The sequence below is a fragment of the Cibotium barometz genome, chromosome 3 (genome assembly GCF_041138505.1).
Source record: "Cibotium barometz isolate CiBa-2024 chromosome 3, ASM4113850v1, whole genome shotgun sequence".
NCBI classification, from domain to species: domain Eukaryota; kingdom Viridiplantae; phylum Streptophyta; class Polypodiopsida; order Cyatheales; family Cibotiaceae; genus Cibotium; species Cibotium barometz.
In genome coordinates this window covers 2424588-2496676 of record NC_141048.1, presented here as the reverse complement: position 1 = coordinate 2496676, position 72089 = coordinate 2424588, and the positions used below count along the sequence as shown (strand labels likewise).

The following is a 72089-nucleotide window of genomic DNA, read 5'->3' as shown; positions in this document are numbered from 1 at the left end:
TTACTATTAAATATTTTATATATTTTTATTAAATACTTTTTCATATATCAATTATTTTTGTATATTTTATTCACAATTAGATCTCTTTATTTATTTTCCTATCATAATAACCATATTGTCATGATATGTTGACTAGTTAAATACTAGTTTGGTTTTTCTTATTATGTAAATCCTTTATAAAATGGAAAAAATCTCCTCCATGCAAGTGTCCACATACACTTGAGTCTCTAAGGTCAGGGTATGATGTATTGGGGGGCTCACTCTTGGAGCTATCAAGAAATTCCACCAATGGGGACCCACACAAAGATTTTAAAAATGCAGAAAAATACACGATTTTGCTGAATTTTTTGTGCCCGCCTCCACTCCGAATTTGGACTGGTCATCAAAAGACAAAAGTTAGCTCGGGAGCTCAGAAATATGCTCAATTGTTTTGAGAATTTTTGGAGCTAATGGTGGTGAGATATGAATTTTTTATTGGACCCCAGTCTGCCCACTTTTTGGCAAGGTACACCTAGTCTCTTCTCACCTCCCTTACACATTCATCACCTACATACTTACTCATTCCTTTCTCACTCCATCAAACCTGCAAACTTCATGTCCTCTCTCACCCTCTCCAACTTTTCCCTCTCTTTCCCTCTCCATTTGCTCTCATATCTACTCTACACCCATACCTCATCTCCATTTCTCTCCCTACTACTCCCATATTACTAAATTATTTTCCCAATCTCAAAAAAATACATAAAAATTCAGCATGAATGTATCATATTAACCTCTGCAAATATGGGGTTTCCATCTACAAAAACCCCCATGTTCTTCACCTCAATCAACTTTTGTGGCGTCAAATGCAAGAAGGAGACCGGCGGCGGTTAACTTAAAGATCTACACATGGGAGAATCCAAGCTTCTTCGAGCTTTCAACCACACAAGGATCTTTCCAAATCTTTACTCCTCACACTCATTTTGTACATTGTATTACTAACCTTTTATAGTGATTACTAACTACTAACCACTAACATTTGTAAATAAGCACCCACTCTACTACTTTTGGAGTAGGCATTACTACAAGTTATTTGCTCAAACCTCTACATCACACTCTCCTCTCATCTTCAATAATTCTCTCATCTTGAGCCCACATCCATGTGACTCAAGGGATAAGAAGAGACCCACTCTCAATTCAAAATAAAAAATCCATAATCTATGATTTTCCATAATAAGATTGATTAAGCTTAATCCTAATTGGGGCTTCTCAAGCCTATAAATAGAGCCCCCTCCATTCCTTGTAAAGAAGGAGATTACACACCTTGTATACCACTCCCAACTCTAGTGTGTAAGGAGATAGTCAAGCTTGAAGCTTGAAGCTTGAAGCTAGTTATGTCATTGTGAGGGCTTGAGTGATGCCATACTCCCTATCATAGTTGTATCTTGCCTTTGTGCATAAATAAGATTAGTAGTTTGGGTGCAATTGCATACAAATCTTGGACTCCTACATCTCCAAAGTTGATTTAGCGAAGCGGTCCAATTTTTGATTTAAGGTAAATTTGATCCTTGTATTTTGTGGTGTGATTTTATGCTTTGAGGCTTGATGGCTTGTTTTTGATTTGTTGCTTTTCAATTCATGGTAAGAGGGTTGTATGGTGAGAGGGCTCCCATAACCTTAAGACCAAGTGCATTAGCGACAACAAAATCAAGCTTATATTGTCTCTCTAAGTTCTTCTCCAAGTTTGGTGTGCATCTATTTGTGTTATGCTAGTATCCTCCACACATAATACCATATGTTATGAGTGTTTGTTGAGAGTGTGTGTATCTTTTGATTGATGTATATGGTTAGCTTGTATTGATTGGCTGCAAGGAAAGATCTTTGGTGTCCTAGTTCACACACATAACTAGGTGGTGCCCCTTTTCTTGTTGGGTGTGTGGTTTTGGGGTTCTTATGTTTGTGTTGCGTTGTGCCCCAAGCCCATTGAGCAACACGGGAGCCTTGAGGAGTGCTTAGAGGCCGCTCTTCTTGTTGCCCGCCCCGGACTGTCTCAGTAGTACTCAGACTTATAGTATCACATTCCATATTGAGGATGTGATTGTATATATTTTTTTGTAAACTCAAGCCATGGGCTACTTCGAGATATGGACTCCCTTGTATACATGTATGAAATTTTGATAGTAATATTGAATTGATTGATCGATAGTATTACATTCATGTCTGTCTTGAATCGTGTATTGACAATGTATGCATTCATGTCGTTCTTGTCTTAATCTCCCTCGTGCATATGTTCTTCGTGGATGGTCTAATGGGATGGTCTAATGGGATGGTCTAATGCACAAAAAAAAAATCCAGAGAGTGCTATTGGGTGCTGGAATGCTGGAACAGTATTCAGGCACCAAATAGCACTCTCTGGATTTTTTTTTTGCTCTCTGTTCGCGTGTATAAACGCGTCAGAACTGCTAAAACTCGCGTGTATCTACGTGGATACCCTAGAAAATACGCGTGTATTAATGCGTCAAAACTGGTAATTACGCGTGTATAAGCGCATCTAAATTAAAGAAACGCGTGTATAGACGCAGGTATAAACGCGTCTGAGACATTTGAACTGAACAGGACGCGGCTATACACCCGTGTATAAGCACGTCTAAAATAAGAAAAAGCGTGTATAGCCGCATGTATCAACGCGTCTGTAAAAGGAACGTGGCTACACACCCGTGTATACGCGCGTCTGAGAGGTGCTATACACGCGCTTTTACACGCATGTCTCTGGCCGCGATGATACACGCGCTGATACACGGGCCCGCTACTTTTTTTCACAAGTCATTTTTAGCGGCTAGGAGCGCGGGTATGAGCCCGATCCCTTGTAGTGAGCAAGAAGCTTACCCCTAAATCCAGAACCAAAAACATCAAAGGCAAGGGATTTTTTAATCAGAACTATACATTTGGTGCTCTCTGTGCCATAGAGACTACACAGAGCACCTTAGAGAGGGCTTTCAAAAAGAAGAGAATGAAGGCATTAGGAACTCAATGGAGTCTTTTTGGGCCCTTTAATTTGCCATGAGGTTATGGAAACGTTTAACTTTTTGACAAATAGGAGCCCGCCATGTAAGCAAAAACCAATGGTTTGTAAGAGAGGTGTAAGAGTGGTCAAAGGGTGCACTTTTTCTCCCAAAAAGGGGAGGGGGCAATTTTACAATTTTCGGACCTCCATAACTTCTACATACAAGCTCCGATTTGAGCGGAGATTATAGATCCGTGATCTACGTATCAAGAGCTTTCCATAGATATGTTACATGATATGGTTTTATCCGCTAGATTTTAAATTCTATTTTCCCCCCAAAATTCAAATTCGAATAAAGTAGCCGTTTTGAAGCTTCTAATTAGAAAACGTTTCTTCTTAAGAGAAAAGGTTTGACTCCCTTAAACTGCCAAATAAAAGGGCCCAAGAAGACTCCATTGAGTTCCTAATGCAGATTGAGGGGTGTAGTCCCTGTGGATAATGGCAATGCCATCCAGAGGAAGTCGACCAAGATAGTGTGCCAACGCAACATCATGTCTATGGACCTTGGCCTGGTCTCTGCTGTCACCGCCTCTCTCAGCAAATGCGTCAATTTCAACCACCCTTTGCAATCAAAAGAAAAATCAAAATATTTTCCTATACATAATTACAAATGTTTCTAGGTTGTAAAAGGTCGATTATTACCTCTTGCTCAATGTCTTCTTTTGCCAAAGTGCTGGTGGGGGTGGAGAGGTCAATCGAGAACTTAGCCTCATCCTTTTTTGGTGCTTTGGTCTCCTCCATCACTCCAGTATAGCAAGGGTATCCTTTTCAACCTCTAGCTTGTCTTGTAAGGTTGTGAATTCCTCCTGTGGAACTAGGGCTTGCTCCGTGGTCTCTCAACCACAGTTTCCTTGACCAAAGCAACTGTCTCTACGATAGATTCTCCAAGGGGTAATATAGCACTATCTAGGTGAGGACTGAGGTTGGACATATCAAGGTCCACCTCACATCGCATGCATATAATGCCAAAGCATTCATCCATTCTCAAGCCAGCTGCCTTTTCAAGGTCATGAAGAAATAGGTGTTCTTCACCTTCCACCACCATAATGGTGCTCAAGAGATTGATCTCAATCTATGGCAGCACCTTGCTCTCCTCGTGTGGGGAAAATGGCCCCGTATCTTCTACTACATTGGGCTGTTTGGCTACAGATTGTGCACCCTCTCGAAAGTGCTCTGATGCAAGCTGCTCTTCCCCACAGCAGCACTCGTTCCTACTACCTTCACTTCCTTGTCATCCCCCCTCAAATACCCTGCCAACTGCAATGCAGGCATCTCCACCTCCTCATCCGAATCCTCATCATTGATGAGGAACAGGGATTTCATTAACGTCTTCACAATTTCGTGATCACGTTAACAAAACCTATTGTTAACATATTAAAACTTGTGATCAAAACCTATTGTTAACATATTAAAACTTGTGATCATATTGTATATTCACATGACCTGAGCAATGACCTGCCAGAACCCACTAGTCCCGTAACACCTCCGGGCTTTTGGTTTTCCCGGCGGGCCCGCGCCGAGATAAGCAGTTATCTTGGCGAGCCCGCCGGGAAAACCAAAGAACACCGACGGGGTTCTATTCTGTTTATAAACACTGCCCAACACCCATCGTGGAACTTTTGGGGAGATAGTCCTTGTTTTGGGGGCGTGATATCTCTCCTCAAAGTACTTGTACAGCTCTCGAGTTGCTAGAAGTGTCCTCTTGGGAAGAACATCCTTATCTTAGGGGCTATCATCTTTCCGTGTAGGCACTCCTAAGGCTATTGAGCCACTCGTCCTTAGTTCTTTGAATTGGGGGCAGGGTGTGGTTCGTAGCTAATACTTGCGGAGATTTAGGGACAAATTTGGAGTCATTCAGCTTTGCATTTGAGCTACGTAGGTAATCTACCTCATTCTGCTTTATGAATGGTTTGATGGAGCCAAGAGTCCTGCTTAGGGACTTGTATTGGTTCTTGATACTTGATATAGTTTAGAGTAGACAAGGGTCTATTGTCCTATACTAGAGTATTGGGCAAGCATAGATCTTTGATTTTCTTTGTGAATGTTAGAGAAGGTCTATTGTCCTATACTAGAGTATTGGGCAAGCATAGATCTTTGATTGTGTAAAGTATCCTTAATTGGGTACAAAAGGCATCCTTCATTGGGGGTGCAATGTGCATGATAGTTTCGAAGTAGTTTTGTAGTCAGACCTTGCAAGATAGTTTCGAAGTAGTTTTGTGTTATGTGATGATCTTTTGTATTTGTCAAGATAGTTTCGAAGTACTTTGTTAGCTAATGTATGTTTTATAATACATGAGTGACTTTGTTGTTTTTTCATTTGTGTATTCATTGTTATATGCTTTGTTGAATAGGTTATTTGTTGAGATGGAGGACAATGTTGCCAGTGATACCTCCAATAGAGTCCAAATTCCAAATAGTAGGAAAAAAAAGGCACCTGGGATAGAGTGGCAATATGCAATTAACGTTAGTGATCGATTCATAGATTGGGAGTGTAAGCTATGCCATGCAGTAAAATCAGGTGGGGCGCCTCGACTAAGAGAACACTTTTTAGGCAGACCGAAGAAAAAGTCATGTACCCACCCCTCTGCACCTGTAGTGGCCAAATGCATAAGAGAAGAAATTCAAAAGAAAGATTCAAGAAAACATGACACTCCTACCGTTAATGTATCAAGGCAGCAAGAACACTGTTGTTCTAATCATCAAACTCCCGCTACATCGCGTGCTTGTACTCCGAACGTCAATGTGCAACCAGAAAGTAATCTACCCAATGCATCTTCCTGCAAGCAAAACTTTGACGTAGGAAATATACCCATGCATCAAACTTGCAAGAAAGCCTATGTCAAGGTCGGCTCGATGATGCACAACTCGCCCTTGCTGAAGCGATTTACTTTTCTGGGAGTGCTATGATGATGGTGGACAGTGAGCATTGGAAGAGAGCATGGAAGAAAATTGGTGAGTTTGGACCAAGGTTTTCACCACCTACGTACCATGCTATGCGAAATGATCTATTAGAGAAATGTTATGCACAAGTAAAAGAACGTGTGCAAAGAATAATTCTTAGCAATATAGAGCTTTCTGGATGTAGTATAGTAAGTGATGGATGGTCTAATGTACAAAGAAAACCATTAATTAATATAGTGGTTATTTCACCTAGAGGTGAGACTTTCATCCGTGCCGTGGATTCTGCTGGTTCAATCAAAACTGGGGCTTACATTGCTCAAGTCATTGGCTCTGTGATAGAGGAAGTGGGTGCCAAAAATGTAGTCCAAGTCGTCATGGACAATGCAAAGAATTGCAAGAATGCATCCAAAATCCTACAGCGACAATATCCACATGTTTTTTCGATAGGCTGTAATACTCATAGTTTGAATCTTGTATTAAAAGATTGGTATAAAAGTGATGATACCAAATGGTTTGCCTCAATCGTTGACACTGCTCGCCAGCTTGTGAGATTCATGCTCAAGAGACAAAGAGTGTTAGATATTTTTTGACCTCACATGTCAGTTATGTTAGAGCTTCCAGCAGAGACTAGGTTTTGCACTCACTTTTACACTTTTGAGTCTCTTCTTCGAAATAAAGATGCAGTTTGCGAAACATTTACATGCATGGCATTTCATGGCTGAGAGAGCACTCAACTTGAAAAAGTGAAAGAGAAAATCAAAGTCTTGAAGGCAGCGCTTACGAGAAGAAGTTGGTGGAACAGTGTGATGGATGCATACCATGTAATGATGCCTGTTATGTATGCCGTACGAAGTCTTGATCAAAGAGTGCCTAATCTTGGGAAAGCATGGATGCAATGGTGGACTGTTAGCGGAGTTTGGAGTGTCCTGAGAAATTAGAGCATTCAATGGTGGAAAAGCAATGGCGTGTACCATTCTCCAGTAGACAAAGAAAAATCCTATTGAAGTACTTTCATGCTAGATGGATTGGAGCGCATTCACCACTACACAGTGCTGCTTACATGTTAGATCCTCAATATTGGAATATGGATTTGATGTCCAACATTGAGGTGGTGCAAGATTTTTATAAAGTGGTAAACACTTTCTATAATAATGTTGAAGTGCATAAAGGAGATGACCTCATTTCGATTGAAAGAGGGTTTATTTTCCAACTCCCTTGTTCAACAAATGGCTAAAGAGCAACCTGCATGGAAGTGGTGGATGATGAATGGTGGTGAGCATTATGCTTTATTGCGCAACCTTGCGATGAAGGTTCTAAGTCAGTGCTCTTCAAACTCAGGCTCAGAAAGAAACTGGAGCATGTACAAATATATTCACAGTACTATTCGCAATCGACTTCTTGCAGATCGAGCAGATAAACTTGTTTACATGTATTGCAATGAAAAGATCTTGCGAGACATTGAAAGCGAAGAGTATGAAGAAGATATGCCCAGATGGATGTACAATTGTGATGATGTAGTAGACGAGAACTTTGATGTTGGATGCACGTCGTGCACCACCCTTGAGATAGAAGACAATTTAGACATTGACTTAGACGAGAGGGTAAACGGTGAAAGAATTTTGGAGCAAGATACTAACATAGAGGAAGAAGTCATTTCATTAATTTCATAAGAAGTACTTATACAAATGATCGTATTTGGAGAAATTATCAATACAAAAGTAGGATTTATGTCTTTCTTAGCTTTCATCTTGAAATAAATTGCGAATTGCACTAGGAGTTGCATCTAAAGGTCCTGGTGGTTTATATTCGCTAGCCATGCCGAACACTGTATAAATACCTTGATTTATTGGGACACTGCACAATGCACATGTGGAAACATTTTGCATTTGCCTCACTAAACATATTAAGTGGTAGTAGTGTCCATAGGGTAGTATATACTGGCCGCTCCACCCATCGAATACTTTGTAACATACAGGACATTGGGGGGTGGAGGAACTAGTAGCCTCAGTTGAAACTCCCACAAGATCAGGATGTATCAAAAAATGAGAGATGTGGTTTCCTTGGCGCACAGGAGCAATACGTGAGGAGATGGTCTGTACATCTTGGCTGATCTTTGTGAGCTGCTCTTGAATCCCTCTATTGGCCAGGGGAGGAGTTGACGCTTGAGATAATCGCTTAGCTTCTTTCTCCTTCTCTGCTAGCTGTGCCCCTAAGCTTTCTTTGACCTTGTTTCCAGTGCCCTCCACCATGAGAGCAAGTTCCTCCCTTGTGAATGTCACTGTCTCTTCACGTATGTCGTGGGTGTTAACAGTGGCCTCTCTGGAGGCGAAGTCCACTGGAGTTTCTAGGATAAATTGTGCATATAGCATCTTAGCAAAATAGAGTGGAGGTCGGCGTTATGGAGAGGACGACCGTACACCTCCAAGAAAATGCGCTCGGCATTAATTTTGATATCATTGTGAGTGCGACATGAAATCTTCCATCTTCCCTTCTTAATCTCGCCATCTGGACATGGCCATATTTCCTTTATCATCTCTGTGGTTACGCGTTTGTTTATGTCTTTCCATTGGGCATAAGTAGGATTTGTCCATTTCGACAACCTGCATGCTGTTCTCGTAGCTTCGCGGGCTGTCAGGCCATGTGCAAGGGCCTTCATTCGCTCATATGTCTTGGCTAACTCTTGATGCTCGTTTGCTTGCGCCTCTGCCATATCTGCATGAACGTAAATGACTTTAGGATTTTAATGAACTGTAAAGATCAACGTAAGATAAATTGACCATTACCCTTAAAAACCTAGAGTTTAACACCACAAGAAGAGATATGTATTGCAAAGACTCAATGAGAAATATCCACTTGACTCAAAAAATACTTCAAACAATGTGCGCACATCAAATTTTGAAGAGAAAACATAAACTTAAACACCATAAGAGGAGAGAGATATTGCAAAGACTCAATGAGATAATATTTCAAACAATGGGCACATATCAAATTTTGAAGAGAGAAACAAAGTGCCATTCTTGAAACTTAATCTCCTGATACTGTATCATTACAAAATTGGGGTGAATGACACCGATAGCTCTACACGAGGATGTTGTGCCCTCGTTGGGTCAGTATTTAGTGATCTAAAAAATTCCACTACTTGCAAAATAGATTTTTGCTCATCGCGATTAGGCAGGCACATCCAATTTTTGACTCTATAAATAATAGTATCCATGGTAACTTTATCATAGGAACTATTGTCCATCCACAACTCTTGTACTTTCTGCCAAAAGTCATATAAAGTTTGTAATAAATACCCTAAAGCAAAAACATCAGATGCAGGAGTGTATGCATCTGCCAAAAACAGATCATAAAGTTTCGGGGCTATCCACGGCCGTTTATTTCGCTCTTTGTCTCCGTAGGAGACCGCCTGTGCCACCTTCTCAGGGTTCTTGTCTGCTTCAAATACAAAATTGAGAGACACCCATTTTTTGGGCGCTCTCAGCAGTAACCCCCAATCGATAATACCTACGCGTGGCTTCAACTCTTTTGTAAAATCCAACACTACATTGAATGGATGTAGGTCGGTATGTGGCATGGTTATTACTATTTGTTTTATTTTAGAAAGTTCTAGATGACTTAAAGGAATATTATCGGGCGGGGGTTGTCTCCATCCTCGATCCAAACGGAAAATTGCTCTGGTGAACTCACTGAATCTGAAGGGGACCTTCAGAAGAGTATCACCAAGCGAGCCGCCATTATAGTATGAGAAAATAGTGATCCAAGGAGATTCTTTTGTGAAGGCAATACACCTGACAATTGATGGGTGTAGAACTTGCATGCCCTGCTCTGCCTGGAAGCTCTCGAACTTGGCGCTGCCTTCTCCTTTGTAGTGCTTTCCGCAAAAAGTAATGTGCTCCGGCAAAAATGATATACCTTTAACTGTATACTCTTTTACTGTGCCAAAAACACCAGAGCCTATTGTTCACCCTTCGAACACAGCCTCGTGCGGGATGCCAATAAGGTGTGTGCACATAGAATTGTAGATTGTACGATTAATGGCACCTGTCCCACTCGCATCTGCCTGGCTGGACGTTGCAGCGACGTCCTGGGCAATGCGCACTCTTTTGGGGAGTGACTCTGCATCCAGCGCCTTCATGCGCTTTTTCTTCGCTCTTTGCTCGCTCCATACAACGTCTCATAACTGTAGACGATTCATATTAGCTTCAGGCGGGGCAGCATCTCTAAGATCATTGCATGCTACATGCATGCTCCCCAAAATGGTTCGTGTTATATGTTGATGGTTGAAATCTACTATCTTTTGTCTATCAAGCAACTTAGCGTTGCCTCCGCTTCAAAGTTGACGCTGTGCATTTTCCCATATCTGCTCTATTAGATCTCGCATGAGTATCTCAGACTCATTGATCTTTTTGACGACATCATCAGCAATGCGAATTGCTCGTAGAACGATTTTACGCTCTTCAGGGGAAAGCATGTTGGTCGTCTTCGTAAATCTAGCAAATATCACTAAACACAACAAAAACAGAATATTAAACAACATTACTGAAATCAACATCAAGCAAACGTGAGAGAACAGCAACAAGTGTATCATTACTTATCAATGTTCAAACAAAAATGGAATATCAAATAATTTTACTGATATCAACATCATCCAATACATCATCAAACGTGAGAGAACAGCAACAAGTGTATCATTACTTATCAATGATCAAACAAAAATGGAATATCAAACAATATTACTGAACTCAACATCATGCAATACATTATCGAACGTGAGACAACCGCAAGTGCATTATTACTTATCAAGTGTATACATGTTGCACTCCTCATCTACACACCTATCATGACAGAGAGAGAAAGAGAGAGAGTTGTGAAGTGTATTATGAGAGAGAGAGAGGGGGAGGAAGAGAGAGAGGTGTGACAGATAGAGAGTAGGGGACATTAGATGACATTTTTAATAGTTTTGTGAGTTCCTAAAGAGAGGAAAATAATGTTTTGTATTCCTAAAGCACTCCTCATCTACACACCTATCGTGATAGAGAGAGAGTTGTGAAGTGTATCATGAGAGAGAGAGAGAGAGTTGTGAAGTGTATCATGAGAGAGAGAGAGAGAGAGAGAATTATGAAGTGTATCATGAGAGAGAGAGAGAGAGAGAGAGAGAGAGGAGAGGAAGAGAGAGAGTTGCGACAGATAGAGAGAAGAAACATTAGATGACATTTTCAATATTTTTGTGAGTTCTTAAAGAGGAAAATAATGTACTGTTTTAATTTTTAAGTAAATAGAGGGAGAAAAAAGAAATTATTAGGAATTATGTATATTTTAAGAGAAAAAAAAGAAATCCTCATCTACACATCTATCGTGTTGTGAAGTGTATCATAAGAGAGAGAGAGAGAGAGAAAGAGTTGTGAAGTGTATCATGAGAGAGAGAGAGGGGGGCAGGAAGAGAGAGAGAGAGAGAGATTCATTTTTTCGAGTTACGATATTATGAAATAAAACGTAAAGACAATATGATGTAAACTTTGATCCATGAAATACTCATGCCATGTTAGCAACCAAGTATCGCATGGATCAAACACAATAAAAACAATACAGTCAAATCAAACAAATTTACGATATTTTTTCGACCACGTTAACGATCACATGCCGTAATATGCAAGCAAATTTACGATATTTTTTCGACCGCGTTAACGATCAAATGCCGCAATATGCAAAAAACAATATATGCACTAGCGGACGACACCAACTTGCCGCGTTAACGACAAAATGCCGCCCGATTCTATGGGAATACGAATAGGATACGGACATACACTGGCCGCGTTACCGACCATATGCCCGCATTTGACAAAGGGAAGGGAAGGGAAGGTGACATCGCCATAACGATACTATGCTTGCCGCATTACTGACTAGTACCGCTACGGCGTGCCATACTTACCATAGGACACAGACTAGCCGTGTTACCGACTAAGTGCCCCAGGGTAAGCACCATTCCGAAGAATGGCCTTACACACACACACCCCTCGTGTGGCGGACCACCCACATCCTGCCGCGCATTGCGACAATGGGCGGCTGCCCGCACAAACACACACCCACACACACACCCCTCGTGTGGCGGACCACCCACATCCTGCCGCGCATTGCGACAATGGGCGACTGCCCGCACGAACACACACCCACACACACACACAAACACAAGTCTCATTACTTGTGTATACTGTCAGCAATGAACTCCCAAAGGGCCCCCCGGGCCCATATATATAGAAAATTGTAGCCCGCCGGGCTAGATGATGACCCCGTCGGGACGACCCGTCGGGTTTTTATTTTTCCCGGCGGGACCGTCGGTATTGCAAAACCCCGGCGGGATTTTATCCGGAGAGACATAAGAAAATCGAGAATCATAAGAAAAATTGAAACAAAAAATCCAATATTAGCATATTGTTAAAGGTGTGTTTATGTTACACTGACAATTTTAAGGAAACCTTGGTCGTTGGCCTTGAATAAACAGGGCTCCAAGGGTATACACATGTTGCACTATGGCAACAGTCCTTCCTCTTAGTATGCTTGAAGCCTTGTAGCCGCCCCTTCTAATGATGTAGCATATTTCCCAGTTGATGCACTCGATGTGGTCCCTTAGAGCTTGGCTGCATGTAGACCCAAGCCCCAACCATGAATCTTGTTGCAGCCCAAACTCCATTCTCATCTCTTATGTTATGCAGCACAAGCTCTTTCACCTTCTCCTCCCTAGGTCTTCTCACATTACTGGAAGAGGCCATGGTGGTAAGAAAAGAGAAGAAGGGAAAAGAAAAGCTTGTTTTACAATAGAGGAGTGGAGAGGAGAGAAAGTTCAGGGTTTTCAGTAGTGCAGCAAGGGAAAGCTTAAAAGAGGGTTAGAGTTTGAGAATAGGCTTCCTCAACCTAGAGTTTGAGAATAGGCTTCTTGAACCTAGAGTAGACTAAAGAGGGATAGAGTTTCTGCAGTAGCAATGGAGAGGGAGGGAGCTTGAGAGAGAGAGAAAGAGAGAGATTGAGAGGGAGGGAGGGAGAGCTTGAGAGGGATGGAGTTTCTGCAGCAATGGAGAGCTTAGAAAAAGAAGAAAGAGGGAGAGGGAGCTTGAGACTGAGGGAGCTTGACAAGGAGGAAGAGCTTGAGAGGCATGGAGTTTCTGCAGCAATGGAGAGCTTAGAAGAGGAAGAAAGAGGTTCAAAATGAGCTTTCCAAACCTAGAGTATGTTGGGGGGAAGTTTGAGAGGGAAAACACACTTTTGGAAAAAAAATAAAAAATTTTAATTTTTAGGGTTTCTAATCTGCACGATTCTAGGTGGGGGGGACCTCTAAGTTTGGGCCCAAGAGGTAGGGGAACAAGATTAGTAATTAGGCCCCATTAGCAAACCAAAGCCTAGGCCCCCTAGGGTCAAAGAAGTCAAAAATGTGCACCCAGTCCTCTTCCTATTGGTCCATTCCTAATCAAAAGTTAATCCAAGAGGCCCTCTTTAGGACCTAAAAATTCCTAATGTTCTCCTAGGAGGTTGCATGGACCTTCAGAGTCCTTGTTAAAAGAGATATCATATTTGAGAGCCTAAATTTGAGAGCCTAAATTTGAGACTCTACTCCAAAAATGTATACAATTTAAGACTTTGCTCTAAAAACGTATACAATTTATTAAAAGTTACACACACAAGGAATGAGAAGGAGAAACCAGATGCAAGCACTTGAGGGAAAAATAAAGAGGTTTAAAAGAACACAACACTCTAATAAGGTCTAGGGAGAAACAGAGGAAGGGTATGCTGATACACATGGTAAAAGAGGGCATGAAAAACAATGATGAGGAAGGGCAAGTAGGTACAGGTGCAAACAAGTGTGTGGGTAAGAAGACTCAAATTTTGTGAAGCTCTTATGTGTTCAATCTTACTTTCAAGAAATTAAGAAGGTAGAAAATCATCTTTTCCTTAGCTTTAACAAAACTATTCTATAGGTTACACATTTTCCAGGAGTGCACATGTGATAAATTTTTCATCCCTTTCATCTTCCCTCTTTATACGTCTTGTTGAAAACCAGTTGAATGAATACAGGATTAGCTTCAGACCACAATTAGCAGAAAGCACCCATGAGATCTTCAAGCAACCACAAATAATCACTACAACAGAATAATATTGTTGTAGCGAAAATAGCAGCGCTTTTATAACTAGAAGGGTACCAAGATATTGGGCCTATATCATTGCTAAAAATGCTGCTATTTTTATTGCATGGGATCACTTCTCAGCAACAAAAATTCACTGCTCGTCAGCCAATGATCTTTCATTGTTCAGTAGCAAAATCTCACTGTTGTTTTTGCTATACTGAGCAACGATAGAACTGCCTAGAAAAAATAAGCTGGGGAAGACTGGGGAGTTTGCACAGGACTCCCCAGTCTGCTTTAGCTATTTTTTAATTAAAACACAGTCACAATATTTTAATACAAACATAAACTTGAAAAAGATAGAAACTAAGAAGAATGCAAGTGAGCCTATGCATAGAACCTATGCATAGAGTCTACGCATAAATCTCTTTGCATAGAGCCTACGTGTAGAGCCTATGCATAGAGTCGTATGCATAAAGCTCTTGCATAGAGCCTTATGCACAAAGCTCTGCATATAGAGCCTACACATAGAACTCTACGCATAGACCCTATGGATAGAGGTAAGCTAAACCTACACCCAACACCCAAGGGTGCAATAAAGGTACAACTTGAATAAGCAATTAAACAAAAAGGAGAGCTTATCTCTTTTTTGTGAAGACGAAGGAAAGGATTAGTGCAAGAGCTATAAAATAAAAGATTAAACAAAGTAATTAGTAGATTAAACATAAGCTTTATGCAAGCCTATGCATAGAGCTTGCAAAGAAGCCTATGCATAAAGCTTGCATAAATAAGCATAAAACTCTATGCAAAGAGCTTGCAAGCCTATGTAAGCTTTATGCATAAAGCCTATGCATAGATTAAACAAGCCTATGCATAAAGCTTGTAAGATCTATACATAAAATGTATCCATAGAGCTTGCAAGCCTGTGTATAATCCTTTATGGAAGCCTATGCGTAGGCTTTAACCCGGCACCCAAGGGTACAATAAAGTAAGATAAAACCATAAACTAAGATCTATACTTTTGCCAGTAACACTCTATTCTCTACTCTATGTTAATTTTTATACACTTTACAGGTGATTTAGTCAGTTGGCAGCCATCCAAGGTTGCATTTAGTGAATACTCAGTCTTTGTAGTGTGTTGAAAGATTTTGCATTTGGTAGAAAGTCATGGCTAGCAGTAGTGATGTATTCGACATGTTGTTTGCTAAGGAAAACTTGATGGGACTAACTACCCATTGTGGTCCTATATGATGAGGCATGTATTGGTTGCTAAAGGCCTTTGGAATGTGGTCAGTGTTAGTGAAACTCGTCTTGTTTCACAACTACTAGTGCAACCAGGTGCTACAGGTACATCTAAAGTAGAATTTGATATACAAATGTGGTTCCTCTACATGCACCACCAGTAACTCCCACTACTTGTCAAAAAAGATGGGATGGAAGAGATGCACAGGCACATGCATTGCTTGCACTTTCTATGAAGCGAAGCATTATTCCTCATATTCGATCATGTAAGACTTCAAAACAGGCATGGAATGTATTTTCTGCATTATACCAGGTGTGCAATGAGGCACGTGTTGCATATCTACGCTGTGCACTTTTGCCGCACAGGTCGTAGCTCGGGACTTGCCGAACACCGTATGCGAGCCACGAATGGCTGCAAGCATACAACCAGGGGAAGCAAGCTCAAACAGAATGCAAAAGGTGTGTCACTCACCGCTCAACCGCCGCCTTGAAGGATTCTCGCGTCGCAGTGAAGAAGGAGCCGCCGTCGCCGCTCTACCACCTCTCCGCCGCCGCCGCCGTGCCGCTACACAGTGCTCGATCGCTCTCACTCTCTCTCTCTCTCTCTCTCTCTCTCTCTCTCACACACGTCGCCGCTCTACCACCTCTCCGCCGCCGTGCCGCTACACAGTGCTCGATCGCTCTCACTCTCTCTCTCTCTCTCTCTCTCTCTCTCTCTCACACACACACGCAGGAGAAGGAAACCAAGGAGATAAGGCAAGAGCACTCTTGTATTCACAACACATGAGAATGAGGGTTTTAGGGTTACATTTGACTCTTATAGGTGACTTGGCCGTTCACACATGGGCGCCCATACATGGCCGGCCGATCCTAACCCTTACCCTGTTGATATTCAAGGTGCGCCTCTCATCGGCGATCACCCAATCCCTTTATCCTTAACATATGGTGCCGACAAGCCCGGCCCATAACTCAGAATATTTAAATTAATGACGTAAAACATAGTACGTCTCAATGTCCGTCTCATGGGTTAACATACGCAAACAGTTGGAGTCTGAGCACATGAATGAGAGAGACTCAATTGATAGCTTCTTGACCAAGATCAAAGATTTTAAGGAGTAGCTTGCTAGTGTGGATGAGATATATCCTGATAGTACATTCGCCATTCCCTATTTCAGAACGCAAGAAAACATTGTTTTCCCTTGTTTTTGGCCTAGAGAGAGAAAATATTCTAGAGAGAGGTAATTTAATTTTGAGATTATTTTGGATATAACAAAGTTTCTCCTTATATCTAAGATGAATTCTCCTGAAACAGAAGTTCAAAAATAATTTTCCAATGTGCATATGAATATGTGTATTAAAGACCTTAGCTTGAGGGTCCACATTTTCAAAAAATTTTGATTAAGGTCCAAAGAGTGTTCTAAAGGGCCAGTAGGATTAATCCAAGTGTTTCACTAAGAAAAATGCAAAGAATAAAAGAAAACCCCCCAAAAATGAGTAAATTCTCACATAAGATGAAGAGTTGACTAAGTATTGGGTTTATTAATTTAAAAATGAGATTTATTAGTAAAAAAATAAAATTTTGACACTTCAATAAGGAGGGCAGGGGCTCATGAAGGAGGCGCTTATTTCACATCATTACTCCATATTTTTAATTCAAAAAAATATGATATTTAATCTCTTCTCTCTCCTCTTTCAAACAACATCAAAAAAGTTAGCCAAACTGGTCCAAATCTTGTCCAAACTGCATCAAACTTAAGCTGGAAGCCTAGATAGAACCTAGTTGGACTTGGTTAGCAGCCTCCCTCACCTATAAATAGACCCTCATTCCTTTGTATTTTTTTCTTTGGGTATTTACATGCTAGTATAATTTTCAAATTAGTGTATTTTTATTATACCTAGAGCTATTTTGCCTCTCCTTTGGGAAGCTTTGGAGCTTCACTAATCTTCATCCACTCTTGGAGATTACCCTCTCCATCTTGGTGGCCAAGCTTCTCTTGGGGACTTCACTTCTCTCTAAAGAATCAAGCAAAAAACCAAGGGTAAGCCTAAATCAATGGTGTTTTTCTATCTTTTTCAATGGTAATCATCTTCACAAACTTTCTAATGCTTGGGAAGCATTTTAATCAATGGTTTTTTTCTTAAAACCAATCTTTTAGTGATTCATAATGTTTAATGGATTAATGCTAATCTTTTATGCTTAAATATAATATTTTTGATTAGTAAATCTCTCTTTTTGTAAGAATACTCACCTTTTTGGTTGAATCCTTCTTGGAATGATGGATCTTAGCGTTAATCTCATTTTCTTAACCAAAACTCTAGGCTTAACAAGCTAGAGATAGAGATTAAGCAGTTGAAAAAGGGCTTATTCTAACATTCTTGTAATTATTTTCTTATAGAAATGATAAATGGATATTTTAAAAATAAACAAGAGATTAAATGTAATTATGCTCATAATTATGCTTAGGTATGCATAATAAATTTTTAGTTTAAAAGAGGAAGTCCCACCATTATGTATTGAAATTTAGAAGTAGAATTTTGAGTATTGTCAAAAAATGCAGTGAAGCTATGGCAAAATTTTACCATAAAAAAATAAATTTAATTTTTATGCATAAATTTGATAATTCAAAAAGAGAAATTCTCATCATATTCTATGCATAAGCATTTTAATTCTAGATAAAAGAGGAATTTTTGTTGCATTTATGGAAAATACATTTATAGTATTTATGCATAAATGTTTAAATAGAGAAAAGAGGAATGTTTGTTATATTATTTTTTTAGTATGTGCATGCTTAAAAATTTAGATGCAAAAAGATGAATTTTCATGATATTCTATGTACATACATTTTAAATATTAAAAGAGAAATTTTTGGTATATTTCAAAATAGGTATATTCATGTTATGTATATACATGGATATTTTTATTTATTTATTTAAAAAAAGAAATTTTCACCTTATTTTTAATTAGAAAAATGCATAAATTAGTTTCAGTGTTAAAAGAGAAAGTTTCACCATAATTCTACATAGATAATGTAGGGCATATTGATGCCGAGGTTCAATTGGAGAAAAGAATAATTTAGAATATTGCTATGAGAATAATTCAATAAAATGATGTATGCATATTATATCAGTCACACAGAAAAAGAAATCTCCTCGTTAAAATTCCATTATTCTCAAATAAAAGTATTATGACCAAGAATGAATGAATTTTAGTTTTTGTTGGGGATTTTACCCTTACGATTAGAAACCACAGTTATTTTATCAGATAAATAAGAGAAAAATCTTTAGGAAATAAGTCTAAGATTAGATCCGAGTAATTCAGGGTTAGACATTGAGCCAGTGAGAAAGGTGGGTCAGTAAGATGCCCGCCCATCTCTTGAATCAAAAATTAAACCAAGTCTTGTGACCATTCCCATTTCTTCAGTACACAAAGAATGGATAACCGGCTGATTTAGAGAAGTTTTTCCTAAGACCCGAAATCGTTGAGAAATGACTTATAAATTTGTTGTAATTGATGGGTGGATCACTGAGATACGAGATTCGTGATTTTCATTAAGAAAGTCTGGGTTTTAAGAAAAAGGGTCTTGTGAAATAAAACTCAATGGGAAATTCTTACTTGCATACAAACTCTGTTTTTGAAAAAGGACTGTTTGATGCCAAAATGCTAGAGGAAGCATTTGGCTTATGGGTTAATCTAAGGAGAGTTACGTTGTTGCAACAACTAGCGGGGAGTCATCGAAGGACGTCTCTTGACGGCAAAGCCTGCCAAGGTCTTGATGACCAGCCTCAGTATGGTTAAAAATGGTGCGCTTTCGGTACGATGGGTGAGGGCCGACGAAGCAGTCCCTGAGTGAAGTGCTAGGACACCTAAGGAGGATCCTAAAGGGTTCTTACCAGGCGATGCACGGGCTCGCGGGCGGGCTGCTAAGACACCCATGCGTATGTCGAGGAAGATATTGATGGATTGGCGAGAAATTATCTAAGTGAACTGGAAACTTAAAATTCGATCTCATTGGTTGACTAAGAGTCCGGACGACATTTTGATTGTAATATCAAGGCAATAGCAATGGAAAGGACGACATTTTGATTGTAATCTGAGAGTGACGGAAAGGCAATAGCACCCCTCTTTATAGAAAAAAGAGGTACTAGTAGTCTGCCTCCCTCCTCACGACCCTATTTTTTGTCTCCGATTGAGATACCTTCTTAGGAGAAGAAGGTGTATATTGTAGTGTGTTGTATACAAAGTATATTGTAGTGTGTTGTATACAAAGTATACAATGTTTTTGGGGTCCTTGGCACGATTCAGGCGCAATTCACATGCGTTTTGGGCAGCATAAGTTTTCTGTAAATGTTCTTAAAAGGCTTCATTTTATATTAGTTCTGCTCAATTTTGGGTGTTTAGGTTGTGTAGTGGCAAAGATTTGGTGTGCAGCAGCATCTACAGTGTCTTCAACAACATCGACCATCATCCTTTTGCCAGTAACACTCTATTCTCTACTCTGTGTTAATTTTCATACACTTTATAGGTGATTCAGTTCAGTTTGTTGGCAACCATCCAAGGTTGCATTCAGTGAATACTCAATACTTGTAGTGTGTTGAAAGATTTTGCATTTGGTAGAAAGTCATGGCTAGCAGTAGTGATGTATTCAACATGTTGTCTGCTGAGACAAACTTGATGGAACTAACTACCCATTGTGGTCCTATATCATGAGACATGTATTGGTTGATAAAGGCCTTTGGAATGTGGTCAATGTTAGTGAAACTCGTCTTGTTTCACAACTACTAGTGCAACTAGGTACTACAGGTACATCTGAAGTAGAATCTGATACAGATGTGGTTCCTCTACATGCACCACCAATAACTCCCACTGCTGCTCAAACAAGATAGGATGGAAGATATGCACAAGAACATGCATTGCTTGCACCTTCTATGAAGCGAAGCATTATTTCTCATATTCAATCATGTAAGACTTCAAAACAAGCATTGGATGCACTTGCTGCATTATACCAGGTGCGCAATGAGGCATGTGTTGCATATCTGCGCAAACAGTTTGAGTCTGAGCACATGAATGAGGGAGACTCAATGGATAGCTTCTTGACCAAGATCAAAGATTTTAAGGAGCAGCTTGCTAGTGTGGATAAGATATATCTTGATAGTACATTGGTGCCCACAGTTCTCAATGCATTGCCTCGGATTCTTATCAGAGTTTTACCTCTACTCATAGACTCATGATAAGGGGAAATCCAAATGCCCTTACATTTGATGAGATGGTTTCATTACTCTTGCAAGAAGAGCAATCTAGGCAAAACAAATCATATATGCGAGTTGGTGACCAGGCTTTTGTTGCCAATCAGAAAGGAAAAGGTAAAGCTTCTTCGCATGGCGGCTATAAGCTGTTACCATATTATAGTAGTGATGTGTGTGAACACACTTAGGACCGCCGGGGCACTTTTTCCCTCACTAGGAGGTTTTTTCCCCCGTGCATTGTATATACGCCCATTATCTTCTAGGGCTTGTTATCTTTCATTTTTGGCACTCATAATACACTACTGTGTTGTGCTCAAGCTTCCTCATCTTCTTGAAGTTGTGTGTGCATTCCTGCAACCCTAATTCCAACAATTGGTATCAGAGCAGGCTTCCTCCTCCCGGGCAGCATCACCGGCACCTGCCGCTTCATCTCCTCCGATTGCGACGAGGTTTCACGAGCGTCTGCAGGTTAGTATATGCCGTGGGCGAGCCCAGAGGGCTCGGTCGTTTCAGAATTTTGATCTGAAGTCATTTCGCCCTCCGTTTTTGCATTCCAAGTACTGCGCAGGCAAAATCGTCCTACTGTGCAGATTTTCTGTCAAGATTAAAATCTGCAGGACAGGTGCCCATTCGTCTGTTTTGGGCTGTGCTACATAGCACAGGTCGATTTTATACAGGTTTACCTCTTACAGACAGCATTAGCATCTAGTAGTACAGTCATTGGCCATGGCTGACAACAATGATGTATTCCGCATGTTGGCTGCTGAGGATAAGTTGGATGGCACCAACTATCCATTGTGGGCATATATGATGCGACATGTATTGGTAGCAAAGGGGTTATGGAACATTGTGCAGGGTATTGATGCATGTCCTATTGTGGCTGGGAATGCTGCAAACACATCAGAAACAGGTACTGTAGATGATGGTGCAGGCACAAGTGCTGTAGCAGCTGTTCGAGAACCACCACTTTCAGCAGAGCAGATTCGTTGGGATGGTAGAGATGCGCAGGCTCATGCCTTGATTGCGCTGTCTGTCAAACGTACCATTATCCCACATATTCGCTCCTGCAGGACTTCTAAGGATGCTTGGGATGTACTTGCCACATTGTATCAGGCAAGAAATGAGGCTCGTGTTGCTTACCTCCGAAAACAGTTGGAGAGTGAGCATATGAACGAAGGTGATTCTATGGATAGCTTTTTGACAAAGATCAAGGATTTCAAAGAGCAGCTCATTTCTGCAGATGAAATCCTGTCAGACAGTTCACTTGTGCAGACTGTTTTGAATGGTCTACCAGATTCTTATCAGGGTTTTGCTTCCACTCTTCGCTTGATGATGAAAGGCAATCCCAATGCCTTATCATTTGAGGAGTTAGTTTCTGTTTTGCTGCAAGAAGACCAGTCAAGGCAAAACAGGAATATTATGCGTGTCGCAGATCAAGCTTTCGTTGCTAGTCAGAGAAGCGGGAAAGGTAAAGCTGGCTTTTCTTCTAGTAAGCAGAAATCTGCAAATGCTGCGCAACCAAAGAAGGAAGACAAAGATGAGAAGAAGGGTGACAAACAAAAGACATTTTGCAAGTACTGTAAGGGAAATGATCATGTCATCAAAGCGTGTCCTAAGCTGGCTGCGAAAGAGGCTAAGAAGAAAGAGGCTGGTATGGCTGTTGCAGATGCCTCTCCTTCTAACAATGAATCTGCTAATGTTGTGCTAGATACAGAATGGGCATTCAATGCGCAGTGCAGTTATGACCCATCTTTGCATGACACATGTATGTCTGCAGTAGATTCAGATGTATGGTACTTTGACAGTGGTGCCACTAAGCATATCACCTCGCAGCGCAGTTTATTCACTTTCCTTGAGTCTACTCCCACAGGGAATACTGTCACTTGTGCCAATAACTCCTCTTATCCCGTTAAAGGAGTTGGAAAGATTGTGCTGAATGTTGCAAATGGCAACACCTTTACACTTTTTGATGCATTGTATGTGCCAGGGATCAAAAAGAATCTGCTGTCAGTCTCCGCATTTGCCAAAACAGGTTTGGTTGTAAAATTTGTGGATGACAGATGTACTGTTCATGATCTCTCTTGTGGTGACATCATTGTAGCATCTGGTTCACTATGTCGAGGGCTGTATAAGCTCAATATGGATGGCAAATGTGTAGAGGATTCAGCATGTGCTATTATGGATACGCAGGCTATTTCAGATGCAAAACTATGGCATGCACGTTTTGGTCATCTGAATTTTGCAAGTTTGCTGCGCCTGCAGAAATCTGAAATGGTGTCTTCTTTGCCTAAGCTTGAGGCACCTGTCAAGCATGTTTGTGAGGGCTGCATATTGGGTAAAATGCAGCGTGCTTCCTTTCCCAAAGATGGATCAGTGAGAGCTGAACGCAGATTGCAGCTTGTTCACAGTGATGTTTGTGGTCCCATGCAAACTCCATCATTTGGAAACTACCTTTACTTCGTGACTTTCATTGATGATCTTACCAGGCATGCATGGGTATATCCTTTGAAGGCAAAGTCCGAAGTGTTTTTGTGCTTCAAACAGTTTTTGGTTATGGCTGAAAATGTGTCAGAAAGTAAGATGGGCACCCTCCGTTCAGATCGAGGGGGGGAGTATATGTCTTCAGAATTTAATGCATTTCTGGCTGAGCGTGGGATAAAACACCAATGTACAGTGCCGTATACACCACAGCAAAATGGTGTGGCTGAGAGAAAAAACAGGTCTCTCATGGAAATGGCAAGATGTATGGTTAAGAGTCAAAGTCTACCACATGGTTTTTGGCTTGAGGCTGTCATGTGTGCCACTTATGTACTAAACAGGTGTCCCACCAAAGCATTACAGGTTGTCACTCCATATGAGGCTTGGCATAGCCGCAAGCCATCTGTTGGCCATTTACGTGTTTTTGGTTGCCTGGCATATGCATTAGTGCCTGTGCAACATCGCAGAAAATTGGATGACAAAGCTGTCAAATGTATTTTTGTTGGATATAGTGCTGAGAGCAAAGGCTATCGTTTGTATCATCCACAGACAAAGCGCATTTTGGTTAGCCGTGATGTTGTATTTGTGGAAGATGCAGTTCAGCCCTTGGTTTCATGTACTAAGGAGACAGATATCAGCTCACGTGATGTCTATGATACATTGTTGCCTCTTTTCAGTGGTGCACAGTCAAGTGCAATACCTCATGAGGCAGTTTTTCAGCCTATGCAGGTTTTAAATGATGGCACAGATCAGCCTATATCTGATGCAGATGTGCATGATGCACTTGAGGATGAGAGACAAGAGATTGAGGGCTCTAGGAATATGCCTAGATGGCTGGTGCAGACTTTGCGTGACAGCAAGTTGGATGCCCCTTTGTCTAGTCGCACTCGTTCTAACTCTCTTGGTGCCTCTTATGCGTCAGATTGTTATGCATTGGCTGTTTCTAGTATGTGCGATGAAAGTGAGCCTGTTTCATTTGATGAGGCACAAAGTTCAGAAAATTGGATGGCTGCTATGCAAGCAGAATACGATGCTATTATGAAGAATGGTACATGGTCTTTATGTGACTTGCCCCCTGGCAAGAAGGCCATTGGCACTAAGTGGGTTTACAAATTGAAGCGTAAGCCTGATGGCACAGTGGATCGCCATAAGGCTAGGCTTGTTGCAAAAGGTTATGCTCAAGAGAAGGGCATTGATTTTGATGAGACTTTTGCTCCCACATGTCGTATGACCACTGTTCGTAGCATCTGTGCATTAGCAGCTCATAATGGTTGGAATGTACATCAGCTGGACATAAAGACTGCGTTCTTAAATGGAGATTTGCATGAGGAGGTGTATGTATCGCAGCCTCGTGGTTTTGTTCAAAGAGGGCAGGAAAACAAAGTGTGCAGGTTAAAAAGGGCTTTATATGGTTTAAAGCAAGCTCCACGAGCTTGGTATGAAAAAATACATGCATATTTGACTGCACATGGGTTTCAGAATAGTCCAATAGAAAGCACTTTGTATGTTAAACGTGTGGATGGTGTACATCTAATCATTGCTCTCTATGTCGATGACATGCTGCTCACAGGACCAAATGAGAGTCATATTGCTGATTTTAAGGCTGATTTGAATGCCTCTTTTGAGATGTCAGATTTGGGGCATTTGCATCATTATTTAGGGATACAATTTAAGCAGTGTGATGGAGGTATTGCTTTGTGTCAGACAAAGTATATTGAAACATTGTTGCGGAGATTTGGCCTTGAAGACTGCAAGCCTATTGCTACTCCAATGGAGACAGGTTTGAAGTTGAGTCTTCATGATGCTGGAGATCACTTTGATGTCACACTCTATCAGACAGCTGTTGGTTGCCTCATTTATGTATGCATTACGAGGCCGGACATTCAGTTTGCAGTCTCACAGGTGAGCAGATTTATGCATAGCCCAGGCATTAAGCATTGGCAGGCAGTGAAGCGTATCTTTCGCTATTTGAGTGGTACTCGGCATCTTGGGTTGTTTTATCCCAAGGGGGGATCATTGCCGCCAGATTTACATGTTTTTTCAGATTCTGACTGGGCTGGTTGTTATGACACACGCGTGTCCACGAGTGGTTTTTGCTTCATGCTTGGAAGCTCATGCATATCATGGTTGAGCAAGAAGCAGCCTACTGTGGCCACTTCTAGTTGTGAAGCTGAGTACAGGGCAGCTTTCACAGCTACGGTTGAGTGTGTGTGGCTCAGACGCCTTATGGCTGATTTGGGTGTTGGGCAGCCATCTGCCACCACCATCTTCACTGACAGTCAGAGCGCATTGGCAGTTGCGCGGAACCCAGTGTTCCATGCTCGTACGAAGCACATTGAGGTGCACTACCATTATGTCAGGGAGAGACTCTCTGCAGGAGAGATCAGTTTGGCTTATGTGCCAACACAGGATAACCTTGCAGACCTTTTCACAAAGGCTCTGCCTCGTGAGAAGTTCGAAGCTTTTCGCAAAGCTTTGGGCTTACTCCCTTTTGTGGATTCGTCCACATAGCTAGACACTTCCCTATACATGAGTGCTAGCTCTTGTTCACCGCATCACTCCAGGGGGGATTTGTTACCATATTATAGTAGTGATGTGTGTGAACACACTTAGGACCGCCGGGGCACTTTTTCCCTCACTAGGAGGTTTTTTCCCCCGTGCATTGTATATACGCCCATTATCTTCTAGGGCTTGTTATCTTTCATTTTTGGCACTCATAATACACTACTGTGTTGTGCTCAAGCTTCCTCATCTTCTTGAAGTTGTGTGTGCATTCCTGCAACCCTAATTCCAACATAAGCCAAAATTCAGAATCCTCAGGTAAGGATATAGATAAAGATGGTGATAAGCCTAAAAAAAGAAGGGCAAGTGTCACTCTTGCAGGAAACTAAGGGACTACATACATGAGTGCAAGAAAAGACTAGGGAAGGAGAAAAAGAAAGAATTGGGCATGGATGTGGCTGATGCATGTGCACCAAGTGTAGAGAAGAAGAAATCTGCTAGTTTCTCTCAAGATTATTGGGCATGGACTGTACATTGCAGCTATGACCCTTCTGCTCATGATGTGTGCATGTCAGTGGCAAAATCAGATGCTAGTAAGCACATTACGTCACAAAAAGGTTTTTTCTCATCTCCGGAATCTATCCCAAGTGCAGGAATTGTCACATGTGTAAATAGTTCCTCATATCCTATCAAAGGAGTTGGTAGGGTTGTGCTCACTGCTGCAAATGGGGGCGCATTTACTCTTTTTGGAAGTTTTATATGTGCTAGGCATTAGGAAGACCTTGCTACAACCTTAGCCTTTTTAGGCTTGATGGTGAAATTTGCGGATGCTAGATGTACAGTTCAGGATAAAAATGATGGTTATTCTATCATTGCCTCAAGTACCTTGTTTCATGGCCTATACAAGATGGATGTATTTCAGAAGTTGCAGCATGATGCTTGCTCAGTCTCTATAACTCGTGCAATAGGTGATGTAGAATTATGGCATGCACAATTTGGTTATTAAAATTATGGCAGTTTATTACGCCTTCAAAGACATGATATGGTGTTTGAGTTGCCACCTCTTGAGACCCCTACTAGACATGTAAGTGAGGAGTGTATTCTTGGTAAAATACATCAGGCATCATTTGCAAAGGATGGATCTATGAGATCTGTTAAGAAATTACAGCTTATACATAGTGATGTATATAGTCCTATGAGGACATCATCTATTGGGGGATATCTCTACTTCGTCACTTTTCATGATTACTCCATCCATTAAAGCAGAATTCAGAGGTTTTTATATGCTTAAGGCACTTCGTATCTATGGTTAAAAATGCACGTGAATATAAAGTTGGCACCCTTTGTTCAGAGTATATGTCGAAGGAATTTCATGTATATATGGCTGAAAAAGGCATGACATCAATGTATAGTGCCATACACACCTCAACAAAATGGTGTGGCTGAGTGGAAGAATAGGTCTCTCTACATGGAGATGGCACGATGTATGGTGAAAGCCCAAGATTTACCTCATGGTTTTTGGTTAGAGGCAACTACGTGCACAAACTATGTGTTGAACAAATGCGCTACCAAGGCCTTGCAGTCTAAAACTCCTTTTGAAGCTTGCAGGAAGCCTTTTGTGGCTCATTTGCGTGTTTTTGGTCATCTTTCTTATCATCTTGTGCCTGAGCAACAACGTAGTAAGCTTGATGTGATAAGGCACTTAAATGCATATTTGTGGGATACTATTCAGAAAGCAAGGGATACTATTCAGAAAGCAAGGGATATAGACTCTACCATCCAGCCTCAAAGCGGATTTTGCTAAGTAGAGATGTTGTTTTGTCAAAAACTTAGTTCAGCCCATGCTTTCATACAAAAAACAGTAGAATGTATGCTCACATGACATGTTTGATTCACTCCTACCTTTGTTTAATGGAGGGCAGCCATATATAGAGCAATTGAATGCTCTATACAAAAAACAGTAGAATGTATGCTCACAGGACATGTTTGATTCACTCCTACCTTTGTTTAATGGAGGGCAGCCATATATAGAGCAATTGAATGCTCAACCAAGTATTGAAATTCAGCCTTTACATGTGCAAAATCAACTTGCAAATCAGTCTTTTGATGAGGTAATTATTGAGGATGTAGTGGATGATGAGGAGAGAGCAGCCATAGAAGAATCTAGGCATATGCCAAAATGGCTTGTGCAAACATTGAGGGATAGCAAGTTGGCAGCTTCTTTACCTAGCAGAACTCGTGCAGGTTCTCATCATGCAGATTATTCTCATGTGGATCATGTTCTCATTTCTACTTTATGTAATGAGGAGAAGCCTGTTTCCTTTGAGGAAGCACAGGATGATGATCATTGGATGCATGCTATGCAGTATGAGTATAACTCTATACTCAAGAATGACACCTAGTATTTGATAGATCTACCTCATGGCAAGAAGGCCATTGATACTAAGTGGGTTTACAAGTTAAAATGCAAAGAAGATGGTAGCATTTATCGCTACAAGGCCAGACTTGTTTACAAAGGGGTATGCCCAGCAAAAGGGCATTGATTATGATGAGACCTTTGCACCTACATCTTGTATGACTACCATTAGGTGTCTCATTACTTTGGTAGCACATCATGGGTGGAATGTACATCAGTTGGACATTAAGACTGAATTCTTGAATGGTGACTTACATGAGGACGTGTATGTATCGAAGCCTCCTAGTTTTGATGTGAAAGGAGAAGAGTCTAAAGTATGTAGGTTGAAAAAGGCTCTTTATGGCCTTAAGCAGGCTCCTAGAGCATGGTATGAGAAGATTCATGCATACTTCATTGCAAATGATTTTTGCAACAGTCCAACAGAGAGTACCCTCTGTGAAGAGTAGTAAGGACACATTTTTTGTCATCATTCTATATGTTGATGACATGCTGCTCTCACGGGACGTGATATAGATCAGATTTCAGCCTTTAAGGCTGATTTGCAAGTCATCATTTGAGATGTCAGATTTGGAGTCCTTGCATTATAATTTAGGGATTCGGTTTATGCAGCCCAATGATGGCATTGTTATGCTACAATCTAAATATATACAAAAGCTATTAAAGAGGTTTAATCTTGAAGACTGTAAACCTGTGGGCTACACCTATGGAGATAGGTACTCGACTTAGTCTTCAAGATGCAAGAGACTCTTTTGGTGCTAGTTTGTATCAGTAGACTGTTGGATCCCTTCTATATGTATGCAACATGAGGGCAAATATACAGTATGCGGTCTCATAGTTGAGAAGATTTATGCATGGCCAAAGTACGAAGCATTGGTAGGCTATCAAGCGAGTTTTTCGCTATTTGTAGGGCACTCAATATTTTGGATTGTTTTATCCAAAGGGGGGTGAGTCACAGCTGCATGCTTTTAGTGGTTCATATTGGGCTGGATGTTATGACACACGAGTGTCCACTAGTGGGTTTTGCTTTTGCCTTAGTGATTCAGGTATATTATGGGGCTCAGCAGCAGCAAGAAGCAGCTTACAGTGGTGGCGACTTCCAGCTCTGAAGCTGAGTAGGAGGGCAGCTACAATTCAGTGTGTGTGGCTCAGATGTCTTATGGTTGATTTGAGTGTTGGACAGTCGTATAGTACTACGATTTTCACTAACAGCCAGAGCGCATTAGGAGTTATTACGAGGAACCGAGTGTTTCATGCTCGCACTAAGAACATTGAGGTGCATTACCACTTTGTTAGGGAAAGACTCTCTACAGCAGAGATCCTCTTTATCTCTATGTGCCTACACATGACAACATGGCAGATTTATTCACAAAGGCTCTTTCTTATGAAAAGTTCAAAGCTTTTCATAAAGCTTTGGGCTTACTACCTTTTCAGGATTGATCGGGCATATCCTATACATGTTCACATTATGACTCCAGGGGGGATTTGTAGCATTATATGGTAGTATTGTGTGTGAACACACTTAGGACCGTCATGGCACTTTTTCCCTCACTATGAGGTTTTTTCCCCCATGCGTATGTACACACTCTTATGTAATCATTTTGGGGTGTGTACTTATCTTTTGCATCTGGCACACATTTGTTCATTCTAATCTAGTGAGTGTGTGTACTCTCAAGCTTCTCTATCTTGTGTGTGTGCATTGTTGCAACCCTATCCCTAATTCCAACACTTCCAACCAGCTTTGTTAGAATCAAAATGGTGGTATATATAATATAAATTGCACCTCGAAGCAAACACATATTTAAAGATAGGGATGTTGAGGAAGAAATAGAAGAAGGTGATAACACCCCCAATGCTTTAGAAAGTAACTAAAAATATGCTCATGATGTAAATGTTATGGACGATGATGTCATTGAGAATCAATTAATATATACATGAGGAGGGCTCATCATGATCTAGTGGATTTACTGATAGTACATGCTCTTTTATCCTTCTATGGATGGTAACGAAATCCCTTTTAATATTGTGTTTGGAGATATTGGAGATATGTAGACGTCATTTTAGAAATTGAGCCTTTGGAGCCATGGACCTTATATAGGATGAATAATCATAAAATTTCTATTATATTCTAAAATCAAATATATTCACTAATATTTTTGATAAAATGTTGTAAGTAAATTTTGATGTAAATATCGACACACATTTCAACCCACATATCGATGCAAGTTCTGAAATCTTCTACTGACAATAATGCTAAGGCCCAAGAGATCGCATACTTGAAAAAAACTATCTCGACAAAAACATTGCACATCATTACTATGGGTAGATCTCTTGTAGTGAAAGTTTTGAGTTTTTATATGCACCCAGGAGGCTTTGAATATACACCACTCCCATTTCTCTACCCTTTTTCCTCCTACACTGATGGGAGAATGTACATGCACCCTACTCCGAGAATCCTAATGGGGGAGTAGTATCCTTACCCTCGCTCATTACCCCTACTTATCACTTATCTTTTGTGAATATTTTTAGGTTATTTAATTTGTCTTATGTTTTATTTTGTTTGGTTTTCTAAATAGATTAATAATGTAAACATGTCATCAAAGAAAGGTCAATAGTTTAAGTCATCTCTCTGCTTTAACTTTTTTAATCTTATGCCATGTCATTGCCATCTTTCCTTCTTCTATACTAGAGGAAGAAGAGAGAGGTGTCGAAGAATACTTTTCTTGTTTTTGTCCTTTTTATGAGAAGAAGAATAAAGGGAAGAAGAGAAAGAATCTCTTCTCTTTGGGGAGGTTTTTCAAATTTCTCTTCACTTTCTTTATATTGAAGAAAATGAAGAGAAAAATAAAGATATACATTAATTTTGGTGTTTGTTGCTTGTAGTATTATGGTCTCTTTAATCGCATCTTCAAGCTGACATTCACTCTCGACTCGACGTAAGACTCCCATCGCTTCTATGTTTTTACTATGTGGCACCCTTGTGTTCATTGATATATCTTTTATATGTTTCACCAATGTGTGATCCTGTTTCTTTTTTAAATATAGAAAATGAAATATAAGGGCAATATATATTTCAGGAGATAATACCCTTGAAAAGGAAGGATCAACTGTATACCTATGCCCTTTCATAGCAGCCATGTGTACTCAAAGGGGCGAACCACCCTGGCGTGCCTACAAAGGACCACGTGATGTGGCCATGAGAACGAAAGAAAGAATCAGCATTGTGCTAGGAGTGACTTGTGTGGATTGTAATGAGGATCCTGGGGATAAGGATTATGAATCAGCATGTGTACTCGAAGGGGCGACCCACAAAGGACCGCGTAATTTGGCCATGAGAACGACAGAAAGACTGGTGTGGATTACGAATCAGCATGAGCATGTGCTATTAAACGAGAGAGAGAGAGTGTGTGTGTGTGTGTGTCCGTCCGCGTGCGCGCGTGTGAGAGAGAGACAGAGAGAGAGAGAGAGAGAGAGAGTACGGACAAGCTGGCGGAGGCGAGACGTCCAATTTTTCTTTTTCTGACACTAACAAGAGATCAGAGCGACGCGGTGACAAGGCAGGACAGAGAGCACGAGAGAAATGCTTAGCAGCTTAGGTCGGTGATCATGTCCTCCTCGACTCCACAACGAGTCTTCCGGCTATCTACATAAGAAGTAGAGCTCGGCACACCAGCGTATCAGCACCAACAACGCCTTTCCTCCACTTTGCAACAGATTTAGCGAGATGTCTAGTTCTGCCCAGGTAAGTACGTAGGGCGAACAATGTATCATCAACTTCTAATTGGTATGATATTTGATTTTAGCCTCTTGTATAGCTGGCTATAGTAGCTAATTGAATAATTAGTATGCTTCATGATTCTGCAGGCTGATGCAGCGGTGATTCTTGGGCCTTGGGGGGGCGCTGGCGGTGACGCCTTCGACGACGGATGGCATAACTCAGGTGTTTCGAAGGTCACCATTTATTACACGGAAATACTCCGGGGCTTGGAGGTTGTGTACGGCAACGGAAACACGAAGCTTCACGGTTCCCGCGTGGGCAGCACAAAGGAGGTAGGAGAGTAACGAGTTAGAGAGCGCCTCTCACAATTACGTCACGTTCTTCTACCTTAACTCGTCTTTTTAATATTGCTTTTCGTTTCGTTCACGGCGCAGATCCAGTTCAACCCGGCAACGGGGGCGCTCGAGGCGTTAAGTAACATCTCCGTCACCGTCGCTCGTGATTCCGGATACTTCTCCGGCGATCCTAACCACATTGGCGTGGTGGCTGTGGGCCTCTCTGCCTCAACCGTCACCACCCAGTTTCCGAGTGCCAGGAATGGCCAGATTGTCCGACCCCAAATTCTTGGCTTCTTCGGCGGTGCCGGCACCAACATCGATCGCCTCGGTGTTTACGTCTCCAACGTTCGCGCCTAGCAGCATGTGGACGTCAACAGGCTTTGTGCAGGATGCCCAATAAGAAATAAAATAAATAATCACTCTCCGTGCACGTGAGACATGCATGCACAAATGCGTTTCCCCAAAAAAAAATGGTTCTGTTTCTCTACATGTGCTGTTGCTGTGATTGTTACACCTGTTGCTGTGATTGTGTGTAACAACGTATGTATCGTGTGCATTGTGACTCGTGAGATTAATCTTTGAATGACCGCCGATCTTTCGTTCACGCAACCATTTTGTAACCATATAAAAACCTATATAGCTCTCGCGCGCGCTCTCTATCGCTAGATATCGCTAGATAGATTATGGATATGTACGTATGCATGTATATGTAAAACAAAAGTTATCCCTAGTGGCGAAAAATAACTTTTAAATTGTCCTACATGGGAAGTTATATAGTATTAACTATGTAACTACTAAGGAAATCTATCTTGCAAGTTGGAGTAGAGGAGAGAGTCACAAGATCCCAACGTTCAAGTTGTTCCTTCAATTATTCTCTAATCGTTGTAATTATCTACAAGTCTACGTTTGGTTGGTAAAATAGACATTGCCTTCTATTTCACACAAATTATAACAATGATAGTAGATTGTAGAAACGTCACATCTCCTTCTACTAAGTATATAGCTAACCATGTTAAGAGTATAGTAGATTACCCCCATAATGTGCTTTCACACTAATTCTTGTATCTCATTGGGCTTGATAGAAGTAACAATTCCTCTATCGGCATTTGCATTAATCTCGGCATCTAGCTTCTGCTCAATTGTTTGTTATAACAGTGGTCATACATATTCCTATCATTTCAACTCAGTCATTTTGTGGTGTTACATCTAAGTAATTTCTTACATCCTTAATGATGAGCGAACCTTTCAAGGCTTCATATGCTTAGGCTTGCCACACCCAGCTTAAGTGGATGGCACAAAATGTGTCACACCAAAATGCTCCCGTGACCCCACCCATCAACATGTAGGCATGTAGTGATGTAACTCGTGTGCTGCATATTTGGTCACTAGCTTACAGAGCTGGCAACTGCGCATGTGTCGTTTCTGAAGTTAGTAATCTATATGCTGAATGAGTCCAAGACTCTTGGGCTACAGTTGCTTGCATCTAAATCTTTAGCAACACTAATCACTCTGGCTAGGTCTCCTTGTCACCACCATGGGTTACAAAACCATTCCCCTTATCACCAACTCTAAAAATTTGCCAACAAGAGGTGATGCATATGGGCATTGGAGATGTGATTTGGATACTTCACTCTCCACTATGAAGCCCACATACCAATAAATGCACAAAATAAGTTGACTACCCACCATCAAATAGGACTCTACAAGTCCATGTTTGGTTGGTGAAATAGACATTGAGTTCTAGCCTCTAGTATTTCACACAAATTATAACAATGATGGTAGATTGTAGGAACATCACATCTCCTTCTACTAGGTATGTAGCTAACCAAGATAAGAGTATAGTAGATTACCCCCATAATGTGCTTTCACATTAATTCCTGAATCTCATTGGGATTGATAGAAGTAACAATTCCTCAATTGGCATTAGCATTAATCTCAGCATCTAGCTTGAGCTTAGTTGTTTGTTATAACAATGGTCATACATATTGTTATCATTTCAACTCGGTCATTTTGTGGTGTAACATCATCTAAGTGATTTCTTACATCCTTAACACTAGTTTGGTACCAAAACAGGACACTTGAGTGTCCTTTTTTGGGGGTTGCGAAAAAAAATCAAACTCCTAATGTAGGCTTTAAAAACCAAAATGCTTCCTTGGGCATTTAGAACATAACCCTATGCTTATGTAAAAAATGCTAAACATATAAAATGCCTTTTTATTTGGAAGTACATAAGCAACAAAGTAGCATATGTCTTGAAAATGAACATTTTTCAAGATTTTTCAAGATTTTTCCAAATATGCAAGCATCATTCTCTCAAAAAAAAATCCAATGATATCAATAGCATTTTTCCCAAGATATTTTGATAGCATACATCAGTCCAAGGGGGTAGAAGTTCACCAAAAAAATCATTTTCCTTTCCTAGAATTTTTTCCAAAAAAGTTGTATAAAATCAGCAAAAGTAACGCGTATTATCAAAACTCAATCACGCCACTAAAAAAAATTGTAGCCCTATCAATGACAATGTTGATTATTGGTTTTCATGCTTGAGATGAGATAAATAAGCCATAATTTGATGTGTATGACACCAACTTAGCCTCCACTTAAGTAGGTTCTTATCGCCTAGTTCTAAAAAAACTGTAAAAAATAAAAATACAAAATTTGATCATCTTTTTTCAAAAACTAATCATAACTATGCTTGCACAAGTAGTCTACACCTATAGTTACAACAAATAATGCACTTACACAGCTTTCCCCTTTGATGAAAATCAAAATTAGGCTCATAATTAGACATTTTACGTATTAAAAACAGGTTGAGCAAAAGGCCATGTATGAGAAGAGGCCCAAAAAGTGGCTCTAAAGTTTTGGAAAATTCAAAACAAAGTAGTATTTACCCTATATAACATGGGTGCACCTCAAGTTTTACATTATTAGCTTGCATATGGAAGGAGAAAAATTCATGCTCCACCTGTATAAAAAACATCATTTCAATATTAGCGAGTCAAAAATTTATCCAATAATTATCATTTGATGATTCCAAGATTTAGTTTACATCATGGGCTTTCCATCAAGCCAAGTTTCATGATCAAACTATGTCCCTTCTAAAAGTTATGTACAAATTACTACTATTTTGAAAACAGCAAAAATCATGCGTTTTATCAGCATGTGTCTAAGAAAATTAAAATATTGCCTTGCAAAAGCTAAGAAAAGTGTAATTTAAAAAATCTCAAATTTTTTTTGGGTCTTGAGGAACATCTGTGGATGTTAAGCATTTCAAAACTCTTAATAGATTGCCCACAAAAATTCAAGAAAAATGCTAACTTTCAGGACACTTTAGTGTCCTCAGGACACTTTAGTGTCCAATTACAGAACTAGTGTTAATGATGAGCTATAGATTCAATATCCTGTCCAAATTTTTTAAGGCTTCATATGCTTAGGCTTGCCACCTAGCTCAAGTGGATGACACATTATGTGTCGCACCAAAATGCTCCCATGAGCTCATCCACATGTAGGCATGCAATGTTGTAACTCATGTGCTACACATTTTCTCACTAGCTTTTGAGAGTGTGTAAAAGAAGAAGCCCTAGTACCCAACTCTATACCCTCGAAGCTTGAAATCTCAAATGTTGTTCTTACTACACAATTTAGCTCAAGTAACGTTCATATCATGTTTTGTGGCCTATTATGGATTGTGCTCTTGAGTGGTGAAGAGCTGACAACTGCGTAGGTGCCGTTTCTCAAGTATAGTATTCTATATGATGCTGAATGAGTTCAAGACTCTAGGGCTAGAGTTGCTTGCATCTAAATCTTTAGCAACACCAATCATTGTGGCTAGGTATCCTTGTCACCACTATGGGTTACAAAACCATTCCTCTTATCAACCTCTAAAAATTTTCCAACAAGATGTGGGGATGTGATTTGGATACTCCACCCTCCACGGTGAAGCCCATGTATCACTAAATGTACAAAATCAGTTGACTACCCACGTCAAATAGGACTCTTGTCTCAGAATGCATTTATGTCTTATGCCTCGACAAAAACAGCACTATAAAGAGAATTGCCTCAACAACATGGTTGGTTCCTAACTTCAAGTTCAATGTCTCACTTCAACTCGTGAAGGGGACACTCTCATACAACACCTAAACAAAGCAGTGTGTTCCAAGCACGTCCACACAAACTCTAGCCTTTGGTTATCTCCATCTTAATCTTGATGGGCAAAGGCAAGTCATTAAGAATTTTTTGGACCCAAAAAAGGCCTCTTAAGGATTCCTAATTTTAAGGGATTAGAGCTTAAAAAGCTAGGCTTAAGGGAGACAAAGGCTATGATGACCCCTATTTTTTGCCTTGCCACATCAGCCATACCCCCCTAGTTTCACTTTTTAAAGGGAATATTCTCATACTCTCTCTCTCTCTTACTTTTTGACTTTTCTCATACTTTCTCTCTTACTTTTTGAATTTTTTATCTTCACTCTCTACAAATTGAATCTTTCTTGCCAGTTTGAAATCTCCTTTCTCATTAACTCCCACCATATCTCCCTTCCACATCAGCAAAACATTCTCGCATTTAGATGAGCCCCAAAAAGTGAAAATTTTTTCTTTTTTATTTTTTTACATTTTAAGGTGGAAAAAACACCACCCAACCAATATGTATAATGAAAATAATTTTTTCTCTCCAAAAAGCTTGTAATTCAAGGGTCACGTCAGAAGCCTATCAGGAGCCAGTACATCTATAACTAACTATCAGGTCCCCACAACCCCATAAACATAACTAACTATCAGGAACCACTACATCCATGAGATCCCAAAATTGTGGGGACCCCAAAAATTATTATTTTTTAATTTTTCTCATAAATGTAATTTATTGATAAAAAACTCCATGTTAGTATATTTGTATATCAAAAATATCATTTTCTACTTATAGAAAAACGGATTTGTGTTAAACCTGTGAGAGCAAAGTTTTAACAGTCTCTCTCTCTCTCTCTCTCTCTCTCTCTCTCTCTCTCTCTCTCTCTCTCTCTCTCTCTCTCCCCCTCTCTGATGATCTCTCTACTTTAGCTTCTTCCTTTGCTTAGCTATGGAGCCTTTGCAAGCTGTGTGTGTAGCCTCTTGTGAAGCTAGAAAACGGAAGGTTGATTTACACATTCGTATTCCTGAAGAGTATGGCAGCTCTAAAAAAACCCATCCTACTAATGCACAATCTGTCCAAGCTCGTAAGATAGCTAAGGAGAAAAATGTAGATTTTTGGGTTGATGGGCATCTCTATCCAGTTGACCCTCCATTAAGAGCAAACCCTCCTTTCCGCAATTTATCATCTTTTATGCAATTTGTTCGTGAAGGAGAGCTTGGCTTGTTAGGATACTGTAGAAGATTGACTACAAGTAGAGCTTGGCTTGTTAGGATACTGTAGAAGATTGACTACAAGTAGAGCTTGGCTTGTTAGGATACTATAGAAGATTGACTACAAGTAGAGCTTGGCAAGCCCATATTCTGCAATCTCAATTGCAAGCATCACAATTCAGCCTTTTACAATGTCAAAGAAGGACTTAAAACATCATCAGATAAAATGAAAGAGATTCTCACAGAGAATGTGGAGAAGGAAGCAAAGATTCAAAGGCTAGAGGAACTTATCAAACGACTCAAAGCAACGCCAAATGGTGCTCATCGTCGTGAACGCAAAAAGACATTGGCTGGTATAGAAACTCTTGCGTTAAAAGGTGGAGCATGGAAGAAAAGGATTCTTACAACAAAGTAAGTAACATAAACTTTCATTATGCACTCAGTGATTTAAACAAAATAGTCATGATTTATGTTCTGCCAGGAATTTTCTGCAAACAAGAGGTGTGTGGTTCTAATGAAGAGGGATGGAAGGATTTGGTCAAACCAATCTGATATTCTCTCAATTATTACTGACCCTCGTCATCCTAAAATACGCCAAGCTATTTTCAGCAATGTAGTGAGCGAGATTACCACCTCCATCGATTCTTCATTAATTCAACATGCTTGTGATGCGGTTGGAATCAGCATGAAAGGGCACCAAGCAATCCGTCAGGTTGTAAAAGATGCATTTCTAAGACAAGGAATCACTGGCACTTTATTTCCTACACTCAAGATGATTCACAATGTCAAGCGTATCAATAATGATGATGTGCAGCAAGCTATAGGATAATTTTATCACGTTGAGGGCACACTAACATTAGAGATAGGGTCGAGCAGAAAGAAAATCAAGACAACAAGTATAGAATTTCACTCTGATGTTTACAATAACATCTTTGTTCATATTGAGAGACTAAAACAAGCTATGGTGAAGTTCTATGGTCTTTCACCAGAAGGTGAGAACTTGCAATTGCTACTATTCATGTTTTTCAGTAGAAAATGAAGACGATTATTTTGTTTTGAATATTGTAAATTATCGTTTATTTACAGTTTTGGGGAGCACACTTTCATTTGTGCTCAAGCTAGATGAGTGTCAAATTGTGAAAGGTCAGAAACTGGGACGTATGAGCATTACGCTCATGAATGAGGCCATGATCTGTGCATGGGAAAAGACTACCAAACCAAGTTTTAGTGTGCAATTTGAGAAAGAGGTCTGGTGGCTTGGTGCATTCGAGGTACCGAAGGAGACACATGAGGTATTGACATGGATGTTTGGAAGGACTCCCTGGATAACAGATGTAATCAAAAAGCAAATTGATGATCAATTTTTAGATGTAGAAAACATGGGAAAGTTCAAGATGGATTGGCATCTTGGGGGAGATTTGAAGACAATTAAATGCATGATGGGTTGTGCTCAAGGCGTGACATCAAGATGGCCTTGTCCATACTGCAATGCTGACATTGATATTCCTAGGTAGAAAAAGACAAATGGAAAAGGTATACAAAAGGTTGGTTCTGTTGGAATAAATTGGTGTTTTAACCTTGACTTTTTCTAATTAAATTCTATTGTCATGTGTACAGCACGTAGTTTATGCACATGGTGCGTATTTCATGAACAAGTATGGATCGCTCGACATGTGGAGTACCCAAGGGATGGAGAAATCACATTATAAAGTAAGAGGGGTTTATTTCAAAAATACAAGACATGGAGGTGGAGCTTCTGCAGCAGCAGGAGGAACATGTACAAACTATCTCAAGAGATGTTCAATTGGTTTTATTACACAACCTTTGGAAGGGTATTGTTTAGGGAGCGGGCCCAACAATCTAAGCTTGTGCAAGAGGCACGCAAGGCTGCAAAAAGTCATGCTCGGCTTGAATGGTCGCAGACCAATGCTCCAATGCTCCCCATAGGCATGGTGCTTGGCATGCATGAATAAGGAGACAAGGGAGGCGTTGGGTTGTGCACGCACCAGCATAAATCTAGATGTAATAAGGCTAAGAAAATAAGTTTAGTTAGGTTTTTTGCCCTTTAAAAAAACTATTAATAGTTCCTTCTCTCACTTCATTTTCATTCACTTTTAGAGAGCTTAAGCTCAAGATCTACGTAGACACCCACGTAAGGACACCAGCACATCACCACGTTAGCATAGTTGTACATGGATATGGCACGCACCAAGAACACCGCACGTGTTACCATGCCTTCACAAAACACAGTGCAAGGCACCCACAACGACCACATACTAGCGACACCACGGAAGAGAGTGACCCCTTGATTCTAGGACATGCCCAATGGGATCACCAGGAGTCCAACCCTCCTCCCACAGCAACACCAACGCACACACATGCAGGCCCTTCTGGTGGGAGAAAGCATGTGAAGAAGACCCCACAATGCAGCCAACCCAGAGATCAAGACAGAGAGGCCGATGATGAGCAGTTCGACTAGGTTGGTGAAAACATTCCTACATTGCGCAGCACCATAGGTGGCAAGACCCTACTACCAGGACAGGGTCCCCTACCTACCCGGTAGGAACTTGATACACAGGTACCACAGCAACAGGAGGAGGAGAATTCAGACTATGAGAGAGACCAAGAGGAGGTTCGTGCAAGTGCACACAAGCGTAGAAAGGTCAAGCTCTTCAAGCCAAGGAAGTCCCAACCTCACCAACGCACTAACACAACACAGAGAGCTCCAAGGAGAAGGATGCGCCAAGGGCATAGGGCTTGACAAGAAATCAAGTTTTATCAGAGGAACACTAAGTTCCTGATAAGAAGAGCCCCTTTCACTCGCATAGTGAAGGAGATTCTCCAACGATATAGAACAGAGTTCCGCGTGCAGGGGATTGCCCTTGCAAGAAGCCTCCGAGGCTTACCTTTTTGGGCTTTTTGAAGACACCAGCCTCCTTGAAATACATGCAAAGAGGATTACCATATCTGCCAAGGACCAGCAACAACTAGCTCGACGCATTCGAGGCAAGCGAGACGACACGATCTAGAGATCTTAGATGTTAACCTTTTTTTTGAAGCAACTCTTTTGTTTCAAACCCCCCTTTGTAACAAGCCTATCTGGCTTTCATTTGTAATCTTCTGATAATTAAAATTTTAAGTTTCTCTTACAATGTCTCGGTGTCATCATGTTTGTTTAACATGGAGTGTCTATCATGCGAGTTTGTCACCCAAGGCATCAGAAATGCTCTTGGAGGACTGAGGAAGCTGTGCTAGAACATTACAAATTTGGCCTCTGCAACGGTGATGTAGGCTCAAAATTCGCATTGTTCTGGCACTTCTCCCCTAGCCACTCAACATCATTTCTTATGCATTTAAAATGAAGTTGAGCACACTAATTGTGAGAAACAATAGTTTATAGGATAAAAACACCTTTAATCATGTGTAAAAATATAGTGTTTATCATCTAATGCATCAGAATTGCTCCTGGAGGACTGGGGAAGCTATGCCACAATAGTGCAAATTTAAACTTTGCAGTGGCGATGCAGGCTCAAAATTGGCACTGCTCTCCTATCCACTCAGGATCATTTCTGATCCATTTATAATGAATTTGAGTACAATAATTGTGAGAAACAATAGTTTATAAGATAAAAACACCTTTAATCATGTGTAATATTACATTGTTTGTCATCCAATGCATCAGAATTGCTCCTGGAGGACTGGGGAAGCTATGCCAGAATAGTGCGAATTTAGGCTCTGCAGAGCAGAGCGGCGGTGCAGGCTCAAAATTCACACTGTTCTGGCACTGCTCCCCCAACCACTCAGGATCATTTCTGATGCATAATGAAGTTGAGTACATTAATTATAAAAACGATAATTTACAAAATAAAAATACCTTTAATCATGTGTAAAAATACATTATTTATCATCTAATGCATTAGAATTGCTTCTGGAGGGCTGGGGAAGCTATGCCAGAACAGTGCGAATTTCAGCTCTACAGCAGCGATGCAGGCTCAAAATTCGCACTGTTCTAGCACTGCTCCCCCAGCCACTCAGAATCATTTTTGATGCATTTATAATCAAGTTGAGTACATTGATTATGAGAAACAATAATTTACAAGATAAAAATACCTTTAATCATGTGTAAAAATACATTATTTGTCATCCAATGCATCAGAATTGCTCCTGAAGGGCTGGGGAAGCTGTGCCAAAACAGTGCAAATTTGAGCTCTACAGTAGCGATGCAGGCTCAAAATTTGCACTGTTCTAGCACTGCTTTCCCAGGCTTCCAGGGTCATTTCTGATGCATTCACAAAAACATTAATGGTACAAACTAGAAAAAACAATGATATACTTAATGAAAACAAGTTTGCAAAAATTGTATTATATTCATAATAAGAAGTGATACATCATCTTTACAAAAGCTTTCTTACAATATTGAGCTTCCTTCTCTTGTTATTGGGAAGAGTGTGCTCAAGAAGTGATTGGGCTATTTCTTGAGGATCCTCTATGCCTATGCTTTTGGCTATACCTATACGAGCAAGAAGCTTACCCCTAAATCCAAAACCAAAAACATCGAAGGCAAGGGATTTTTTAATCAGAACTATACATTTGGTGCTCTGTGCCATAGAGACTACACAAAGCACCTTAGAGAGGGCTTTCAAAAAGAAGAGAGTGAAGGGATTTTTTAATCAAAACTATACATTTGGTGCTCTGTGCCATAGAGACTACACAGAGCACCTTAGAGAGGGCTTTCAAAAAGAAGAGAGTGAAGGCAGATTGAGGGGTGTAGTCCCTGTGGATAATGGCAATGCCATCCAGAGAAAGTCGACCAAGATAGTGTGCCAACACAGCATCATGTCCATGGACCTTGGCATGGTCTCTGCTGTTGCCGCCTCTCTCAGCAAATGCGTCAATTTCAACCACCCTCTGCAATCAAAAGAAAAATCAAAATATTTTCCTATACATAATTACAAATGTTTCTAGGTTGTAAAAGGTCGATTATTACCTCTTGCTCAATGTCTTCTTTTGCCAAAGTGCTGGTGGGGGCGGAGAGGTCAATCGAGAACTTAGCCTCATCCTTTTTTGGTGCTTTGGTCTCCTCCATCACTCCAGTATAGCAAGGGTATCCTTTTCAGCCTCTAGCTTGTCTTGTAAGGTTGTGAATTCCTCCTGTGGAACTAGGGCTTGCTCCGTGGTCTCAACCACAGTTTCCTTGACCAAAGCAACTATCTCTGCGATAGATTCTCCAAGGGGTAATATAGCACTATCTAGGTGAGGACTGAGGTTGGACGTATCAAGGTCCACCTCACAACACATGCATATAATGCCGAAGCATTCATCCATTCTCAAGCCAGCTGCCTTTTCAAGGTCATGAAGGTGTTCTTCAAGGTCATGAAGAAATAGGTGTTCTTCACCTTCCACCACCATAATGGTGCTCAAGAGATTGATCTCAATCTATGGGAGCACCATGCTCTCCTCGTGTGGGAAAGATGGCCCCGTATCTTCTACTACATTGGGCTGTTTGGCTACAGATTGTGCACCCTCTCTAAAGTGCTCTGATGCAAGCTGCTCTTCCACAGCAGCACTCGTTCCTACTACCTTCACTTCCTTGTCATCCCTCAAATACCCTGCCAACTGCAATGCAGGCATCTCCACCTCCTCATCCGAATTCTCATCATTGATGAGGAACGCAAAAGTGGTGAGCCACGAGAGGAACCTAGTTCCTAAATTGCCATTCCCCAACCTCTTCACCTCCTGCTTATTGAAGGTACAGTAAGCTCTTGCGGGTATGCAGATGTCGATAAAGCGTTCAAGGCGCTGGATGTAGGGGCAGGCAAATTGTTGAATGTACTTAAGCAGCTCAACAGGCACCCATCGATCATTGGGGCAATTGGGAAAGGAGATGGAGTGGGGAGCCAAGTAATGCTCCATGTATGCAATCTGCATCTCATAATGTTGGGACGCAAGGGCGAGCGACTTTTCAAAGTCGACTTCACGAGAGAACATGACAAAGAGCTTGCTCTTGTTCGCCCATGGGGTGGTGGAGAGGAACTCAGAGAAGTTGTCAAAGTGGGTAGCCATGTGAATGCAAAGAGATAGTGTGAGCTCGTGCTTGGTTTCTATCGCGTGAAAATGAGAAAGAAGGCACCTTTGGCTATTTATAGTTAAAATTTAAAGTTTGGCCTTTTCACACTAGACTGCTAGACAAAAAAATTACAGTTTGTAAAAATATTAAGATTTCAATTAAATAAAGGTTGGTTAAAAAAGAGCCTGCTACAAAATTACAAGCATGTCATCTAATCTAAAATTGTTATAATGTCTTCATTTTTTGCCCCTCTTGTGACATTTACTTCATGTTGATCTCCATCTCCTTGTTGACTTGAAAGCTTGTCATTGCCTTCACCTCGATCCTAAAACTCTTGCCCCTCATGACAGAGGCTATTTTCCCATATACTCAGTTCATCTTCAAGCTCTTCCACACATGCCTACTATGTGTTGGTTGGGCTATGCACCTTGCTGCTGACAATTCAAGGTCCCCCATTTGCCATGATTCTGAGACCATGGTTGTCCCTCCTTATGCTTCCCAATCTGTAAAAATATAGAAAGTGGCACAATAACCAAAAAGTGTAAGGGTTAATTCTAGACATGTAGTGGAATCAGATATACAACTTGAAACTTGACTCTTCCACATTGTCAAAGCCCACAATGCTAAAGTGTTGACATAGGTCTGCTAGGCTCCAATGCTTGCTTGCTGCCACTCGCTCAATCCATCCATTTTGCATCATCACAGCTACCTCAATAGGCATAATTTCTTCTTCTGAGACTTGAAGTGGGATCCATGTCCCGTGCTTTTGCATCCATCTTTGGTAGTGCAGACGCATGTACAAAATAGAGCGTGCCTTCAAGTACCTCAAAGACACTGTAGAATCTACTACATTTCACTTGTACACATCACCTTGATGTGACCCCTCATTAACCTCCCAGCCCTCTCCTAGTAATCCTTGAATGAGGTCAGACCGTACCTCCTTACAAATATACATTGTTTTTGTTTGGTGCATTGGCATGGAATTGAACATGTGCACAAAAACATGTAAAGGACAAAACCAATTTAGCCCTACTGACCTAGATGCCTTTGAAAACTTGAGTGATGTCTTGATATCACTTACCATCTTAAACTTTAAGCATAAGATGGTCCAAGCATCAGGTTTGGGCCATTCGGGATTGTTAAGAGGGGGGTTGGGGATCTCTTCTAGCTTGCCAAATAAACTTGGTTTTTTATCTACAAAATATGAGTGAGAAAAGAAAAAGATATTGTTCTCTTACAAGATCACTTGGGCTTTGAGAGATACAAACATTGCCTCTCCAATGGATGCATGCATAGCATAGAAAACTCCGGTGAGGCTTTGGAGTGGTTGTTCCTCAACATAATTAGAGGAAAAAATATCTGCAAAGAGACATAAGAAAATGGAGAATCATAAGAAAATTTAAAACAAAAAATCCAATATTAGCATGTTGTTAAAGGTGTGTTTATGTTACACTGACAATTTTAAGGAAACCTTGGTCGGTGGCCTTGAATAAACAGGGCTCCAAGGGTATACACATGTTGCACTATGGCAACAGTCTTTCCTCTTAGTATGCTTGAAGCCTTGTAGCCGCCCCTTCCAATGATGTAGCATATTCCCCAGTTGATGCACTCGATGTGGTCCCATAGAGCTTGGCTGCATGTAGACCCAAGCCCCAACCCTGAATCTTGTTGGAGCCCAAACTCCATTCTCATCTCTTATGTTATGCAGCACAAGCTCTTCCACCTTCTCCTCCCTAGGTCTTCTCACATTACTGAAAGAGGCCATGGTGGTAAGAAAAGAGAAGAAGGGAAAAGAAAAGCTTGTTTTACAACAGAGGAGTGGAGAGGAGAGAAAGTTCGGGGTTTTCAGTAGTGCAGCAAAAGGGAAAGCTTAAAAGAGGGTTAGAGTTTGAGAATAGGCTTCCTCAACCTAGAGTTTGAGAATAGGCTTCCTGAACCTAGAGTAGACTAAAGAGGGATAGAGTTTCTGTAGTAGCAATGGAGAGGGAGGGAGATTGAGAGAGAGAGAAAAAGAGAGATGGAGAGGGAGGGAGATTGAGAGAGAGAGAAAAAGAGAGATTGAGAGGGAGGGAACTTGAGAAGGAGGGAGAGCTTGAGAGGGATGGAGTTTCTGCAGCAATGGAGAGCTTAGAAAAAGAAGAAAGAGGGAGAGGGAGCTTGAGACTGAGGGAGCTTGACAAGGAGGAAGAGCTTGAGAGGCATGGAGTTTCTGCAGCAATGGAGAGCTTAGAAGAGGAAGAAAGAGGTTCAAAATGAGCTTTCCAAACCTAGAGTATGTTGGGGGGAAGTTAGAGAGGGAAAACACACTTTTGGGAAAAAAAAATAAAAATTTTCAATTTTTAAGGTTTCTAGTCTGCACGATTCTAGGTGGGGGGAACCTCTAAGTTTGGGCCCAAGAGGTAGGGGGACAAGATTAGTAATTAGGCCCCATTAGCAAACCAAAGCCTAGGCCCCCTAGGGTCAAAGAAGTCAAAAATGTGCACCCAGCCCTCTTCCTATTGGTCCATTCCTAATCAAAAGTTAATCCAAGAGGCCCTCTTTGGGACCTAAAAATTCCTAATGTTCTCCTAGGAGGTTGCATGGACCTTCGGAGTCCTTGTTAAAAGAGATATCATATTTGAGAGCCTAAATTTAAGACTCTACTCCAAAAACGTATACAATTTAAGACTTTACTCTAAAAACGTATACAATTTATTAAAAGTTACACACACGAGGAATGAGAAGGAGAAACCAGATGCAAGCACTTGAGGGAAAAATAAAGAGGTTTAATAGAACACAACACTCTAATAAGGTCAGAGGAAGGGTATGCTGATACACATGGTAAAAGAGGGCATGAAAAACAATGACGAGGAAGGGCAAGTAGGTACAGGTGCAAACAAGTGTGCGGGTAAGAAGACTCAAATTTTGTGAAGCTCTTATGTGTTCAATCTTACTTTCAAGAAATTAAGAAGGTAGAAAATCATCTTTTCCTTAGCTTTAACAAAACTATTCTATAGGTTACACATTTTCCAGGAGTACACAACATGTGATAAATTTTTCATCCCTTTCATCTTCCCTCTTTATACGTCTTGTTGAAAACCAGTTGAATGAATACAAGATTAGCTTCAGACCACAATTAACAGAAAGCACCCATGAGATCTTCAAGCAGCCACAAATAATCACTACAATAGAATAATATTGTTGTAGCAAAAATAGCAGCGCTTTTATAACTAGAAGGGTACCAAGATATTGGGCCTATATCATTGCTAAAAATGCTGCTATTTTCATTGCATGGGATCACTTCTCAGCAACAAAAATTCACTGCTCATCAGCCAACGATCTTTCATTGTTCAGTAGCAAAATCTCACTGTTGTTTTTGCTATACTGAGCAACGATAGAACTGCCTGGAAAAAATAAGGTGGGGAAGACTGGGGAGTTTGCACAGGACTCCCCAGTCTGCTTTAGCTATTTTTTAATTAAAACACAGTCACAATATTTTAATACAAACATAAACTTGAAAAAGATAGAAACTAAGAAGAATGCAAGTGAGCCTATGCATAGAACCTATGCATAGAGTCTACGCATAAATCTCTATGCATAGAGCCTACGTGTAGAGCCTATGCATAGAGCCTACGTGTAGAGCCTATGCATAGAGTCATATGCATAAAGCTCATGCATAGAGCCTTATGCACAAAGCTCTATGTATAGAGCCTACACATAGAACTCTACACATAGACCCTATGGATAGAGGTAAACCTTAGCTAAACCTACACCCAACACCCAAGGGTGCAATAAAGGTACAACTTGAATAAGCAATTAAACAAAAAGGAGAGCTTATCTCTTTTTTGTGAAGACGAAGGAAAGGATTAGTGCAAGAGCTATAAAATAAAAGATTAAACAAAGTAATTAGTAGATTGCCTATGCAAGCTTTATGCATAAAGCCTATGCATAGATTAAACAAGCCAATGCATAAAGCTTGTAAGATCTATACATAAAGTGTATCCATAGAGCTTGCAAGCCTCTGTATAATCCTTTATGGAAGCCTATGCGTAGGCTTTAACCCGGCACAAGGGTGCAATAAAGTAAGATAAAACCATAAACAATTAAAACCATAAACTAAGATCTATACTTTTGCCAGTAACACTCTATTCTCTACTCTGTGTTAATTTTTATACACTTTACAGGTGATTTAGTCAGTTGGCAGCCATCCTAGTGTCTGAGTTGCCACCTCTTGAGACCCCTACTAGACATGTAAGTGAGGGGTGTATTCTTGGTAAAATGCATTGGGCATCATTTCCAAAGGATGGATTTGTGAGATCTGTTAAGAAATTACAGTTTATACATAGTGATGTATGCAGTCCTATGAGGACACCACCTATTGGGGGATATCTCTACTTTGTCACTTTTATTGTTGATTACTGCAGATATAGCTGAGTGTATCCATTAAAGTAGGAGTCCGAGGTTTTTATGTGCTTTAGGCACTTCCTATCTATGGCTAAAAATGCATGTGAATGTAAAGTTGGCACCCTACATTCAGATCGAGGGGGGGAGTATATGTCCAAGGAATTTCATGCATATATGGCTGAAAAAGACATAAGGCATCAATGTACAGTGCCATACACACCTTAGCAAAATGGTGTGCGACTGAGTGGAAGAATAGGTCTCTCATGGAGATTGTAAGGTTCCTCTTCAATCCTAAAAGATGTATAAGCTCTCCTCTCAGTCCCTGTAACCATTCCCTATTTCAAAACGCAAGAAAACATTGTTTTCCGTGTTTTTGGTCTAGAGAGAGAAAATATTCTAGAGAGAGATAATTCAATTTTGAGATATTTTTGGATACAAAGTTTTTCCTTATATCTAAGATGAATTCCCCTGAAACAGAAGTTCAAAAATAATTTTCCAATGTGCATTAGAAATTATTTGAATATGTGTATGAGGGTCCACATTTTTAAAAAAAATTGATTAAGGTCCAAAGAGTGTTCTAAAGGGCCAATAGAATTAATCCAAGTGTTTCACTAAGAAAAATGCAAAGAATAAAAGAAAACCCCCCAAAAATGAGTAAATTCTCACATAAGATGAAGAGTTGACTAAGTATTGGGTTTATTAATTTAAAAAATGAGGTTTATTAGTAAAAAAATAAAATTTTGACACTTCAATAAGGAGGGAGGGGGCTCATAAAAAAGGCGCTTATTTCACATCATTACTCCATATTTTTAATTCAAAAAAATCAGATATTTCATCTCTTCTCTCTCCTCCTTCAAACAGGATCAAAAAAGTTAGCCAAACTGGTCCAAATCTTGTCCAAACTGCATCAAACTTAAGCTGGAAGCCTAGATAGAACCTAGTTGGACTTGGTTAGTAGCCTCCCTCACCTATAAATAGACCCTCATTCCTTTGTATTTTTTTCTTTGGGTATTTACATGCCAGTATAATTTTCAAATTAGTGTATTTTTATTATACCTAGAGCTATTTTGCCTCTCCTTTGGGAAGCTTTGGAGCTTCACTAATCTTCATCCACTCTTGGAGATTACCCTCTCCATCTTGGTGGCCAAGCTTCTCTTGGGGACTTCACTTCTCTCTAAAGAATCAAGCAAAAAACCAAGGGTAACCCTAAATCAATGGTGTTTTTCTATCTTTTTCAATGGTAATCATCTTCCCAACCTTTCTAATGCTTGGGAAGCATTTTAATCAATAGTTTTTTTCTTAAGACCAATCTTTTAGTGATTCATAATGTTTAATGGATTAATGCTAATCTTTTACGCCTAAATATAATATTTTTGATGCGTAAATCACTCTTTTTCTAAGAATACTCACCTTTTTTGTTTAATCCTTCTTGGAATGATGGATCTTAGTGTTAATCTCATTTTCTTAACCAAAACTCTAGGCTTAACAAGCTAGAGATAGAGATTAAGTAGTTGAAAAAGGGCTTATTCTAACATTCTTGTAATTATTTTCTTATAGGAATGATAAATGGATATTTTAAAAATAAACAAGAGGTTAAATGTAATTATGCTCATAATTATGCTTAGGTATGCATAATAAATTTTAGTTTAAAAGAGGAAGTCCCACCATTCTGTATTGAAATTTAGAAGTAGAATTTTGAGTATTTTCAAAAAATGCAGTGAAGCTATGGCAAAATTTTACCATAAAAAAATGAATTTAATTTTTATGCATAAATTTGATAATTCAAAAAGAGAAATTCTCATAATATTCTATGCATAAGCATTTTAATTCTAGATAAAAGAGGGATTTTTGTTGCATTTATGAAAAATACATTTATAGTATTTATGCATAAATATTTAAATAGAGAAAAGAGGAATATTTGTTATATTATTTTTTTAGTATGTGCATGCTTAAAAATTTAGATGCAAAAAGATGAATTTTCATGATATTCTATGTACATACATTTTAAATATTAAAAGAGAAATTTTTGGTATATTTCAAAATAGGTATATTCATGTTATGTATATACCTGGGTATTTTTATTTATTTATTTAAAAAAAAGAAATTTTCATCGTACTTTTAATTAGAAAATGCATAAATTAGTTTCAGTGTTAAAAGAGAAAGTTTCACCATAATTCTACATAGATAATTTAGGGCATATTAATGCCGAGGTTCAATTGGAGAAAAGAATAATTTAGAATATTGCTATGAGAATAATTCAATAAAATGATGTATGCATATTATATCAGTCACACAGAAAAAGAAATCTCCTCGTTAAAATTCCATTATTCTCAAATAAAAGTATTATGACCAAGAATGAATGAATTTTAGTTTTTTTTGGGGATTTTACCCTTACGATTAGAAACCAGAGTTATTTTATCAGATAAATAAGAGAAAAATCTTTAGGAAATAAGTCTAAGATTAAATCCGAGTAATTCAGGGTTAGACATTGAGCCAGTGAGAAAGGTGGGTCAGTAAGATGCCCGCCCATCTCTTGAATCAAAAATTAAACCAAGTCTTGTGACCATTCCCATTTCTTCAGTACACAAAGAATGGATAACCGGCTGATTTAGAGAAGTTTTCCCTAAGACTCGAAATCGTTGAGAAACGACTTATAAATTTGTTGTAATTGATGGGTGGATCACCGAGATACGAGATTCGTGATTTTCATTAAGAAAGTCTGGGTTTTAAGAAAAAGGGTCTTGTGAAATAAAACTCAACGGGAAATTCTTACTTGCATACAAACTCTGTTTTTGAAAAAGGACTGTTTGATGCCAGAATGCTAGAGGAAGCATTTGGATTATGGGTTAATCTAAGGAGAGTTACGTTGTTGCAACAACTAGCGGGGAGTCATCGAAGGACGTCTCTTGATGGCAAAGGCTGCCAAGGTCTTGATGACCAGCCTCAGTATGGTTAAAAATGGTGCGCTTTCGGTACGATGGGTGAGGGCCGACGAAGCAGTCCCTGAGTGAAGTGCTAGGACACCTAAGGAGGATCCTAAAGGGTTCTTACCAGGCGATACACGGGCTCGCGGGGCTGCTAAGACACCCATGCATATGTCGAGGAAGATATTGATGGATTGGCGAGAAATTATCTAAGTGAACTGGAAACTTAAAATTCAATCCCATTGGTTGACTAGCTGGTCTTCAACGGAGAGTCCGGACGACATTTTGATTGTAATATCAAGGCAATAGCAATGGAAAGGACGACATTTTGATTGTAATCTGAGAGTGATGGAAAGGCAATAGCATCCCTCTTTATAGAAAAAAGAGGTACTAGTAGTCTTCCTCCCTCCTCTCACGACCCTGTTTTTTGTCTCCGATTAAGATACCTTCTTAGGAGAAGAAGGTGTATATTGTAGTGTGTTGTATACAAAGTATACTGTAGTGTGTTGTATACAAAGTATACAATGTTTTTGGGGTCCTCGGCACGATTCAGGCGCAATTCACATGCGTTTTGGGCAGCGTAAGGTTTCTGCAAATGTTCTTAAAAGGCGTCATTTTATATTAGTTCTGCTCAATTTTGGGTGTTTGGGTTGTGTAGTGGCAAAGATTTAGTGTGCAGTAGCATCTACAGTGTCTTCAACTACATCGACCATCATCCTTTTGCCAGTAACACTGTATTCTCTACTCTGTGTTAATTTTCATACACTTTATAGGTGATTCAGTCAGTTGTTGGCAACCATCCAAGGTTGCATTCAATCCTTGTAGTGTGTTGAAAGATTTTACATTTGGTAGAAAGTCATGGCTAGTAGTAGTGATGTATTCAACATGTTGTCTGCTGAGGACAAACTTGATGGGACTAACTACCCATTGTGGTCCTATATCATGAGACATGTATTGGTTGATAAAGGCCTTTGGAATGTGGTCAATGTTAGTGAAACTCGTCTTGTTTCACAACTACTAGTGCAACTAGGTACTATAGGTACATCTGAAGCAGAATCTGATACAGATGTGGTTCCTCTACATGCACCACCAATAACTCCCACTGCTACTCAAACAAGATGGGATGGAAGATATGCACAGGCACATGCATTGCTTGCACTTTCTATGAAGCGAAGCATTATTTCTCATATTCGATCATGTAAGACTTCAAAACAAGCATGGGATGCACTTGCTGCATTATACCAGCAGGTGCGCAATGAGGCACGTGTTGCATGTGTGTGCAAACATTGGAGTCTGAGCACATGAACGAGAGAGACTCAATGGACATCTTCTTGACCAAGATCAAAGATTTTAAGGAGCAGCTTGCTAGTGTGGATAAGATATATCTTGATAGTACATTGGTGCCCACAGTTCTCAATGCATTGCCCCGGATTCTTATCAGAGCTTTGCCTCTACCCTTAGAGTCATGATGAAGGGAAATCCAAATACCCTTACATTTGATGAGATGGTTTCATTACTCTTGCCAATCTAGGCAAAAGAGATCTAATATGCGAGTTAGTGACCAAGCTTTTGTTGCAATCAGAAAGGAAAAGGTAAAGAGATCTAATATGCTAGATCTAATATGCGAGTTAGTGACCAAGCTTTTGTTGCAATCAGAAAGGAAAAGGTAAAGCTTCTTCGCATGGTGGCTATAAGCCAAAATTCAGAATCCTCAGGTAAGGATATAGATAAAGATGGTGATAAGCCTAAAAAGAAGGGCAAGTGTCACTCTTGCACAGGAAACCAGGGGACTACATACATGAGTGCAAGAAAAGGCTAGGGAAGGAGAAAAAGAAAGAATTAGGCATGGATGTGGTTGATGCATCTGCACCAAGTGTAGAGAAGAAGAAATCTACTAGTTTTTCTCAAGATTATTGGGCATGGACTGTACATTGCAGTTATGACCCTTCTGTTCATGATGTATGCATGTCAGTGGCAAAATCAGATGCTAGTAAGCGCATTACTTCACAAAAAGGTTTTTTCTCATCTTTGGAATCTGTCTCCCAAGTGCAGGAACTATCACATGTGTAAATGGTTCCTCATATCCTATCAAAGGAGTTGGTAGAGTTGTGCTCTCTGTTGCAAATGGGGGCGCATTTACTCTTTTTGAAAGTTTTATATGTGCTAGGCATTAGGAAGACCTTGCTATAGCCTTAGCCTTCTCAGGCTTGATGGTGAAATTTGTGGATGATAGATGTATAGTTCAGGATAAAAATGATGGTTATTCTATCATTGCCTCAGGTACCTTGTTTCATGGCCTATACAAGATGGATGTATTTGAGAAGTTGCAGCATGATGCTTGCTCAGTCTCTACGACTTGTGCAATGAGTGATGCAGAATTATGACATGCACAATTTGGCCATCAGAATTATGGAGTTTGTTACGCCTTCAAAGGCATAATATGGTGTCTAAGTTGCCATCTCTTGAGACCCCTACTAGACATGTAAGTGAGGGGTGTATTCTTGGTAAAATACATCGGGCATCATTTCCAAAGGATGGATCTATGAGATCTGATAAGAAATTATAGCTTATTCATAGTGATGTATATAATCCTATGAAGACACTATCTATTGGGGGATATCTCTACTTTGTCACTTTTATTCATGATTACTCCAGATATAGCTGGGTGTATCCATTAAAGCAGAAGTCAAAGGTTTTTATGTGCTTTAGGCACTTCCTATCTATGGTTGAAAATGCACGTGAATGTAAAGTTGGCACCCTTTGTTCAAATCCAGGGGAGGAGTATATGTCGAAGGAATTTCATGTATATATAGCTGAAAAAGGCATAAGGCATCAATGTACAGTGCCATACACACCTCAACAAAATGGTGTGGCTGAGTGGAAGAACATGTCTCTCTGCATGGAGATGGCACGATGTATAGTGAAAGCCCAAGATTTACCTCATGGTTTTTGGGTAGAGGCAACTACGTGCACAAACTATGTGTTAAACAAATGCGCTACCAAGGCCTTGCAGAGTCTAAAACTCCTTATGAAGCTTGGCATGGCAGGAAGCCTTGTGCTCATTTGCATATTTTTGGTTATCTTTCTTATCCTCTTGTGCCTGAGCAACAACATAGTAAGCTTGATGAAGGATACTGTTTAGAAAGCAAGGGATACTGTTCAGAAAGCAAGGGATATAGACTCTACCATCCAACCTCAAAGCGGATTTTGGTAAGTAGAGATGTTGTGTTGTCAAAAACTCAGTTCAGCCCATGCTTTCATACAAAAAATAGCAGAATGTATGCTCACAGGACATGTTTGATTCACTCCTACCTTTGTTTAATGGAGAGCAGCCATATATAGAGCAATTGAATGCTCAACCAAGTGTTGAAATTCAGCCTTTACAGGTGCAAAATCAACTTGCAACTCAGTCTTTTGATGAGGCAATTATTGAGGATGTAGTGGATGAGGAGAGAGCAGCCATAGAAGAATCTAGGCGTGTGCCAAAATGGCTTGTGCAAACATTGAGGGATAGCAAGTTGACAGCTCCTTTACCGAGCAGAACTCGTGCAGGTTCTCGTCATGCAGATTATTCTCATGTGGATCATGATCTCATTTCTACTTTATGTAATGAGGAGAAGCCTGTTTCCTTTGAGGAAGCACAGGATGATGATCATGTGGATGCATGCTATGTAGTATGAGTATAACTCTATACTCAAGAATGACACCTGGTATTTGATAGATCTACCTCATGGCAAGAAGGCCATTGGTACTAAGTGGGTTTACAAGTTAAAATGCAAAGAAGATGGTAGCATTGATCGCTACAAGGCGGCCAGACTTGTTTACAAAGGGGTATGCCCAGCAAAAGGGCATTGATTATGATGAGACCTTTGTACCCACATCTTGTATGACTACCATTAGGTGTCTCATTGCTTTGGTAGCACATCATGGGTGGAATGTACATCAGTTAGACATTAAGATTGAATTCTTGAATGGTGACTTACATGAGGAGGTGTATGTATCGAAGCCTCCTAGTTTTGATGTGAAAGGAGAAGAGTCTAAAGTATGCAGGTTGAAAAAGGCTCTTTATGGCCTTAAGCAGGCTCCTAGAGCATGGTATGAGAAGATTCATGCACACTTGGTTGCAAATGATTTTTGCAACAGTCCAACAGAGAGTACCCTCTATGTGAAGATGAGTAAGGACACATTTTTTTGTCATCATTCTATATGTTGATGACATGCTGCTCACGGGGCTCGATATAGATCGGTCGATATAGATCGGATTTCAACCTCTAAGGAGGCTGATTTGCAAGTCATCATTTGAGATGTCAAATTTGGAGTCCTTGCATTATAATTTAGGGATTCAGTTTATGCAGCACAATGATGGCATTGTTATGCTGCAGTCTAAATATATACAGAAGCTATTAAAGAGGTTTAATCTTGAAGACTGTAAACCTGAGGCTACACCTATGGAGACAGGTACTTGACTTAGTCTTCAAGATGCAGGAGACTCTTTTGGTGCTAGTTTGTATCAGCAGAAGCTGTTGGATCCCTTCTTTATGTATGCAACACGAGGGCAAAAATATAGTATGCGGTCTCACAGTTGAGAAGATTTATGCATGGCCAAAGTACGAAGCATTGGTAGGCTATCAAGCGAGTTTTTTGCTATTTGTAGGGCACTCACTATTTTGGATTATTTTATCCAAAGGGGGGTGAGTCACAGCTACATGCTTTTAGTGATTCATATTGGGCTGGATGTTATGACACACGAGTGTCTACTAGTGGGTTTTGCTTTTGCCTTGGTGATTCATGTATATCATGGCTCAGCAAGAAGCAGCCTACAATGGCCACTTCCAGCTGTGAATCTGAGTACAGGGTAGCGTTTACAGCTACAATTCAGTGTGTGGCACAGATGTCTAGCGAGTTTTTTGCTATTTGTAGGGCACTCACTATTTTGAATTGTTTTATCCAAAGGGGGGTGAGTCATGTGCAGGTACATGCTTTTAGTGATTCATATTGGGCTGGATGTTATGACACACAACAAGTGTGCACTAGTGGGTTTTGCTTTTGCCTTGGTGATTCATGTGGGTGAGCACATGTACCCACACCCACCCTCACAAATCCAAAAAAAATCACCCACCCACCCTTGCAAATCTTGAGTCACTAGGTGATTTTTTTTGCTTGCCAAAAAAATATCACCCACCCACCCTCGATGATCTTGAGTCACTACGTGATGGAGGGTGAGCACCCACAAGACACTGGTGGAGGACGAGACTTGAACAACATGTCTAAACGTCCACCTATGCAATGCTATCACTATGCTTGGACCTCAGCCCATGTTGCTTACTAATGCGTCTAATTTGTAGAAGTAGGAAGCCTTAAGACATGCAAGGATCTTGTCTTTGAAGAAGGTTCATGAATAAGCTCGAGCCACTAGGCACTCTCAAAAGAAAAAAGCCACAAATATCGACAAGGGGGATAGCCATGTTATCATAAAAAGTGGGTCCGACAAAGGGAAAACTACCAATGTGTCATCTTCCTCACCTGATGAAGAAAAGATACTACCATCCGCCCCTCAAGCAAGAGAGCAAATAGACCCTAGTCATCTGCCCAAAAAAGTTAGCCTAATATCCAAACCCAATTAAGGAGAAGGGGAGGCTAAAGGTTTCTTAGGAGCTAGTCGAGGATTGTCAAGCCCGATTAGAGGAAAAACCTCAAGCAATTCAAATGAAGTTCCCTTGTGCCTAATGTAAAACCAACTGAGTCAACCTAGGAACTCACAGAGGTGTCAACTGCCAAGCACCCCTTGAGAATCTCCTCCAAGAGGTAGACCCAAAAGCCACGACAATCCTGCACTAAGTTGACCTTACTACATATCCAAGTGGACCACCCAAGAAAATCAGACACTGAAGTTCATATTCCTATACCCTACACCTTGAAAAGTCAAAGCATAAATAGGAATCACCAGATTCACAAACCTATGCCCGGTTTGAGAGATATTGTAGGTCTCTCTTCCTTTCTATCTTCACTAGACTAGATTCCCATTGGCACCTTGCTTCAAGGTAGCCCGATTCTATGGAAGGATTGGATGGAAGGCAGTATTGGAGTAGGAATGGAAGAACATGTGGAACTAGGAAGGTCCAGTGAGACTGATGTGAGGAAGGATCTCGAGGGAAGGATCCATAGCGGTCCGTGTGAATAAATTAGGTTGGTATTTTGAAGGAGACAAACTCAATGTAGCATTGCCCCTAGCTTTTGATGAGCTTCAAGCCATCCTAGATGGCGAGGTAGGAGTGAGCATTGTTACCAAAAAATGCTAGGAAAAATGGGGAAACCCTCCTACGGATGACACCGCATTGGCTATGAAACTAGTTGATGGAGCAACCGTAAAGCCCATAGGCCTTTTGGGACTTGAAGATTAAGATTCTCGGAACCAGTTTCCGACACACCTTTGTGGTGATGAACTTTGGCCAGCAGCTCATTTCCTATGATTGCATCTTAGGACGACCATTTATGAGAGAAACTAAGATGATCCATGATTGGGACATGGATCACATTTACAGTCGAAAAAAAGACCAAATGCTAAAGGTGAGCTTATGCACTTGAAAGATCCGTCCAATGACTGGGGGACCCTTGGCATAAGATTCAGTGACTCTTGCAAGATCTACGACATCACACATGCCAAACGTCCCATGAAATGTTGAATGCCATCACATGGAATTCATGACTCCCCCTGAGCCAGAAGACTTTGAGAACTAGATGCACATTCTTACTACCATGTACATACTTCCAAAACACATGGGTACAAGATTTTCCATGGTAGACGGGCAAGAGATCACATCCCTCTACATGCTAGAGTGCCGCGTGTATGCCCGATGCTATGAGCCATGACCTATGAGCACTAAAGAGGTAAGGCCATTATGGGGAATAATCCATCTTGTGAAAAATCCACTTGCAAGACCCTTAAATAAATGGCTTCAAGGAAAGGAAGCTTACATCTTCCCAATAGATTTAGAAGAAAATTGGCTACGAAATGTAGACGCTATCAACGCAAATTTTGACTTCTACCAAGTCTGGCAAAAGGAGCTCGACAAGCTCCCCCCATTCTAGTTAACACTGTGACCACCATAAAAAAAAGAAGAGTTAGCACACCAGCCCCAATTCCCAATTTGAACCCCAAAAGCTTTGCCACTCTGCATTAAACACAAAACAACAAGTTTGCATAATCCAAGTGGGAGGCCAAAAAAAAAAGGATGAGGAAATCGTTAAAGCTGAAGAAGACCAAACAAATCCTTGAACACTTCAGAGCCTACAAGGTAGGAGGCCAATTTGTACAATACAAAAAGGCCCAAAGAGCCCATGATGGGAAGCCAAGAACGTCTTATGATGGTCTAGCCAAGGTCAAGGAAATCAACCTTGTAGGTTCAAAGGAAGATCCAAGGCCCATCTACATAAAGGAAGACCTATCTCTATAAAAGAAGAGAGAGACCTTACTGACCTTCTCACAGAATTTAAGGATTGCTTCACCTAGAAATATATGGATATGAAGGGTGTACCTCCTGAAGTGGTTAAATATACCATCCCCATGATATAAAGAGCAAGGCTAGTGAAGCAAAGAGCATACCCTATGAACCCCAAGTACTCTAAGATGGTTCGGGAAGAAATCAATTGGCTCATAGATGCCGGATTCATCTATGAGATAGAGCACATCGAATGGGTCTCACCCATCATGATACTACCCAAAAAGAATGAAAAAGTGAGAGTGTACGTAGACCTCAAAAAGGTCAGTGCTTCCACGATACGAGATCACTATCTGCTGCCCCCTTCATAGAACATGTACTTGAGCGAGCTGCAAAGAAAGGAGGCCTACAACTTCCTTGATAGGTTTTTCCGCTAACGGCTTTTGTGGGGCATGCATACCGAGTCATGCTGTTTGGTTTGACCAAAGACCCAGGCACCTTCCAATGCTTGATGTGCACAGCCTACAAGGAGTATCTATGGAACTTCCTTGAAATCCTTATGGATGACCTTTTTGTCAATTCTACAAGGAAGGCACATTTGTGGTGTTAGAAAAAAGTGCTAGAGAGATGCTAGCTCTACAAGGTCTCTCTTAACCCTCTAAAATGCTAGTTTTGGATCCGGCATGGAGTAATCCTGGGACACATTGTCTCAAAGTGCAGTATCTCCATAGATGATAGCAAGGTGCTCATTCTTGAGCTACCACCCCCTAGGGATTCCAACTATTAATGGGGCATGTAGGTTATTACTGTGCTGGCATTTCATCTTTATGTATAACAGCATAGCTCATCCCCTTTACAAACTCTTGGTGATTTTTGAATGGACAGAGGAGTGCCATCAAGCGCATGATACCCTCAAAAAAGCATTGGCGACTCCTATTTTGAGATCCCCTAATTGGGAAATACTATTCCATGTCTAAATAGACACCACTGCTTTTGCAATGGGTTATGTGTTGGCTCAACCCTGAGAAAACAACATGGACTTCCTTGTTAGCTTTACCAGTTTGCCAATTAAACAAAGCAGAACATAATTATACCACCACGGAAAGCCTAAGTGTTGGTGGTTTTGTCATTACCTTTTGGGGCGAATAAATTTGTTTTCTTTGTAGACCATCAAGCTCTTCTTTATATCTGGTGAATAAACCTTTCACCATGGGTGGGATCACCAGATGGCTCCTCATTCTGCTAGAATTTGACTTTACCATCATGGTACGTAAAGGCTCCTAACATGTATTGGCTGCCAACATGTCATGCATTCCTAATGTGGAGAGCCACCGATGATGACTTGCAAGATGCTCCCCTGTTCCAACTATGTCTAATTCCTTAATGGAAAGAGGAAGTTGCACATTTCCTAGATAATGGCCTACCCACTAAAGTGCCAAATCAATAAGGATCGGGAAAGATTCCTCATCAAAGAGGCAGCCCCGTATCACAATTGATTTTGCAGGGTAACTTTACAAACAAGGGAAAGACAAAATAATGAGATCGGACACTTCATAGGAGACACCACTGCTTGAAAGTTCCTTTTCTGGTAGGCTTATGGTGGCCAAACTTGTTTGGAGATGTGGCTAAATATGTCAAAAGATGTAACAAATGCCAACGGATGGTGATTCTACACAATAAAGATAGGATGCCTCTCTATCCCATCATGTAAATCTTGGGATTGTTGCTACTACTGAACCATAATTCTGATTACTTGTTCAGCCACCACCTTGGCCACATACATGACCTCTACCTCATCCTCTACGTAAACTTGTGTGTAGAAGGCCTACTGCTCTGAACTGTTTTTGTTTTATGAAGACTTTTGATCTTCACCCAAATTCTTCTCTTCAATAATCAACATTGACACCTAATTTGTAAAGTTGGGAATGTTCTCCCGAGTCTGAATAGACGTCTTGAATGCCTTGTATTGTGGCAGCCCGAGACCATGTAGACACACTTCCACCTCATCATCAACAGAAACACCAATAGATGCAAGGGATTCCACAATGCCCTTGATCTTCAAGGTATAATCATTCACATACATATTTTTCTTCTCCATAGTATGAAGCTTATTCTTCAACTGAATCTTTCATACCTTGGTATTAGTTTCATACAGCTTCACCAAGGTGTCCCATGCCTCCTTAGGTGACTTAGCATCCTATATATGCCCATACTAATAGAAACCCAATACATGAATTTCCTTGCTCCTTAATTCAATCCTTGAATTCTTTTACATCTATAGCAATTGGATTAATCTCTGGTATCTCTGGTGCCTCCTCATGTTGACCTTCAATGTTGTCCTGGTAACCTTTTCCCATCAAGAAATTTGTCAATCTAAACCTCCAAGCATGGAAGTTGTTCTTGTCAAGCTTCTCTGCAACAATCTGGTTTATTCCATCATTCGACATCTTGTCTGCAACACAAATTTACCAAAAATAGCACTCTTGTTTGACTTGCACAAACTGTTGTATTCTCTGCAAAGCGGTACTACTTTATGCACCAAACTAACACAACCCCCAGTGACCTCAATTTGCATACATACACCCAATGGCAACTTTAAGACCTCTTTGTAGTACACATAGTGTCTCCATAACCAATCGCTCTTCCTGCAGTTCCAAAAACAGAGTTCTGCAGAGAATCAAAACTTACCTCACAGTGCCTATCTATGAACACCTGTGAACTGAAAAACGGAGGTCCAGCAGATGCACCCGAAATGCATTCTTGCCTGAAACTTAAAGTCCAGCATACATTATAGTTGCCCTATAGCTTTGCTCCCGAAGAAAGCTCTTCAATCCGAGTTCGTTTGCCGGTGCCTCCCGAAGAGCTCCTGACAAGGGTGTAGTAGCCAACACAAAAGGGGAAGAGTAGATGAAGCTCTTACCCTCGTATCGCTTCCTGTCCTTTTCTTACTTGTCGTTCAATACACAGGATCTGATACCATGAAAAGATGTAGGGGAGAAGAGAGCTTGAGCTCTTGCAAGCACACACACACTCACACAAACCCTAGAAGAGAACATACAAGGTGAGAGGTTGAAAATTCTTCTTCTTCTTCACATAACAAAAGAGGTCTACAAATAAGATCAAGTGACTAACATGTTGAGATATCGAGCTCGTCTAGTGAGGTGGTGAACACTGATGACCCGCCTGGGGGATAGGCCCCACACTTACACCACTGGCATGGTTGGTGAGATCATGGGTGATATGCGGCTAGTGGGATGACAGGCTATGTGACAGCCATTCTAGAGACTGGCATAGTTATAGCGCCAGCTCATTTAGTTGGGTACACAATATAGAGAACCCGTGTATATATTGGTTTACCTTTCATATTATGTGTACTCTTATCTTGTATATGGTGTGTGTTGAGTGTTGAGTGAAGAAGAAGAAGATTTTCAGCCTCTCACCTTGTGTGTTCTCTATTAGGGTTTTGTGAGTGTGTGTGTGTGTGCTTGCAAGAGCTCAAGCTCTCTTCCCCCTTGCATCTTTTCATAACACACATAATAGAGTATATACAAGCAGTCCATAATGGGAACACGCTAAGTGGAGTGGGTAGGTGTGGACTAGTCGGTGTAGTCCAGCTGTAGAATCTCTGGCGTAGTTATGGTGATGCCAGCTACCAAACTCGCCAGTGATGTAAATGTCAAACGGTCATGCAAGCACCTCATGAGTGTCAGCTCATGTTGAGATTGACATCGCAATAGTGGTGAGGGGGTTATCAAGGAAGAGGTTATGCTGGAGGAGGTTAAGCTAGAGGGCGCAAAAGTGGAGCTGTAGGAGCTAGGAAAGGTTTTGGGGCAGGAGCGAGAGGGTGGACAATTCGGTGTGGCAGCGTCCATCAAGGCATCTACTTTACGTTAAGTGGTGCTAGACATCTTCCTTGAAACTACGTATTGTGCCTGAGTTGCGCATTCCTCAGTAGTAGCTGCTCATCTTTTTTTCGCCCCTATAGGATTTGCTATGGCCTTATAGGATTCCAAGGAAGCACATATCTCTCTGTGGTTACAGCCATCCTGGGTGGTTTGGGCTAAGCGATGCATTTTTTGTGCTTCCCTTTGGGTTAGGGAGAGGGTGTTATGGGATGTTTGGTAGAGAACTTTGGTGAGCAGGGACGAGACTGCCAGCTTGCCCTGTGGGTTGGAGTAGACATCATGAAGTTCTTTGTGGAGGTATTCAGTCCAATTAATGACCATACCCCTATGGACGTGGGTGAGGGTGGAGAGGTTTCACCTATTAAAGCGGTCAGCCCAGTGTGTTGTGTGAGGAGGAAAGAGAGGGTGCGGGCGGGCATGACCAATTCTGACCATGTGATATTGTGCTACTCGACACCATCTTTGGTTGTGGGACCCTAGAAGGTGTCACGCACATGGTGCATGACGTTGCTATGGTGAACGTAAGGCTACTAGAGTCGAGGGAGTTGGAGTGCATCGCAAACCAGGTCGAGGCTGAAGTTTACTATAAGGAGAGTGCCTTTCAAGTCGAGCACCTGCCCTGTAGCCAGGATAGCATTGTATGTCTCAATGAAATAAAGGCAGTTAAGGAGGTCGGGTCCCTAGGGCTACATGGTTGGCAAACCACCAAGCCTAATCTCGATAGCTGTGCATCAATGGCATGGTAGCAGGGCTCTGTGTAGTAGATCAACTCATGCTCCACTTTGTGTATGTTCTTCATCAGGATGTGGATGGTGTGGCCATCGACCTACTTCATCATGGCCTCACCTAGATCAAAGATTTGGGTTGGGTGCTTGCCATACTCCTCAAAGCGAGCCTACATGTCATCTCTTCTTTTGTTGCAAAGTGTGAGCGACCACCTCGAGAGAGGTGAGAGGTGTTGGTGCTTGGGAGTGGCCATGTGAGTGGCAAGCTAGCTAGTGGGTAGGAAGCTATAAAAATCTGGGAGAAAAATGGCAATAGTTTGGCTAGGGGGCAAGAAGAAAAGTGAGAAAAAAGAATGGTGGTGGGCCCTTATATGGCCGTGGCTTCACAGAGGAACGGGTGTGGCTCCACAGGGGAACGACCGTGGATTGGGCAAGAAAATGGGTGTGGCTCATGGAAGGGAATGGTTGTGTCTTAGGGTAAGTGCCGCTCTACCTTCACAAAACGACGTGGCCTGATAGATGAACAACCATGGATTCGTGGAGTGACCGACCATGGATTTGCATGAGTGAATGGCCATGGCTTTCCATGAGAAAATGGCTGTGACTTTGCATGAGTGAACAACTGTTCAATTGCCATTGGAGAGAGAAAAAAAATTGTAATACCCTTTAAATAGGTCTTATACCTTGGATTATGTGGTCAGCACCCCATTATGGGTTTTGTACTGACTCCTTGGCCAATTGGTGATGGCAACCAGTCAGTTCCAATTTGGTATGGGCAAGATTAACAACTCTTCTTCAATCCTTGATGCCTTATGGGGTGGCAGTTTCTTGACAGAAGTGAGGGGTTGGGGAGGTAACAGCTTGAGTAGAGGTGTAACAGAGGAGTCATACGATGAGGGCAGGTGGGGTGGCTGAGGTTGAGGGGATATTATTGGTGGAGACAAAGGAAAGGGGCGAAGTCTTGGCTCCCTTCTAGATCTTTGCTTTGCCCTTATCCAGCAGAGTGCTAGTGGTGACAACTGTGGCTAGCTTTGGCCTCCATTGGAAGTGTTATAGTGTAGTGATCTTGGGGATAGGGACATTGCACATCAGTAGACGTGGTAGCCAAATTTATCGATTGCTTTCATAGAACTTTTGGACTTTGAGAAGATTTTAGCTACCCACTTGTAAGTACACCTACTTGGGCACCCAACAATGAGTATTGATGGGTTGGGTGGAACAGGGGTGAGATGGTACTTACTAGTAGTTAGTAGTGTTAGCAATATTAACGCAGCTAGCATTGTTGGTGAGGTTTGATGTGTTGCGGAGCCTTGTCGTGCTGATAAGGCTTTGTTGGATGGGTAATCTTGGTAAGGGAGAGGCCATTTTTTTGGTGGCATGGTTCTATCTTTGTCAATAAGCAATGGAGTTGTCATTGATGAAGCCCTAGGGGTTTACACATTTTGAAGGTGAGATTGGTGGCTCCATCTCTTCATCTGTCTCATAAGGATAATAAATTTCCATGAGGCTAGTTATAATGTTGCTATCCTTGCATCCCAATCAATATGACACTGGGTATGGCCCATCCATCCTCTTCCCGGAAGGATTTCTTCTTGCATTGTCCCTATAGGCATGACATAGAAATTGTTTCTAAGGGTTATTCCCAATGTGAAATAGAATTGTAACAACATCTACTAAGCATTTAACAGAATGCAAAGTGATGGTAGTAACAATAAAGTTGGTCTCTCTTGAGAGTCCCACATATGATAGGACATTAAATTATGGTTCTACAAGTGTTAACTTTTGGGTGAAACTTGTCGGAGTGGTCATGCCTAACCACAAACGAGCAAGTTTCACTTCCTAGTTCTCTTCTTCAAGGTCTACTACCTAAGACATGTTTATGGTGATTTGTTGGCCTCTAATTTTTGCTTGCCGTTCCTTGGCTTCATGTTGTGGTGTTTTTTCATCTCATTCTATTTTTTTGTTTCTCCTCCTATTTGAGGTGAATTACCTTTAAGGTGTTCTACGTGAGCGGTCGATGGTAGAGTCGTAGTTTCCTACCACAGAAATAGCCGGCCATCTAGATGCTATCGAGATTTCAATGTGCACTACCCCCTATGTGTCAAAATAATGGGGAGTATATGCACAACGGAAGCAATAGTTGATGGCAAGATAGAGCAACATATATGAGAGAGAGAAAGAACACAAGATGTATAGAAAGCTTCTATATTACCTTCTATTTCAGCCACTCCAAAGTTGGCTTAACCTTCACCTTCACGTGTTGTGTTGTCACTTGTGTTACAAAAAGTGAGGCCTCCTGCCCTTTATATAGGGTTCACCAAGGGCTAGGGTTGGGACAACCCTAGATCCCTTTTCCACCCACATGCCCACTTTATTTGGGGTGTGTTCACACCTACATGACCTCTTTCTCTCATCCTTTATCACTTGTAAGTTGTATATTATATATTTCAACACCCCCTCTCAATGCCACCATGGGACAATGCCAAACATGGAGCAAGGTGAGCATTGGACGATGTACAAGAACAAAATGACCCCCAGGCTCAACCATAGGATAGATGAAAAGGTAGGTAGCCTTTATAGATTAGGCTTTTACTAAAGTGATGAGTTATAGAAAAATGTGGTTCACTCCCAATTCTAGCAAACATGCTTCACTCCTCAAAAACTAGAAGAGTTGTTTATCATGTGAGGAACATCCAAAAATTCCCCTCAACCTTAGTAATATCTTTGGTACCATCTCTTCCATAGTGGTTTCGTGCACCACCCTTGTTGATCCTTCGCTTTGATGAAACCATCTTCTTTCAAAAGACAATCTTCAAGTGGGATTTGGATGTACCATTCTTCATTACATTGGCTTCATTGGTTGCATCTTCGTGCTTCTCCAATTATCTCATGGTAGACACGCTTCATGGGTACATGTCTCCTTCCAATCATGCTAGCTTCCTTAGTCCACCAGCTGTCACATAGACTAACACAAGGTTGCCACCCATGTTTCAATAGCTTATGCATGTGATTCTCAATATGCTTCTTGCTTCCACCTTCCACTTCATCATGATGCATAAATACATACACCAATGTGAACATTGATTTAGGAGAGGTCTTACCACTTGTTTATCAACACAAGGGTAGTGTCTAACTCCATTACAATATAGTAGATGACTTCCATGCATATGAGTTCATAAAAAAAAAGGATCGGATTTCATGCTTGATGCATCGAATTTTGCTTGGTTTCAAAAATTGTGCATGCCTTGCACTTCCCAAGCGAGAACGGCATTAAATAATTTCTTCCTCCACTTGCCTCGAACTTGAGAGAAATGAAGGTGAAAACCTTGGAGTGCCCAAACACCTTAAAAGCAAAAGGTTTAAAGAAAGAGATCTTTGAAAGGTTTCAAAGAACCTTAGTAGAGAGTTGGGTTTGTTTTTTGGTTTTTTTTAAAAGAAAATTGGTGGGGATAAAAAATAGCAAAGGTTTTTAACCTTTAGAATGTGTTTTTTTCCTTCTCTGAAAAATGCCAAAAAAAAACACAAACTGTAGATGCTCTGCTCACGATCTGCAGATTCTGTGCATTGCAAATATCTGTAGCTTAGAGAGGAGTATTGCCCGCGTTGTTGCCGAGCTCCAGTGAGAGCGAGAGCTGTTTGTGATGCTGACGGACAACGATGCTGCTGCTACCGCCGCATCGTTGATGTTGTCATGGCTTGCAAGACCCTTGCTATTGATGTAGGCGCTTCTGCAGGAAGAGAACTGTCGCTTTGCTACAAAAGTTCATTCGTTGCCATGCGCTATAGGATCTTTGGCTACCCCCACTATGCTGAAGATCGCTTATTGCTGCTTGTTGTGATAACGCTTAGTTATTCGCTATAATGCAGGTGCTACTGCCGCTCTGAATTTTTAAAGAAGAATAGTTTACATGCAGATACACTCCACAGCAAAATGGAGTTGCTGAGCGAAAAACAGGCACATTGCTGAGATTGCGCGAGCATTGATGGAAGAGAAGAATATGCCGCATAGCTATTGGGCTGAGGTTGTTTCTACAGTAGTATACATCATGAACAGGACTCCAACTACAGCCATACATGATGTAACTCCAGAGGAGAGGTTTATTGGCAGAAAACCTGATTTGTCTCATCTGAAAGTCTTTGGATGCATTGCATATGTGCATGTGCCAGATGAGCTGAGAACTAAGCTGGATCCAAAAGCTGAAAAATGTGTGCTTATTGGATATTCCCTTGCTCCCAAATCCTTCATCTCGAACTTCTATCTAAGCAAGATCTTTACATCAAAGATCTCTGCATCATGGTCCCCCGTAATGATCAAGTCATCTACATAGATGACAACAAGCACAACCCCTCTAATCATGTCTCACATACAGCGAGAAATCTGCATTGGCTACATGAAAGCCAATAGTGACAAGATATTCAGAAATATTGTCAGACCATGCTCTTGGTGCTTGTTTTAAGCCATACAAGGCTTTCTTCAACCTGCAAACATGCTCGGGGTGACTCATCCTCATAACCAGGTGGCTGCAACATATACACCTCTTCTTGCAAATCCCCATGCAAGAATGCATTCTTTACATCCATCTGATGTAAAGACCATTGCTTTGACACAACCACTGCTATCACAACTCTCACTATTGCCATCTTGGCAACTGGGCTGAAAGTTTCCTCATAATCAATGCCATATGTCTATGCATATCCTTTGGCAACCAATCTAGCCTTGTACCTGTTTATGCTTCCATCACTGTTATGTTTTACTTTGTACACCCACTTGCATCCAATGGCTTTCTTGCCTTCAGGCAATAGCACTAAATCCCAAGTCTCATTTCGATATAGTGCATCCATCTCCTCATCCACAGCTTTCTCCCAACACACATTTCCAACAGCCTCATCAATGCATGTAGGCTCTACAGCCTGCACAACCTTTGCCATATATGCATAATGATGTGCCACATAACCATCATAGGTAAACCTCTGCATAGGGTTTTCCACTCTCCCAGATCTTCGCAGCTTTTCATTCATGGCTTCCATAGCCTTCTTTACACCAGGTGTTCTCATAGCTCGGATCCCAAACTCCTCATCAAGGCTCATATCCGAGCCACTAGACTCTCCATCAACATGAGAATGCCCTGCAGAAATGTCAGGCATACTAAGGGGCTTAACCACTTTCTCTTTTCCTTTACGTGATGTACTAATCACATTTGCAGGACTGGTATTATGACGTAGCCTGCCATCCATGGTCTATCAAACAACAGACCCACTAGATGAGGACTCTCCTGGTCCACTGAGAGACTGTGATTGCTGACCTACATTCTGTGCAACCACACTTCCACTCACATCAGCCCCAACAGCTTCTTTTTCAGTAGCATACCAGTTGCTCATCTCATCAAAGACAACATCCCTGCTTACCCTCAACTCACGTGTAATTTCTTGGGCATTGAGGTGATTAGGTCACCACATGGTATTGAATTACTGCAGAGATAGTATGGCTTGGATGTTGTCCAAGTATGGTATGACAGGCTGTAAGCCTATCTCCGTGCCATTGGATCAGAATGGCAAGTTGAGTGCAGATTCAGGAGAGATCTTGGAGGATCCTACTATGTATAGGCGCATAGTAGGAAGCTTGATCTACATGACGGTCACCAGACCAAATTTGAGCTATGCTGTTGGGTTGGTGAGTCAGTTTATGCAGGTTCCACGAAAATCGCATTTGGATGCATTGAGACGCATACTGAGGTATGTGAGGTCTACTCTGCATTGTGGACTATTTTATGAGACTAGGACAGAGATATGTGTACATGGGTACACAGATGCTGATTGGGCTGGTAGTATCTCAGATAGAAGATCTACTAGTGGCTTCATGTTTTCTTTGGGGGGTGCTGCTGTGACTTGGAGCAGCAAGAAGCAGCCTACGGTTGCTCTATCGAGTGCAGAGGCCGAGTACAGAAGTACAGAGGAGCTGCTATGGCACCATGTGAGGTAGCTTGGTTGAGAAAGCTACTTGAAGATTTGGGTCTATCGGTGGATAGACAAGTTGTCATTTTTTGTGACAACATTAGCAGTATACAGTTGGCCAGGAACCCAGTTTTTCATGCTCGCACGAAGCATATAGAGGTCCACTACCATTTTGTCAGAGAGAAGGTCTTGGCAGGAGACCTTGACCTTGTTTATGTCAGCACACAGGATCAGGTAGCTGACATCTTCACCAAAGCATTGGGTACAGAGAAGCTCCGCAGATTCAGGGCTTCACTTGGTGTACATGAGATGGAGTTGAGCTCGAGGGGGAGTGTTGAGATATCGAGCTCGTCTAGTGAGGCGGTGGACACTGATGACCCGCGTGGGGGATAGGCCCCACACTTACACCACTAGCATGGTTGGTGAGATCTTAGGTAATATGCGGCCAGTGGGATGATAGGCTATGTGACAGCCATTCTAGAGACTGGCATAGTTATAGCGCCAGCTCATTTAGTTGGGTTCACACTATAGAGAACCCTTGTATGTATTGGTTGAGTACCTTTCATATTATGTGTACTCTTAAGAATCTTGTATATGGTGTGTTGAGTGTTGAGTGAAGAAGAAGATTTTCAGCCTCCCACCTTGTGTGTTCTCTATTAGGGTTTTGTGAGTGTGTGTGTGCTTGCAAGAGCTCAAGCTCTCTTCCCCTCTGCATCTTTTCAGGCTCCAACACCAAGAAGGTAACAAAATTATATTTTTTCTGAGTGATAAAAATAATGTGAAAATTGCACTACTTGGAGGCTTCAATTTCCTTCTTGTGGGCATTCATTGCAATCAGTGTATTAAGGCTTTAGTAGCCCACCTCAGGGCATCAATCTTTGCACATCAAGCCTGCAGAAATGGGTAGCTAAAATTAAAAGACCAGACATGGGTCTTACAGCCTCTGTGAGCTGAAAAGAAAAGGCAATTTGGAGGCCCTCAATAGCCTCATCTTGTGGGAGACTAGCATTACATAAGCATTCCTTGTGCAAAACATAATGTATATGCTCTAGCACTATAAAGAGCACATTTCATCTTGCATTGCTTAGTGAAAAGAGGGTTGAAGGGTTCAAGTGTGAGGTGTGCCAGTCAAATGCCAAGGTTTTTACATTCTAAAACTAAAGCCAAACTTGCACTAGCCAAAGAATCTAAGATAGTTCAAAACCCAGATAAATTCACACTATCAGGGGTGGTCACAATTCATGTGCACGCACCTTCATTTTTTTGGTGAAGGGATCCTTGAGTAAAAGCATTTCTAGGTGAAAAGACAAGCTCCATTGTAAATTCCTAGATCTATAAAGGATTTCCTTGTTTGTGGAACATTGTGTGTGTGAGTGCCAGGTTGAGTACCATGGCAACCATGGTGGGGAAAATGTTTGACAAAATTGACAAATTTTATGGCTCCAAATACTTGGTGCATCAAAATGCAAATGTGTCTGATTGAGAAAGACATGTGGGGAGTGGTAAATGGAACTAAGAAAAGACCAAGTCAAGATCCAGATCTTATCTCTAAGTGGACCACATTAGACTCAAAGGCATTGTCTCTCATTATTTGTGGGCTTGGTGATAGCCAGATTCATCAAGTCAGTTCTGCAAAGACTTCGAATGAAGCATGGCTTCGGTTCAAGTCTATATTTGGGCAAATAAGACATCACATATCATCCATTCATTCACATCTATCTGATTCACATCACATCTCATCACATCTATTCGCCTCACATCTCATAACCTCTATTCACATCACATCCATCTGATTCACATCACATCTCATCACATCTATTCACCTCACATGTCATCACCTCTATTCACATCACATCCATCCATCCATTCATTCACATCACATCTATTCACCTCACATCTCATCACCTCTATTCACCTCACATCTCATCACCTCTATTCACATCACATCCATCCATCCATTCATTCAAATCCATCTGATTCACATCACATCTCATCACATCTATTCACCTCACATCTCATCACCTCTATTCACATCACATCCATCCATCCACTCATTCACATCTATCTAATTCACATCACATCTCATCACCTCTATTCACATCACATCCATCCATCCACTCATTCACATCTATCTAATTCACATCACATCTCATCACCTCTATTCACATCACATCCATCCATCCATTCATTCACATCCATCTGATTTACATCACATCTCATCACATCTATTCACCTCACATCTCATCACCTCTATTCACATCACATCCATCCATCCATTCATTCACATCCATCTGATTTACATCACATCTCATCACATCTATTCACCTCTATTCATATCACATCTCATCACATCTATTCACCTCACATCTCATCACCTCTATTCATATCACATCCATCTGATTTACATCACATCTCATCACATCTATTCACCTCACATCTCATCACCTCTATTCATATCACATCCATCCATCCATTCATTCACATCTATTTCATAGAATTTAAACATAGAATTTAAGAGAATTTGAATTTTGATATAAAGATTCTTTACGCATCTGTTGATGCATAAAAATCAACTTCAGTGGGAATAACACTTTTATATAAAAAAATTCTTTTATACATCTATTTATGCATAAAATCAACTTTAATGAGAATAACACTTTTGAACTAAAGATAAATCCTTTATGCATCTTTCTATGCATAAAATCAATTTTAATGAGAATAACACTTTTGAATTAAAAATAAATCCTTTATGCATCTTTCTATGCATAAAATCAATTTTAATGAGAATAACACTTTTGAAATAAAAATAAACCCTTTATGCATCTTTTTATACATAAAATCAATTTTAATGAAAATAACACTTTCATAATAAAAAATTTTCATTATGCATCTTTCTATGCATAGAAATTAAATTTAATAAAAATAACACTTTTGAAATAAAAATAAATCCTTTATGCATCTTTCTATGCATAGAAATTAAATTCAATGAAAACAACACTTTTATAATAAAAATTTTCATTATACATCTTTCTATGCATAGAAATTAATTTAATTAAAATAACACTTTTGAAATAAAAATAAATCCTCTATGCATCTTGTTAGATATGATAACTAAGCTATGAAGATTGATCAAAACATACTCAAGGTGGATTAAAGATTGTACAAGACATCATGAATTTGAGGGATAAAAATTGGTATATGCAGAAAATTGATATGAGATTAACACAAGAAGACACTAATTGTAATTAGACATGAACCAAACTTACATAATCACTTGATCACGACTTGTACCTTATTTAGAGACTCCTCTACCCTATTTTTAGTTGCATGAGTTACATGAACAACATGCACCAACCATTTGCAGGCTTTA

General features: G+C 40.6%; 1 protein-coding gene across 1 annotated transcript; it reads left to right on the top strand.

Moving 5' to 3' along the window:
• Window positions 1–31480: 31480 nt before the first annotated feature.
• On the top strand, window positions 31481–32477 carry LOC147639597 (jacalin-related lectin 9-like). Its single transcript, XM_086772096.1, has 3 exons — window positions 31481–31676; window positions 31799–31984; window positions 32087–32477. The coding sequence occupies exons 1-3, from the start codon at window positions 31659–31661 to the stop codon at window positions 32345–32347; spliced, it is 465 nt and encodes a 154-aa protein (XP_086628222.1). The 5' UTR covers window positions 31481–31658; the 3' UTR covers window positions 32348–32477.
• Window positions 32478–72089: the final 39612 nt, after the last annotated feature.

Coding starts and splice junctions, on each gene's coding strand:
- LOC147639597 (XM_086772096.1), top strand. Junction 31,985..32,086: donor GCGTGGGCAGCACAAAGGAG/GTAGGAGAGTAA, acceptor TTCACGGCGCAG/ATCCAGTTCAACCCGGCAAC.